General features: G+C 39.2%; 5 protein-coding genes across 9 annotated transcripts; 1 reads left to right on the top strand and 4 right to left on the bottom strand.

The window, feature by feature from the left end:
• Positions 1 to 351: 351 nt before the first annotated feature.
• Positions 352 to 1896, top strand: LOC307143628 (pyruvate dehydrogenase [acetyl-transferring]-phosphatase 1, mitochondrial; the record flags this gene model as incomplete). The annotated part of the gene is made up of 1 exon (XM_079845355.1): positions 352 to 1896. The coding sequence occupies one exon, from the start codon at positions 352 to 354 to the stop codon at positions 1894 to 1896; it is 1545 nt and encodes a 514-aa protein (XP_079701481.1).
• Positions 1897 to 2163: 267 nt separating this feature from the next.
• On the bottom strand, positions 2164 to 8038 carry rbm39a (RNA binding motif protein 39a). 4 transcript variants are annotated; one of them, XM_079844932.1, is made up of 17 exons: positions 7765 to 8038; positions 7147 to 7212; positions 6918 to 6978; positions 5722 to 5771; positions 5447 to 5629; positions 5011 to 5076; positions 4847 to 4900; positions 4633 to 4750; positions 4359 to 4511; positions 4138 to 4275; positions 3991 to 4056; positions 3670 to 3874; positions 3499 to 3579; positions 3288 to 3408; positions 3098 to 3203; positions 2919 to 2997; positions 2164 to 2828 (listed from the first exon to the last, which is right to left on the bottom strand). In XM_079844932.1, the coding sequence occupies exons 3-17, from the start codon at positions 6921 to 6923 to the stop codon at positions 2728 to 2730; spliced, it is 1527 nt and encodes a 508-aa protein (XP_079701058.1). In that variant the 5' UTR covers positions 6924 to 6978; positions 7147 to 7212; positions 7765 to 8038; the 3' UTR covers positions 2164 to 2727. The 4 variants fall into 4 exon arrangements, with proteins under 4 accessions (XP_079701058.1, XP_079701056.1, XP_079701057.1 ...); XM_079844930.1 differs by lacking the exon at positions 6918 to 6978; XM_079844931.1 differs by lacking the exons at positions 6918 to 6978; positions 7147 to 7212; positions 7765 to 8038 and adding an exon at positions 5947 to 6261.
• Positions 8039 to 12047: 4009 nt separating this feature from the next.
• Positions 12048 to 25727, bottom strand: rem1 (RAS (RAD and GEM)-like GTP-binding 1). Of its 2 annotated transcripts, none has more exons than XM_079844934.1 (5): positions 25253 to 25727; positions 24029 to 24381; positions 20064 to 20146; positions 17526 to 17733; positions 12048 to 13287 (listed from the first exon to the last, which is right to left on the bottom strand). In XM_079844934.1, the coding sequence occupies exons 2-5, from the start codon at positions 24354 to 24356 to the stop codon at positions 13010 to 13012; spliced, it is 897 nt and encodes a 298-aa protein (XP_079701060.1). In that variant the 5' UTR covers positions 24357 to 24381; positions 25253 to 25727; the 3' UTR covers positions 12048 to 13009. The 2 variants fall into 2 exon arrangements, with proteins under 2 accessions (XP_079701060.1, XP_079701061.1); XM_079844935.1 differs by having other exon boundaries at positions 24029 to 24375; positions 25253 to 25622.
• A 3459-nt stretch (positions 25728 to 29186) lies between these two features.
• Positions 29187 to 34790, bottom strand: LOC307143007 (uncharacterized protein C20orf96-like). The gene is made up of 10 exons (XM_079844250.1): positions 34676 to 34790; positions 34398 to 34500; positions 34173 to 34300; positions 33929 to 34087; positions 33710 to 33809; positions 33078 to 33235; positions 32657 to 32758; positions 32485 to 32571; positions 31027 to 31145; positions 29187 to 29348 (listed from the first exon to the last, which is right to left on the bottom strand). The coding sequence occupies exons 1-10, from the start codon at positions 34715 to 34717 to the stop codon at positions 29288 to 29290; spliced, it is 1059 nt and encodes a 352-aa protein (XP_079700376.1). The 5' UTR covers positions 34718 to 34790; the 3' UTR covers positions 29187 to 29287.
• A 144-nt stretch (positions 34791 to 34934) lies between these two features.
• pnp4a (purine nucleoside phosphorylase 4a) lies at positions 34935 to 39351 on the bottom strand. Its single transcript, XM_079844929.1, has 6 exons — positions 39190 to 39351; positions 38645 to 38808; positions 38269 to 38372; positions 37276 to 37451; positions 36988 to 37178; positions 34935 to 35855 (listed from the first exon to the last, which is right to left on the bottom strand). Exons 1-6 carry the CDS (start codon positions 39303 to 39305, stop codon positions 35638 to 35640), a joined length of 969 nt encoding a protein of 322 aa, XP_079701055.1. The 5' UTR covers positions 39306 to 39351; the 3' UTR covers positions 34935 to 35637.
• Between the last annotated feature and the right edge of the window lie 21597 nt (positions 39352 to 60948).

The following is a 60948-nucleotide window of genomic DNA, read 5'->3' as shown; positions in this document are numbered from 1 at the left end:
AAGACGAGGAAGCAGATCTGTGAAATATAACGTCTGGAAAACGCGAGTTTAATATTCAGATCGGTTCTGAGAGAAAGGTATTTCCATCAATCTATATCTCTATATTTGTATTTACTGAAAATGAATCATTTTGGTGTTATCAGAGCTTTTAGCAAAAGTTGCTCTTGCATGCATTTTGTTGCCGTCATTGAGCAGTACTAATTCCGTCATGTAGGCCTATAAGTCTATACTTCCTTAGCACAGTAAATCTTGATTGCTTACATTGGTTTGATTAGTTTTCACTCATTAAATACACTATTAATATAAACCATTTACAGGTGCGGAACCCATTCATAACATCTCTTGGTATAAATGTCTCCGACTTCAGTGCACCACTTCAGACATCAGTGGTCATTACACAGATGGACAGCAGCAATGCAGGGATATGTGACTCTGAATAGAACCATTTTATTGCACACAAGGCATTTCCATTCCTCAAAATTTACAGTCTGCACACCAGCCTGCAAAAATCCACCAATGATTCTAAACCCCAGAAGACAATACAATGGCAAGGCAAAACAGATGTCACTTCCACAAATAAACCATGCTTTAAAGGCTAATGAGTATAGTTTAAAGGCAAATGGTTATGATGGACGGTATAATGGGTCGATAAAAGGGTTTGACAGTAATATTTTACCATCAAACTCCCCAAGCGAAGACAGACGGAGTGCTGCAACATGTCTACAGAGCCGTGGCATGCTGTTTGGAGTGTTTGATGGTCATGCAGGGTCTGCTTGCGCACAAGCAGTTAGTGAACGTCTCTTCTACTACATAGCCGTGTCTCTACTTCCACTGAAGACCTTAATTGATATAGAGGAGGCTGTGGAGAGTGACCGGCCTGTGCTTCCGGTGCTACAATGGCATAAGCATCCCAACGACTATGTTAGCACAGATGCTGGCAAACTATACTTCAATAGTCTGAGGACATATTGGCAGGAGAGGATAGACCTTCACGAGGATGATGACAATGATATACAAACAGCTTTAAGAAGCGCTTTCAAGAGATTGGACAACGATATATCCTTGGAGGCCCAGGTGGACTTTGGGGTTCCCTTTGCTCATTTCACACCTCTCAGAGTGGCTCTGTCTGGATGCACGGCTTGTGTGGCTCACGTGGACCGAGAAGATCTTCATGTAGCCAATCTGGGTGACAGCAGAGCAGTTCTTGGGGTCCAAAGGGATGATGGGAGGTGGTCAGCTCTCACCATTACCAATGACCATAATGCCCACAACTCAGACGAGATGCAACGAGTTCTCTCGGAGCATCCTGCTTCAGAGCACAAGACAGTGGTGAAACATGACAGGCTATTGGGCTTGTTAATACCTTTCAGGGCTTTTGGAGACATGAAGTTCAAGTGGAGCAGCGAGCTTTTGAATCGCATCTACGAGGCACGTCCAGAGCTGCTGGTTGGGAACGAAAATGCCAAAATGCCGTCTCCGAACTACCACACACCACCTTACCTCATAGCAGAGCCAGAAATCACATATCATAAATTGCGACCACAGGACAAATTCTTGATTCTAGCTAGTGATGGTCTCTGGGAACTGATGCACAGGCAGAATGTTGTGCAAATCTTAGGGGAACATCTGTCTGACATCCAGTGGAAGAAGCCAGTTTCTGGACTAAGTTTTACCGTGGGACAGATGCATAGACTGCTGCAGGAGAGGAAGAGTAGAGCCCTCTCTGCTCTGGAGGACGAGAACAGTGCAACTCATCTGATACGTCACGCTCTGGGTGGCGATGGCTGCGGCTCCATTGAACCCAAACATTTATCCAAAATGCTCAGTCTACCCCAGGATTTGGCAAGAATGTACAGAGATGATATAACAATTATAGTCATCCGCTTTAATGGTTAATCTACTTGAAGCTTGAATGAAATCTTGTGCATTTTGAAATTACATTTTTGTACATATTACCAAGCTTGAATGATACTTTTGCAGTTTAATATAATTTCTACTCAAGCAAATGGTCCATATGGTAGCTTTCCTCATCTATTGTAAAGTTAATTTAAGCGGTCTAATTAAACCTTCAGGTTTGCATTTCAAAAAAACAGACATTGTGGCACTTTTTCAACCAACAATCACACAATTAACTGTTCGAATGAAGCGAGAACCAAACATTTTCAGTTATCTTGGCTTTATTTGAAATGAACTTTCATCAAGGACTTTACAAAAATCAAATCTTGATTAGAAAAAACAAGATGTTTCTAAACCGTATGGTCTCTAAATGAACACAAAAGATATTTGTCAGCCATTTAGTTCCCACAGCTCATAGAGCCAAAAAGCTGAATATGTTGATGTTTGATCAAAATTGCAGTTTAAATCGAGACTTATTTTATATTGTGTATCTGGCAATATTGTACACTTCCTCACGTGAGAAACAAGCCAATCAGATCCATCACAAATACAATATATGTGGAAGGAGGAAATTATGTACGAACAATAAAAGATCAAGAAGCAAAATTCAATAAGTAGGCTGTACATAGGAAACTTTTTTTTAAACCACAGAACGTCTCAAATGTCCAAGACCTGTAAGGACACTATACAAGTGAAATTTTAACATCGCTGGTTTTGTAACCAACTTAAAAGGAAACAAAACAACTGTGACACAGCTTGCAGAACTGTTATTGTCCTCCAAAAGTTAAAAAGAGAAAGGCCGAAAAATTGGAATCTTCCAGGGATGATTGATCACCGGCGACTGGGCATAAGAAGCTGTGTAGCCTGCACTGACTCTGGGAAAAGGTTGTGGTATGTAGGAAGAGGGACATATGCTGCTGTGATCATTTTACCTAAAACATAAAAATTCAAATGTGAGATGACAATTCAGACCATAACACATTGTTACTGTTGACTGATGTGAATTAACAATTTAGAATTACCTCCAAACCAGCGTCCATGTAACGCACTGACTGCAGCCATGGCAGCAGGAATGGTGGGACACTTCACATAGACATTACCCTGACAAAAACAACAATGAAGTATAGAATTACAAATCAAGATACATAACCTCCACATTTAGTACAGTAATTAATAACAATGTTTAAGGGAAGACACGTACTTCAGCGGATTTCTTGTCCACGTATATATGTATGACTCCACCGTGTTTGTTGCACTCTTCAATGACATCATCCTGAATTTCGATTTCCCAACCATGATCATTTTCTCTGCAAGGAAGCATTGCAGTTAAAATCCAGGCCTTTAACATTACTCTCTCTACACAGTACCGGTCATTTTCTCTTGCTACTTACGAGTTTGGATTGAACATGTTAGACAGCTGGAAACAGTGTGTTGCAATTGGTTGCGATGGTAGATTCAAAGCTTGGTTTGCGGGCACATTGATGTTAAAACTCAATCCAGGGTTCATAGCCGCTGAAAGAAAAGATGGACGTTAACTACAAACCCCCCCAAAAAATGAATGGATAAATATCATGCATTTAACCCAAAAGACAAGGAACTGACCAGTAGCCGCAGCCATGGCTACCATGGAGCCACTCATCTGAAGAGCCTGTTGTGCGGCAGGTGGGATCTGCAGACCAGTACCTAACAGATAAAAGTTTAAATAATTTAATCATTTCATAAAAGTAGAAAACCGTACATGTTAATACGGCAGATCAGAGAGTACATCCTTACCTTCGGCCAGTCTGGCCATGAGTTGAAGTCTTCCAGTAGTTCCCAGATCAATACCGGTCCTTTCCAGCTCGTCATTATCCAGGAAGGAGCTGGCGGTGGAGGCATCAGTGCGCTCCGTCACATGTCCCACTTTCATCGGTCTGCCAGCCAACTCAAAGCCATTAAGCTGTTCCAGAGCCTTCTTAGCACATTCGGCATCAGAAAACTGAAGAAAGAGGAACGCTAATAAGCTCTTCTGGAACTTGGCACCAACTACTTGTCTTGTAATAATACAAGACAATATTTGTGACACTTCAAAAGCAGTTTGACCATACAACTTACTGTGATAAAGCCATATCCTTTAGATCGTCCCGTTTCACTGTCCATCATCAGTTGAATACTATCAATCTGCATGAACAAAGAAAGATCAATATAAATAATAGTACAAATATAATATAAAGAAATCAAATAACAGATGGCAACATTTACCCTTCCAAATGGTTCAAAGATGCCTCGGAGCATGTCTTCTGTGATGTTGAAGTGTAATGAGCCAACATACAGTCTCATAGGTCCAGAACTGCCCTTCTGTAAGTTGTTGGCCAATGCAGCTGCTCTGTTCTTCTCAGCCTGGAGATCAAACGCACAATTTGCAATTAGAAGAGGATCTCGTCCACAACCAAACGTCTTCACATTCGGAGTGACCATGTTACCTGTGAAGCCTGGACAATAATTGGTACTCCAAGAAGTCTTTGACCAGAGAGACCGATTGCCAAAGGTACAGAGGTGGCATCTACAAACTCAATGTAAGCAATTCCTTTGGACCTTCTGGAGTTTCTGTCAGAGATGATTCGCACATCTCGCACCTTTTAAGAAGAACAAAGGGAATTAGAGGCGTCTATCCAAATCCAAAGTAGAACAGGCAACAGAGGTAGAAACGAACCAAAGTTCAACTATAAGTAAAATAAAATAAAAAAAAAAACAGACTTTTCCCACTGCAGAAAAGAATTCCTCCAGGTCTCGTGGTCGGATTCTAGCTGCCAGCTGCATGCAGAACACTGTGCGAGCATCTCTTTCCTCAGGGGTGAGATTATCAATAGGCTGTCTGTGAGCAAAAGAAAACAAACAAGCAATGGATGACTATAATCAGCAAAGAATTTAGTTGGGGGAATGTCATTTTTCAAGGGTGAAATAAACATACCTTATAGGGCTTTTGTCTTTCTTGAAAGGACTGCGGCTCCTAGACCTTCTACGACTGAGAGAGAATATCACAGTGAGTACTTTTGGAAAGACATTCCACGTCTGACTCATACACAGAACAACCAACTACCCACACACACACAACAAAAATAGTATCATAGAAACCTTAGTTTGATGGCAGGTGGTGGGCCAGTCTTCCCCCTGGGACCACCGTTAAATTTCAGGCCAGAACTGTGATTTAAAAACAAGGTTTTCAAGGTTTTTAATCTCAGTAGCTCCAACTAATCGCTCAATTGCTAGTTCTAAATATATACGGCAAGCACAAGGGTAAATGTTGTACACATTACAACAAATGCCTTGTTTTGGGGGGGCGCTACTCATCTCTGCCGATTCACAACAGACATAAATCAGGATGGCAGCTAAACACCTCTGCATATTAGTAAATGTTCTCTGGAAGACATTTTCACATTCATCAGGAGCACTGTGGGATCCCTTTACTTCAGGTTAACATGCTCGCTATGGTAAAAAGACATTTACAGAGCACTATATCGGAGCTGTGTGGCCTCTTGACATGAAGATAAAAAGATGTACAACTACGTACAACGGAGCTCTGTAGCGACCGCCACGCTCCCTGCTCCTGGAACGGCTGCGGCGTCTCTCCTTGCTGCGGCTGCGCTTCCGCTCTCTGCTGCGGCTCCTCCTGTGGTCGTGACTCTTCTTGCGATCACGACTCTTGCTTCGCTTCCTCTCCCGGCTCCTGCTGCGACTCTTGCTCTTCTTTTTCCTATCAATTTCAAAAATACGGTTAGTTAGTCAAATATTGAGAAAGCATTTTGGAAGACAAACTAGAAACGTTGGAAAAATTGAAAAACGTACTTCTTGCTCCGCTCCTCATGGCCATTGGTACTTATGGACTTGTTGTCATCCTAAGCAGGGTCGATAGAAGACAGCATGAGGAGGACGGCGAAACATTTCAAGTCGTAAGGATAAAGAAGGGATGGGAACAAAAGAGAATATGATATGATCATTAAATAGGAGTTCATTACAGGGTTTGTGTGGGAGGACGACAAATACAAGAGGGACCTTTAGAAAGAAACCAACCACATGGCTGCCAATGTCGTTCTTCCTTACTAGTGCTTGCATTACTTGTGTAAGACGGCCAAAAAAAATACATTTAGAAAAAAAAATCAAGTGCTATGCTGGGTATGTAAAAAAAGCATTTTTCAGACACTTCATTCAAGCATCCCATCCCAGCAGGTTCAGTACCAAGGCTATCTGAGCCTAAGACCCAAAGTGGCAACGCAAGCAGCCAGCCACTAAACGAGCTCCAGTGGTGGATGCCATTCCAGTGATCTTCACCCCATTAGCCTTCGTGGATTGAAAGAGCTCGATGCCACCTCAGTCACACATCTCGCCCTGAAGCAAACAGGGATTCACACGGCTTAGTAATAGCGACTCCCACAGACCATCTAAAGTTGAGTTGATCTTTTGTTGTTGTTAAGAGGCTACATAGTTTACAAGAAAAATGTATTTTACGGTGAACGTTATGACATTATAAGCTGAGCCCCATCAATTCCTGTTTGTAAAACCGCAGAATAACTATTTATAAATAAGTTCTTAAATGTCAGCAGCATGCATAAACATTTCTTTTCTAATTTTTTTTTTTTCACCAAAACAGATGACATTTACATTATATTAATCTCAGTTCATTTTCAAAGCGATGAATAGAGAATAAGAAGACTGTGGATTTGCTTGGGTATGTCAACTCCAGGATTTCTGCACTGAGGATTATGACATTTAAGGCCAATATGTTTTCAGTGGTTACCTGCCAAATATTTATATATTGTAAAACATGCATCTAGTTCTAGCCATTTTGGAAGTAAACTTCCTTATGACAAAAATATGGAGCTAAGAATACCATGCATACAATAACATGAATAAAGTCTCCACAGAGTTCATACCAGCTCTTAAGTGCATCCACTGCATTTATTCTGGCGGTACCTATGTATCATTTTGCCTATGTATTTCAACCAAGGGTACCACAGTACATCAATATATTGGGCAATTACTACCTTCATTTTTTTGACAGTTCACACTGGAATTCATGGGAGTAGAGGTGAGATATAGGCAAGTCTACAAAAAGAGATAGATGGGCAATTTATTCATTGAAACCACTATGACAGAAACATTAAAGTTATTGATCTGACAATAAAGACTTAAAGAAAACACGACTGGTTAGCAGTTTCAAATGAAAGTTAAACTGATTCCTGAGCGAGTTTATTTACGTGCATTAACACCCACCTTCTTGTATGGAGCCTCGAGCATTGCTTCGATGTCCAAATCATCGGCCATGTTGTTGTTGTTGTTCTGCGGGCGAGGAAAACAGTATTTTAAGTGGCATTTAAATGTTAAACTTGAGCATAAAAATCACAATTCTAAATTACAACACATATGTATCTGAACTATATGTTAAAATACCATTTTAAACTCGTACTGTACATTTCTGAATGCCGACGTGCGTGACTGGACGTGGACAGGTTCCTGAAACGTTTCTATCACACGCAATCGCTAACGGTCTTGTTTTTGTTGTTGTTGTTTTTTGTCATATTTTGGACACATTTAGACAACATAAGCACACATAACGGTCTTATATACACTTTTGGATGTTATTTGTCCACATATTTCGTATCATCGGCAGAGCATTTTAAAGCTTGCTTTGTTAACTTGTTAGCTACCTGGCTAAAGACGTTTGTTTTTGAAACTATGCGGAAACTAACCACCCTTACATGTCGTAAATACACGAATTAAATACATTTAATAGCAACGAGATCATCATATGACGCATACCAAGTTGATTTTGGGCAGATTTTTCTCATAAATAGATCCAAACAGTTAGTAGACATTAGCCGTTCGTCTTACCTTAGACACTGCGGCCTACAGAGCTTTGCAATCCTTACTCCACAAACGAGCGCTAAACCCCGGATCTACCGTCTGCTCCAGCTACAGTTGAAACCCCCGGCGTTTAAGACGAATCCACACAAACCTAAAAAACACAACTGTATTAATCCAGAACGTGATCGTTTCAACTATACTAATCACAAGGTGCGTGCTGCGTATAAACGACAAGATGACTGGCGGCAAACAGTCACTGCGCGTGCACGTCTCGTTCTTGTTGCATAAGAGGAGATGCGCCAAACTGCCCACCAGAGGGAACTCGTGTTATACACACCAACAACGGAAGTGGAGATAGAGCAAAGTGACAATACATTACACACACACACACGCACACGCACACTCATTAACAAACCCTGAAACTTTCGTTTTAGTTTTAATTACTACAGCCTGGCATTATTAATAAAATAAATCTATATGTCTGTCTGTCTCTGAGATAGATAGATAGATAGATAGATAGATAGATAGATAGATAGATAGATAGATAGATAGATAGATAGATAGATAGATAGATAGATAGATAGATAGATAGATAGATAGATAGATAGATAGATAGATAGATAGATAGATAGATAGATAGATAGATAGATAGATAGATAGATAGATAGATAGATAGATAGATAGATAGATAGATAGATAGATAGATAGATAGATAGATAGATACTGAATAATGTGATCTTCAAGGCACCAAACCACAAAGGAAGTGTGGGGGTACAAAGAAGAAAAACAAACAATGACTTAGTCTTATCTTTAAAAAAATGTGGGTTTGGAGTGTGGACTCTCAGGCCTTAAAGTTAGTGTCACCGTACCTCTGAGACTGCAGTCAGACAGTGAACCAGAACAGTAAACAACCATGAGAAGTAGGCCTAAACAATGAAAAATATAAAGTAACAAATTCATTACTCATCTTTTTGATGAGTAAAAAAAATGAGTACAAAATATGGCCCCACATTTTTCTTGGTTTAATCTCATTCTTTCCATTGACTCTCACCACAGCTTGCTTGATGTTCTGCTGGCTGCCAACTTTCCGTAATTAGCTCTCTCTCTCTCTCTCTGCTCACAGTAAGGCAGAGTGCAGCCAAATGTAAATCTCTCCAGAGGCTTTCCACAGTATGAACATGACACACATCTGGAGGACGCCAGATTCTTGACACGTTACAAGAACCAGTCAGTGCGACCGGTGCAGGACCATCCGTCTTCCTATGCACTGCCACCTTCTTGGCCTTATTCACTTTTTCCATTCTGCTCTCCCTCTCTCTTTCCCTGTTTTGTTGTTCGTTTTTTTACTGCATGGCTCTGGTGAATGAGCCCCCTTTAATCTCATGTCAGATGCTTAATGCACAGTTATTTTTGGTATTTGGAGAAAACTTCCACTTGTTATGAAAGGAAGAAACAGCCTTTCATGTGTTTCAGCCACAAACATACCTGCTGGGTATGTGCAGAAGTTAATTATTACTTTGGGAGATGAATCATAGTTCAAAGCAGCTTAGAGAATGGCACGTCTGAACTGAAGACGGCACCAAATGCTGGTTAGTTTCAACATTTTTCAAATGTTAACTAAGCTCATGACTATACGAGCAAAAAATCCTATTACATTCACAGAAAGACAACAAAAGTTGTTTATTTGCGTGTGATCTGCATGTGTAGGCTGTATTAGCTGGGGGAAAGGTTGAGTGTGGAGTGGAGCATTCTTTCCATTACCCAGACCAAATCAATGCACTGAGCTCCCAGCCAGAACGCCACGTCCCCTCCCCCACTCCAGTGGTGACAAGGGGGCCAGTGGAAAGAGCTGACCCAGGCGCAGCACACTGGCCTAATTGCAGTTCTGGCCTCCTGCTTCTTTTCCTGGTGCTGAACAGTGGCTGCCCCAACGCATGTCCTCCCCACAACACAAGTCTATTAGATTGAAAATCCTGTTACTCACCTTTATGTAGTTCCAAACCTAACTTTTTTTTTAAAGTACATGAGACACAGGTTTTGGGCAACAGGAGTAAATGACAGAATTTTAATTTGTGGGTTAACTGCTCAACCCCATTAGTGTCAAAGATCGCAGACGGCCCCAGATTACTGTTGTTCTACAAACTCAGTATCATTAGACAGATTAAAGACTCCAGCTTCGATATTTGAACACTGTTTATGATAAAAACTGGGTTGCAGTGACATTAATTTCTTAATTTACGTCAGGAGTGCATAACCTATCTATAATGAACGATATTGAATGGAATATCACACGCAAAATAATTCTCTCTCGTCTGCTGCGGTTCAGTTGTGTCCACACAGCTCGCAAAGAACAGCTTTTAGCACAGCTCTTAGTTCAGTGCACATATTTGGAGAAATTATGATTTTTAGCTGTCAATCATCTTACGTGACTCAACTCTGCATGACGCTCTGTGTGTGTTTACTTTCTCATTCAGTCTCTGTGAAGACGAACGAACAAATTTTCTAGGCGTAAACGCTAACACGATAACTATGGCATAAGGTTTTGGTGTGATTTTTCATGTGATTTCGGCTATTTTACATAAAAAATGGATGTTTACATAATAACTGCTAACAGGTGTAGCGATTAGCTCCATATAACTTTTTTTTAAGTACAGGAAAGACATAGGCCTACAGGTTTTGTACAACATGAGAATGAGTAAATGGCAGAATTTTAATTTGTGGGTTAACTGCTCTTTAAAAGGACAGTCTACCCAAAAATGAAAATTCTGTCTTCATTTACTCAATGTCATTCCAAACCTGTATGAATACATTTCTTCTGCTGAACACAAAAGCATATATTATTTTGAAGAATGTTGACAACCAAACAGTTTCAGTTCCCATTGACTTCCATTGTATTTTTTGTTTGTTTGTCCAAAGTTAATATTTTTCAAAATATATTTTTTTGTTTTCCACAAAAGAAAGGCATTAATGCCAGTTTGGAATGACATGAGGGTGAGTAATTGGTGATAGAATTTTTATTCTAGGGTGAACTAGCTTTTTAAGTATGTGTTAAATTATAAAACAACAGTAACTGTTTTACACAACAGTTGGAGACATATGGGAAGATGGACACAAATCAAATCTAGTCCAAGAGTAAACTTTTTTCTTTTTTTTTGCATTGGCGACCCTCAATTGACAGTGTAACTTTATCCATGAGGCTTAATGGGGCATCTGGGAAAGCCACCATCCACTTGACCTTGATCTTTGTGTAAAATGGCTTTCTTGGTCATTTTGGGGGCTATATATATATATATGAGAAAAAATATATATTAAAATATATATATATATATATATTAAAATATATATATATATATATATATTAAAATATATATATATATATAAATATATTAAAATATATATATTAAAATATATATATATATATATTAAAATATATATATATATATATATATATTAAAATATATATATATATATATATATATATTAAAATATATATATATATATATATATATATATATATATATTAAAATATATATATATATATATATATATATTAAAATATATATATATATATATATATATATATTAAAATATATATATATATATATATATATATATATATTAAAATATATATATATATATATATATTAAAATATATATATATATATATATATATATATATAAATACCATGCATGCAGAATCCCTCATGAAAACTTTATCAACTTACATGGATTCCACTCCACAATGGAAATAAGCCTTATTTTGGAGATCAGATTCATATTTCTTAAAAGTTGCATTGCTCTTCACATGCATTAAGTAGGGATAATCAAAGAGGCATGATGCTTTTCGGTTGCATTGCTTTTTTTTTGTGTGGAATATATTTGACCTCATATATGACCCATCCACCAAACATACTCTAAAAATTAGCATTTGAGAGAAGTAATCTGTTTAAGAGCTTTAAGTGGAGCACTGAACTGTCATCATACAAAGAGGGCCTGACCGTGGCATTTCATTGTGGTCCTTTCTGAACATTGTTCCAGTGATTGGATTTCACTGATTGTTTCCATATTGTTGTAGAAAAGCCCTCTGAGCCCCTCGACTGTATCTGAGAACAATGATAATACGGGGGTGTTCAGGATAACATCCACTTAAATCTGGATATCTGAACCAAGCAGTGCACCTTATGGATGAAACAATGTACAAAAACATCTTTTTAGCCAAATGTAAAACTTTGAAGAGGATCAAGAACAAAATATGAGAACTCGTGTTATTCTATACAGACTGGGTGGTATTTGAAAAAAAAGCAGAAACTCAAAACAGAGATTGAGATTTAATAAAAAAAACATTGAAAGTTATTATGTCTGCATTCATGCAAAGAAATCGTATTTACATTCATAGCCATTTATTATTATACAAATTCTGGAAAATAAATATTTACAAACCAACAACATCAAGTTGTACAAAAACATTGTTCCGCTCTATGTCCAGTGCAAAAAAAAAACAAAAAAAAAAAAACATTTAGATAGAAATAGCCTGTAAACCATTATTTTTGTTGTATAAATTCCCACTAAATATCTGACACCTTCATAATGTTTACTGACCAACTGAGTTTACTGTTCAACTACCATTCAAATAAACTGCAAAAGGCTTATGGAGGATATTCACATGCCCTTTTTAAATGATGATTGACATGTCCCAAATATTTTTTGCTTTATTAGAATAAAAGGGAAAATAAGCATTGGTCTCCGCTGTCTCTCCTTTAACTTATCTCATAGCAAATGACTTTCAGTGTATACAAAATACGTCCTTTGTTAGAAAAAACATGGTGAATTATCAATTTTATAAGAAAACATTAACATCAATGAATAATAAATATTGCTTGTTAATTATTTCTAACTATTGTCAATTCAGTCTGATAAGGCAAACATTGAAAAAAAATGTTCATCGAAAACTCTTTTTTTTTCTCATTAAAAAAACAAAGTCCACTTAATTTGTGATATACAGTAATAAACCTTTGGTTTAATTCAAACAACTATAAAATATTTGATCTATAGGACAGAACAATGAGCAGAACCTCAAGGTCTTCAGGGGAATCAGTAAAAAGGGTTTTAATACAATAATTCAACTTGAATTCATGAATAATCAAACAAAACAAAAACAAAAAATGTGAATTAATGTTCAGCTTCAAAAGTGGACTTGTCAGAAAGTCAAATCCTCTCTTTGAACAGAAAACAAAGAAACCCAAAGTTCAAGGAATGAGAGTGATCTGTGGGTTCACAGCACTGCGAGGTCATGGCAGGACTTGGAGCGCACTTTCAGGGCCATCTTCTTGTTGTTCTTGGCCACCAGTCGATCCAGGAAGCGTCTGGCCTTCTTGGTGATGCTCTCTTTTCGCTTGTAGACAGACCGTCGGCGCTCATTGATCTCTTTGCTGTCTTGCCGCAGTCGGATCTGCCTCACAATGCCCTCAAAGAGCTCATGAACATTGTGGTGGAGAGAGGCGGAGGTTTCAATGAACTTGCAGTCGAACACCACGGCGCAAGCTCGACCCTCTGCCACAGAACACCAGGGTTGTGTGAAACCATTGGCTTTACACCATAATACTTATTACATTACATCACATCATGGCAGCCCTTAAAGGAATAGTTCACCCAAAAAGGAAAATGATCCTATAATTTACTCACCCTCAAGCCGTTCTAGGTGAATATGACTTTCTTCTTTCAGCCGAACGCAATCAGAGTTATATTAAATAAGATCCTGGCTCTTCCCAGTTTTGTAATGGCATTGATTAGTGCCCGAGTTTTTGAAGCTCCAAAAAGCGCATTCATCCATCATAAAAGTTATCCATACACCCACACTCCAGTGGGTTTATAAGTGCCTGCTTAAGCGAAGCGATGGGTCTTTTAAAGAGCACCTATCATGGAATTTTGAAATTTACCTTTCATGTAGTGTGTAACATTGATCTAAGTGAACAAAAACATCCTGTGATAGCTTGAAATATGACAGTGCACCGTATATATAGTTATTTTCTTTCAAAAGTAAGAGTCGCCTCGGAGTCATTTTTAAGAATCGTTAGAAGACCGAAGCTTTTTCTCTGACTAGATGACGTCAACTTGTCAAGTTATTTGAATACGATACGCCCACTTATTGCGCTCCAAGACGCCAGTGAAAACTAGAAAACATCATGGCCACGAGACGCCAGTGAAAACTAGAAAACATCATGGCGACGAGACGCTGTGTTCTGAAGTGCCACTCAAAAGCAAACTTCTTTCATCTGCCCAAGGATGAGCATTTGAAGACTAAGTGGCTTGAAGACAAACCATACATCGTCGCGATTGTGTGTTTATTAGTCGTCAAATGTATGTTTCGCGAGCTCAGGAAGCTTTTATTATGGACTTCTATTATGGCACTTGGTTCTTCTTCGTCTGTCTGTACCATATATGGACTACATGTGCACAGAGCGCCCTCCGGCTGCCAGGATGAATTGAAAACAACACATAAGAGACTCAATCGCTCATGATTAGGCTATAACTGCCCATTTTGAGGAAGTATTGAATAAAAAATACTCCTCTGTTTAGAAATTTGACACAGACATATGAGAATCTATCAATATGTCTCCTCATCTGCACACTTTTGAACTAAAAGCCCTGAGGGATGTTGATTTGTCGCGAGTCTTCATGAGGAGAATAGAGGAGTTTTTTTATGAATGAGATCAGCTGAGGCTCATATTACAATCAAACGGTACCGACGCAGTTTTCATATTCATAACTCCTGACACATATTAACAAATTACTGTCACTAAAAGACTTTGATGGGCGTTCCGTTTCCGAAAATATCTGCACAGACTATACCAATCACAACTGACTGGGTCATCGGACCAATCAGCGCAGATTAGCGTCACGTAAAGGCGGGGTTTTGAAAAGTGAATCACTAAAGGAATCATTTGAGAATCGCTGTCAAAACAGGTAAAAATAAATGCATATTATAAGAAAACTAAAGTCTTTTTTGTCATTGCATGCATGCAAAACTGTTGTTGGGGACTTCTAAAACAATATTTGGAACATTTTAAATGCCATGATAGGTGCTCTTTAAAGAAAAATAATAATTACAAACTATAATCACTGGGTTCCGGCAATGGCCGTATCACACTCGTTCACTAGAGAGTCAAGTTACGGCAGAAGGGTGACCTTTAACCCGATGTATGACATAGGCATAGCGTAAGATTAGGTGAGAACTGACAAATGCGGAAGCACAGAGGATAGAGCATAACCAAACGTCAGTCAAGAATTATACGTCTAAAATGTAAGGCTGCCCTCAACTATAGTAGTCGTTCATTTAAAGGCCCACTGAAGTGCCTTGAAACGCGCAGCATTTCCCATGAAACAGGAAGACAGGGCGGGCCATTTCAAGCAGCTCCCATTTTTTAAAACATCCAATAGCATTTTGTTTATAACACAGTTTGACTAGAGCCTTTCAGTTCGGAAAAGCCGCAGTTTCCGCCTAATCTCGAACCGTTTCTCATCATAATCTCCTCCACATCGCTTTGAAATACAGCATTCTGTGCAGAATTCAAATGGGACTGATATGTATTCTGGTCCGCGCTGACTCGTGCATGTGATCCGCTCGGAGCTCTCGTGTCTCTGGACGTAATGATTATGAGTCGTGAAAAAACAGAAGGAGACTCTCTGAACATTTTTAATAATTTATTGATCATGTTTTCTGTGTTTTCTGCTGCAAAGGTTAAATCGACCATGCTGACTCGTCATCTCCGCAGTGGACGCGCCTATGTACTTTTTGTACAGATTACATAATCTGAGAATATTGTTTTCCATTTGAATTGGTTAACCATCGCTTGACATTTCAAGATTTATATAGATATATTTTTCATGTCTGTGAGGCAAGTATACGCTGAGTTTCGGTTCATTTTTATAACGTTCTCAAGTTCACTGAGGCCGAGACAGCAGAAAGCGCATCCTGTTTGTTTTCTTTATTTTATTGCGACTAACAGACGAGTACAATTTTGGTCGACCAAGCCTCTTGTAGTCGACTAACGGTTAGCCGACTAATAGGGGGCAGCCCTACTAAAATGAGAAGTTCTTCAGTCCCGACGTATGACGTACCCCCTATATCAGCATTTATTAACCCACTGCAGTCGATATAAGAGAAGAGGAGCTACATCATGCGTCGGGTCAAAGGTCACCCTTCTGCCGGAACTCAAATCTCTGTTGCCGGAAGCCAGTAATTATAGTTTATAAAGTTAAAAAATTGACATTTTTTCTTACAAATACCCATCACTTCGCTTCAGAAGGCATTTATTAACCCACTGAAGTCATATAGATTACGTTTATGATGGATGAATGCGCTGAATGGAGCTTCAAAAACTCTGGCACTATTCAATACCATTACAAAGCTGGGAAGAGCCAGGATATTATTTAATATAACTTTGGTTGTGTCTGGCTAAAAGAAGAACGTCATATACAGATAGGATGGCTTGAGAGTAAGTCAATTATGAGATAATTTTCATTTTTGGATGAACTATTCCTTTAAGGCTTATGCATCTGCAGCGTCAAACAATTGTGCTTCAGGGGTTACACTATAGCTGCATTTACATGGATCCTAATAATCCGTTGTGTAATTGGACTAGTTGCACAGTCGGAATAGAAAAGTTACATGGAGCCACGTCAATTGGAATGAATTGGCCAAATCCGATTGAAATTTAATTTGGATTGTAAGGGGTGGTTTAAACCATTGTTAATCTGTTCGATTGGATATGTAAACACTTGATCGGATTGAAAACCAAAACTGGAAAGTTCTGCGCATGTGCAATGCCGTAGAAATGGCTTAATGAGGTATGATGTCACGTCATTCTAAAATTCACATTCTACTTATCGTCTGTGAAGTTCTGCAGGAAAATGTTGTACCAGCAGTCCTTGCTTCGGACTCTCATCCACACACGCTTTTGTTTTGGCCTTGGCAAGTGGCGTTTTTACTGCTTAATAAATATAAGCAGCACGGCACAAAGCTTCATGTGCTCGTCGTCTCCTAATCAGGACCCGAAATAGATAAATATTAAGTCTGCATTTTAAAACAAAGAAAAGAAGCGATAGCAGGATAATGGTTAGTATGCGCCAACAGCGGGAAACTCTGTATATTTGTGCAATGTGCGCATGTCAAAAAATCAAATCCAATTTGAAGCTTGTGACATATAAACGCACACCCAATCACTTTGTTTAGTGTTCATGTAAACACTATGATTTCATTCCGATTGAAACAAAAAGTGTCCATGTAAACGTAGCTACTGTGACAAACACTACCATTCAAAAGTTTGGGGTTGGTAAGACTTTTGATGTTTTTGAAGAACAAAAAAATCTTATGATCACCAAGGCTACATACATCAAAATACATTAAAACAGTATTATTGTGAAATATTGCAAATGTAAAATAACTGATTTCTGTTTTTATATATTTTATAATGTAATTTATTCCTGTAATAGCAAAGATGATCCTTCAGAAATCATTCTAATATTCTGATTTGGTGCATATTAGATGTATTTTATTTCAAAATTCTTTGATGAATAGAAAGTTCAAATGAACTTATTTTAAATAGAATGGTAGAAATATTTTGTTACATTATAAATGTCACTTTTGATGGATTTAATGCATCCTTGCTGAATAGTAGCATTCATTTACCCAACAACAACAACAAAAAACCCAGAACCCAAACTTTGGTAGTGCATAACATCCCACTATGATGTGTCTGTGTAATGCTACAAATCCAAACAGTTCTCACCTTCCACTGCCACCTCTCGAGAGCGCACTAAGTCACTTTTGTTGCCCACAAGGATGATGGGAATGTTTTCAGCCTGCCGGATGCGCCGCAGCTGGATTCGTAACTCCGATGCGCTCTCGAAGCTGTTGCGGTCGGTGATGGAGTAAACAATGATGTAAGCATTGCCCACCTGCATGCAGTAATCCTGCACCCACTTCTCATCTTCCTCCTAAGGGATCAAAAAAGTTGAACACTTTAAAAGGATAGTAGAATAAAACTGTCATTATTTTCTCACCCTCATGTGGTTCCAAACCTGTAACTTTTTATAAATGTTTTTTTTTACTGGTAATTTTTTCAATACAATGACAATGAATGGAGGCTTTCAATCTTATAATAGCGTATAGTAAAAGTGGTCCATACAACAATATATGCCATATTATTTCAAGTCTTCTGAAGCTGCATTACCATTCAAAACTTTGGTTAGATTTTTTTAAAATTAATATCAAGGACACATTAAACTGATCAAACAGTTATAATGTTACAAAAGTGTCATATTTTAAATAAATGCAGTTCATTTTAACTTTCTATGAATCAAATCAAAATGTAACGGAGTCTCCACAAAAAAATATAAAGCAGCACAACTGATTTCTGAAGGATCATGTCAGGGGCGCCGCTAGCAATTTTGGGCCCTATGAAAGAATATGCTGTTGGGCCCCCTACTGCACCAATCTAGCTATCCAAAATCTCTGTCTGCAATTTGATAATACTGACCAATTAAGCACTGCTCACTCAACCCAAAATGCCCCAATTGGCTGATGAAACATTGATTAAAATTAAGATACAATTTATAAAAAAACTAAACTTAATGAAGTGGTCACAGTCATCTCTGACCCACTCCATGTCTCCTGGCATTGCGCATCTTATGATGTGTCCTTTCTCACTCATGCTGTTCACTTTTCTTAATCAACATAGATCGGCATACAAATAACATTATAATATTTAAACATAAATATAAAACTAAATACCTTTTCTTAATGGCTACAACAATTATAGTAGCCTACAGTACAGAGAAATGTCATGTCGGAGTGGGATTTGAGCAAATGTCATTTTACCCGTGAGCATGAGCGTATAATGCATAAATAAGCCATAATTTTGTTATATTTGTAACTCTTTGGTAGGTTATACATTTATAATTTCTATTACATTACTACTAGTACTGTTACTACTAATAAAACCAATCTTTGGGGGCCCAAAAAGTGTGTGGGCCCTTAGAATCATCCTAACTTTCCCCCCCTAGCGGCGCCCCTGGATCATGTGACACTGAAGACTGGAGTAATGATGCTGAAAATTCAGCTTTGCCATCTCAGGAATAAATTACATTTTAAAATAAATTCAAATAGAAAACTTATTTCAAATTGTAGTAATATTTTGAATTAATATTATGGTTTTAACTGATATTATCAATCCAATAATTTCAGCCTTAGTCAGCATAAAATTGTTTAAAAAACAAACCAAAAAATGGTAGTGTTAACACAATCAACTTTAATGGACTTAAAATTATAGCTGGAGCACTATAATGTTTTAAAGGGGTCTTCGGATGCCCATTTTGTCCATCAAGTTGGTATGATTATTTAGGGTCTTCATGTAAAGTCTGTAACATACTTTGGTTAAAATTCCTCAATGTTTGCTCTGTTCACAGAGACCTGTTTTGGGGCATGTCTCATTAAATGATAATCCCTCTCTTCCGTGGGGCATGTAGACACGTGAAGTGCTGCCTTAGCTTAATTATTGAGAGTGTTTAGGCTTTTTAAGGATTAAAAAAAAAGGAGCAAATGGATTTTTATCATTGTAGGGTGGTTGTGTCCACACACTGCAAAGACACATTTATATGCAAACACCATATAAAAGTGAATTTTGCATCCGATGACCCCTTTAATGTTGCTTTTTGTTGTCATTTCGGATCTCCACAATCCCAGTCCTCATTCATCTTCATTCTATTGAAAGAAAGTCATAGAGGTTTGGAATGACATGAGGGTGATAAACAATGTCAGTTTTCATTTTAGGATGAACTATCCCTTCAAACACTTGTGCATGATGTACTGAGGGATAAACAACAAACAATTCAAAGCTTTGTGTCGAGAAAATGCTGTGGATTGTAACATTTACAGAATTATTATCTCTGTAAACAATTCTTGAGTCCAGCAAAGCCGAGTTGCCAGACAGAGCTCACAGAGGAGAGTCATCGATAGCGGTGTAATTAGGCCCTAGAGCGATCAGTGTACTTGGCTGTGTGGTCAGCAGCAGGGGCCGGCTGTATGATGCTTGCTCACTTCAGGCCATCGCTCAATGGAGTTTAGCCACTGGCAGTGAGAGGCCATGTTTTTTCCGCAGCATTGCACAATGGGCATTGTAGCCCTGTATGTGAGACTTGTGTCTACAAAGCAAAGACTCAAAGCTGACACATGCAACCCCCTGAAGATGAAATGCCTTCAGATTTTCCTTATTTTAAATCTGATAAGTCATCGAGTATGTGGTCTATTATGTATGAAGTTTGCGTACCTGTTTTTCGGTTTCCCACGTGTCCATCACGACTAGGGTTGTCTCCTCCCCATCCACCGTAAGGCTTCTCTCATATGTATCCTCTATAGAAACATGCAAAACTGTATTTTCAGTCTGTTTAGCACATAAACTAACTTCCAAAATATCATTGACATTAATTTGACATCCAAAACGGCATTGGCAACTAGGGATAGACGCTAACAACAACTAGGTCAAGGTCTCAATTGTTAACATTATTCAATGCATTAGCTAACATGAACTAACAATGAGCAATATATATATATTTTTTAAAGCACTTATTAATCTTTGTTAATGTGAGTTATTAATAAGACCTTATTGTAAAGTGTTACAAAAATATAATTGTTCATTGTTCATGTTAGTTCAAAGCCCATTAACTAATGTTAACAAATACAACTTCTGATTTTAATAATGTATTAGTAAATGTTAACTAAGGTTAAGGTTAATAAATGCTGCAGATGTATTTTTAATTCTTAGTTCACATTAACTAATGCGGTTAACAAATCAGAAATTAAACAAATTAATTAGGGCTGCGCAATATATCGAAATGATTGAAATATCGCAAATGTTCATATCGCGATATGCATATCGCAATGGCACGCATTATCTGAATGATTTTAATATGCTACTTCAACATTGTGAAAAGTGTACGTTTTAGGGCGACGCATATAGCAGAGACTAGACTGGGCACACGACTGTTACTTATGTGATGACTTGCTTGACATTAAAAAGAGTTATTAAATTCAATAACTTGTGAAAAACAACTCCTTGCAGTCTCGCGCTGTCTGACACACACACCGAAACATGCGCACAAGCCGACTCTCTGAAAGCGTGTGATCCCTTCAGTTCTGTTTCGTGTCTTGTTACACACTCAAACTGTCAATTACGCACACAGTTATGTCAAAATGGCTGTCTTGATGAGTATTCATGTAAACACAGTCGGTTATGCTTTAAGTGAACAATATCAGTTGGGTAAATAAACCGAATGCGTGTCAATAGGTCTTAAAGTGACAGCCTGCTAATACAGTAAACCTGCTGCTGTCTGTCAAGCAATGACTGCTGTTTTTAGTTCTTATTTTTAATAACAAAGATAAATTAAAATAACAAAAATAATCGTCCACCCCTAGTTCAGGTGTCTTTGTTTACTTAGATGTTCTTGATGTTAAGTTTTAGGTTGAGCAAAGAGTTTTTGGTATTTAAATATTGGCATTACATTTTTGTTTACATTGATGTTAAAATTATATTGTCAGATTTGTGACATTAATTCTGTATTCTGTCATTCTGTAATAAAAACACTACTGGTCACTTTCAGAAGTTGTAGCGATGCTTTCTTTTCCCAGAAAGAATGTGAAACACATAAACGGTATCATTCTCATTTCTTAAACAATTTTTTAAATATCATTTAAATAGATTTCACACACTTAAAGCAATATCGTATCGCATATTGAATATCGCATTATTTAACAAGGTATTGCACATCGCATTTTTCTTCAATTACGCACAGCCCTAAAATGTATCACGTAACCATGATTTTTTTTTTTTTTTTTACTAAAAACTACTTTAAAACTCACACATACAACTAATTGAATACATATCTTTTCTATGACAGGCATGTTTTTTTTATTTTATTTCTACATAAAAAAAAATGTCTGGACATTAAGTCAAAAATGGGTGATACAACAATCCTGATTTAATAATAATGAACAGGCTTATTAAAAGGGTTCAAATGCATATTAATATTTGAAAAAATTCTGGCCACAAATCAAAGATGTGATCCAACCAACATACAGAAAAAAATATAACAAGAAATATCATAGAGAGCTTTCCTGAAGACACTTATGACTGCATGTCAATGTCAATAAGCCTCATATCAGACAGTATTTACTTTTTATGACAAGATATGATTAGTTCAGGTTGTAAAAATGCCATGTGGTGCGACTTCCCAAAAACTTTAATATTTCATTTTGTACACAAGGTAAAAGGAAAATTTTATTTATTTAAAAATAGTATCATGGACACTTAAAAAAAAAAAAAAAAAAAAAAAACAATTTGCTGGCATTAATGTAATTGAATGGTGCTTTGTTATAATCACAAGCGTGAAAAATGCATGCAAAGTGGAATGGTGGAAAAATCACCGAGCCGTGTCTGATAAACTGATCGCATAGCTAGTTTGACAAGAAGATAAAACACACTTTGCTCCAGTCTAGGTTGATAAAGACCTTGTCTCATTTTTCCACTTTAAATCTACTGTCACTTTCGAGACCTCTACAAGATGTATAGCACTTAGCCATGGCTTGGAACATTTGAATTCACGGTAAAGAATAACAGTGTCCTTACTCAACTTCAAGGTCTCAAAACTTCATGTCAGTTAACATCTAAATGTTAAGGCCAAATCTAAAATGTAATCCAGACATGCCCTACAGAAAAAGATGTCCTCAACCGCCAAAGGCCAATGCACATTTCATCCTTATATATGATAACACTGTGCTAACAAAGGTGTATGCTAGTGCAATGCAATTACAAAGCATTAAAACAACATCAACGAAAGCCAGTTAAGATAGAACCAAAGAGATTATATAGAAGCTTTTATACAAGCCAGTGGGATAGAAATCTGACAGTAACATCTTACTTTGTAATGCCTTCTTATAAACAATAATAGATTAACAGAGCATAATATATTCAAAGGTGTTTGGTCAGTAATGTAAAAAAAAAAAGAGAAATGAATACTATTGAGGACACATTCAATTGATCAAAAGTGACAGTAAAGATTTATAATGTCACAAAGGATCTCTGTTTCATATAAATGCTGTTCTTTTAAACTTTCTGTTCATTAATGAATCCTGTAAATTATTCCATTTTTTTAAAAATAATAATATAATAATAGCAAATCATCATGTTTTCTGAAGGATTGTGTGACACTGAAGACTGGAGTAATGATGCTGAAAATTCAGCATTACCATCACAGAAATAAATAGCATTTTAAGAAGTACTAAAACAGAAACAAGCTCTTTTGAATTGTAATAATATTTCACTGCACCCTTGGTGAGCATAAGAGATCATTGATTTTCATGTATTAATAACATGCAAAAACTTTTCTTTAGGGTCATGCAGAAGAGTATCTCCAGTGATACAAGAACCGATATATACACATCTGCCTGTCAATGAGATGATTATTTACAGGATGATGTTCTGCTCAGGTCAAAACAACCACGACACAAAGGGTCATAGACAAAAAAACAACATGTAGGTCAACAGATCACCACGCACAGACACACATCTAATGCATTTTGCATTGCTCAATGAATTAGGGAGACATAAATGTGTGTGCTGAATATCAAAGTCGTAACTGTTAGTTTTTTTACAAAGGTCTCTGATGGACCAGTTTTGTGTCAGTCAAATTGGATTGTCCCACACCCTTGGGACACCAAGAGATGGACAGGACTGAAAAAGTGGGACAGACAACACAGCGGCGCTGACTTTAAATCAGTCGTGTGTTGTACCGTTATAAGCAATGCACATATTCCAGCAAATTAAAGTGAACTTATTCTATATTTATAGTTAAAAGTGTAACATTCACACCACGTTTGCGCTTAGAGGCATAAAACATGCAGCAATGCTCTAGACAACAGCGGCTAAACAAATCAATGTACTGTATGTACTGTTTGCCCTGACTGATGTATTAATCAATATCGTCATACAATTAATGTTTCAGGATCAATCGTGACGCGTGACAATTTGAGAGTGCAATCAATAAGGCAGACCTGACAGTTTAGTCAAGGTTATTTTAGGTGCTGAAATGCCATTTACAGTAGTGTGTCAATGCTATATTTATGGTTAAACAATAACAATTGATGAATCGAAGGAATTGAACTGTACCTAATTAATCAACTATACTGATTTCATATGTAGACATGAACAAAAACCATAATATATTTTGTATTTTATACCTTCAATGTGTTTGTGGGCATCCTTCTCTTGTATTCCAGCAAAAATGTTGGCAAGGCTTGATTTCCCCACGCCGTGATCCCCCAACAAAACCACGCGATAAAGACACTCGGCTCCAGAGCTGTCCGACTCCGAGTCCGAAGACCAGTTGGCCCGTGAGTGGATGCTCTTGTCTCCTGGGTGGTAAGAGGCTGACTGGGCGAGTGGAGGATGATACGGGTCAGCCAAGGGGTCTCTATCTCCCCGGCTCGCTTGACGAGAGGAGGGGATGGGAGTGCTTGCTCTTCTCCTCAGTGGTTCCTTTCCCTCTTTCTGTGTGTTGAGTGTCATCTTATAAACATAGGTAGGCCTATGCCTGAACAACAAAAAGTGACATTATGATGGGAAAATAAACAGTCTGAGCATAGTTTGTTAGAGTTACCCTGTAGTAATACTAGAATAATCTTGATTCACTGCATATGCATTATAGACCACCATACTGAGAGGTAACTCATTAATAACTTTTAACTAGTAGTGTTGAAGATACCCAGGCTAGTTGTCACACTTTTTACTTACTGGTTTTATTTTTTTAAAGTCATAGAATTTCAGTCTTCCTATAAACTGACTTCATAAAATTAAATAGCAGATATATCATCCTGAGGACATTTATTTCCTCACTAGGAACAATTTTAGTTTAAGTTTAGTTTAATTATCATAATTAAGTAAACTAAGTGTTTTAAACCAACATGCCAAACCACTGACAGCAAAAACAAGCAATTGGACTTTTGACTCTAAACATTATAGTTACTGAAATCCTTGTGACAACTAGCCCCGCGGTGTCCTCTGTATCATGCAGTTTACTATATGCATTAATAAACACAACAACTCAACAAATCAGACATATTCCAACAAAAACATCGTAAAGTGTACTCACAACCATGTCAGTAAAAGAATGTTTTAAAGCATATAGGTTCACATCAATCCACAGAATGAAGTTCAAAGTGAATCAATCAGTTTGCGCGCAGTGGAGTTTGAGGCACCGGTTGCAGAGAAACGCTACACCGCTGCAGTCATGGCAACAGCCCGCCGAGTTCCACAACGGTTTTAAAAATTTAAGAGCGGAATGAAGCAATTCTCTCATTCTCTCGCGCTGTCTGTCACAGCCTCATCACCCGCGGCGCGCGGAATGGAACGCTCGTGCGCTCGGAAAAACATCTGCGAGTTCACATCTATGACCTTTCACTCACCTTTCTCTCACCACACGCAAGTTTTAGGAGTCCTAAGCGCGACTTCTCAGTTCATCCTTCCACTTGGAGACTTGGAGCGTCAGCCCTCAGCGCCGGATCGGTGTGAAGTTGCATGTATCGTGTCTTTGTGATTAAACACAGGTGGACTCCTGTTGCCAACTCAACTCGAGCTCAGAGCGCGCGGAGCGGAGAAACGTGCTTTCTGTTTATATTACTCACATGATCCATAAACATAGCTCAACAAATGGGCCCTCGACTGTAAGTCTCGTGGGTCCTCGCTGAGCGTCTTTCAACATCATCCAGGGCCACGAAATGTTATAATGTGCCTTTTTAGCACCGTCCCACTCCATCTCCATGACGTCGATGTTCTGTCATTTCCTGCTTAAAGCCGAGCTGAGATATCATAAGTTATCAGAAGGTTCTCATTAGTTCAATTGCTTTGATGTAAAAAGCATCTTGATTTAATGTCATCACTGGGAAGTCATGCAACGTGAAACCACACACATTGCATTTATTTTTCTTAGGAGACAAACATCCACAGCTGTTTCTTTTCTTGGTGCTTATGCAATTGGATAATGAATGTTGTAATTTTATTGCATCTATTTTGTATTTTTGTTTTTGTTCCTAAAACAAGTTGTATTTATTAGAAAAAGCATTCCAGCACTGGATACACAAGTCCTGAATCCTCGCAACAGTGAAATAGAAGGTTTATCCCCTGCTTAGATCACACTGTTGTTGTTTTTTACCAGGAATTTTTAATTCTCTGTGGCTTAGCTGAATCTTTTCCAACTGAAACAACAAAAGTAATCAAACCAGTCGCCCGTACACTGGGGTGCTGAAATCCACAACTGTTTACAGAGCAAGCCTTGTTCCCACACTTTGGTCAATTACATCAATGTCACAAAACTACTGTTTAAAGGTTTGCAAAATGGCTTTGAAATGCTCCATTTGCAAGATACATAGTCCTATATAGTGCTCCTAAATGAAGCACTCACATACTTTGAGGATTGACACTTTAAAGTGTCATTAACTGCAATAACATTTGCTTGCTGACTGGTACTTAACTCCAACATCATGTTCCCAGACATGGGAAGCAACAGGGACGAATACAATGAGCATCTTCTGCAGAAATTCAGGCTGCAATTGCTGATTTATGCGCTTGGCAAACAATACAAAATAATTTGACTTTATTTCGATTGTCCACTTTAGACATTCTCAATTTGCAACTACATGTCAACTAACTCTCATTAGAGTATCGGACTGTCATTTTTTTTGTAAATGTAAGACTTTGCCATAAACCGTTCAAAAGTTTGGTTTCAGTAAGATATATAAAAAATAAATGTATACTTTTATCCAGCAAGCATGCATTCAATTGATCAATAGTGATAGTAAAGAAATGCATAATGTTAAAAAGATTTCTATTGCAAATAAATGCACAACAGTTTTCAACTTTGATAATAATAAGAAATATTTCTTTAGTTCTAAATCGGAATATTAGAATGATTTCTGAAGGATCATGTGACACTGAAGACTGGAGTAATGATGCAAAAAATTCAGCTTTGCATCACCGGAATACAGTAAGTTACATTTTAAAATTAAATTAGAAAACTTATTAGAAAATGATTGTTTTCACTGTATTTATTATCAAATAATTGGCTGAGCATAAGACAATTTTTTAAAAATGTTTTGAATATTAAGGCCTGTTCACACCCAGAACGAGAACTAAAAAGATAACTATAACAATAACTATATCAGCGTCCACACAAACTCACAATATCGTTCTGTTTATTTTAAGTGTACGCTGTGCGCAGCTTTGCTTTCTGCCGCTGAAAATCTCGAGCTCTTTAAAGCAGGAAGGATTCTGATTGGCGGTCAATGTTTTTATTGTTTATCAGCAGGAAAAAATCGGCCTGAAAGTGATTCCAACAATATAATTTCTATGTGCCGTTATCGCTATAGTTGTGGTGTGGACTCTGCTATTCTTTTATATTTAGAAAGATTTTTAGAACTACAGTGGGGCAAAAAAGTATTTAGTCAGCCACCAATTGTGCAAGTTCTCCCACTTAAATAGATGAGAGAGGCCTGTAATTTTCATCATAGGTACACTTTAACTATGAGAGACAGAATGAGAAAAATCCAGAAAATCACATTGTCTGATTTTTAAAGAATTTATTTGCAAATTATGGTGGAAAATAAGTATTTGGTCACCTACAAAAAAAGCAAGATTTCTGGCTCTCACAGACCTGTAACTTCTTCTTTAAGAGGCTCCTCTGTCATCCACTCGTTACCTGTATTAATGGCACCTGTTTGAACTCATTATCAGTATAAAAGACACCTGTCCACAACCTCAAACACTCAGACTCCAAACTCCACTATGGCCAAGACCAAAGAGCTGTCAAAGGACACCAGAAACAAAATTGTAGACCTGCACCAGGCTGGGAAGACTGAATCTGCAATAGGTAAGCAGCTTGGTGTGAAGAAATCAACTGTGGGAGCCATTATTAGAAAATGGAAGACATACAAGACCACTGATAATCTCCCTCAATCTGGGGCTCCACGCAAGATCTCACCCCGTGGGGTCAAAACGATCACAAGAACGGTGAGCAAAAATCCCAGAACCACACGGGGGGACCTAGTGAATGACCTGCAGAGAGCTGGGACCAAAGTAACAAAGGCTACCATCAGTAACACACTACGCCGCCAGGGACTCAAATCCTGCAGTGCCAGACGTGTTCCCCTGCCTAAGCCAGTACATATCCGGGCCCGTCTGAAGTTTGCTAGAGAGCATTTGGATGATCCAGAAGAGGATTGGGAGAATGTCATATGGACAGATGAAACCAAAATAGAACTTTTTGGTAAAAACTCAACTTGTCGTGTTTGGAGGAGAAAGAATGCTGAGTTGCATCCAAAGAACACCATACCTACTGTGAAGCATGGAGGTGGAAACATCATGCTTTGGGGATGTTTTTCAGCAAAGGGACCAGGACGACCGATCTGTGTAAAGGAAAGAATGAATGGGGCCATGTATCGTGAGATTTTGAGTAAAAACCTCCTTCCATCAGCAAGGGCATTGAAGATGAAACGTGGCTGGGTCTTTCAGCATGACAATGATCCCAAACACACCGCCCGGGCAACGAAGGAGTGGCTTCGTAAGAAGCATTTCAAGGTCCTGGAGTGGCCTAGCCAGTCTCCAGTACTCAACCCCATAGAAAATCTTTGGAGTGAGTTGAAAATCTGTGTTGCCCAGCGACAGCCCCAAAATATCACTGCTCTAGAGGAGATCTGCATGGAGGAATGGGCCAAACTACCAGCAACAGTGTGTAAAAACCTTGTGGAGACTTACAGAAAACGTTTGACCTCTGTCATTGCCAACAAAGGGTTTATAACATAAATTGAGATGAACTTTTGTCATTGACCAAATACTTATTTTCCACCATAATTTGCAAATAAATTCTTTAAAAATCAGACAATGTGCTTTTCTGGATTTTTTTTTCTCATTCTGTCTCTCATAGTTAAAGTGTACCTATGATGAAAATCCCTCATCTTTTTAAGTGGGAGAACTTGCACAATTGGTGGCTGACTAAATACTTTTTTGCCCCACTGTATATATTAATCATTATCTTTATAGTCATCGTTTTTGATGTGAACAGGCCTTTAGTGTATCTACAATAAGACTATGCATGCTAATATAAAAAGTCAGATTTTTAAAGAGGTATTATGTTACTACTTACCAAATGAAAGTGGTCACTTAACATCTGCAGCTTAGTTTGTGACACTAAAACACGTAGTATGCAGTTGCATGTCTAAACGCACATCAATAAATGATGGTACTTGCACTAGAGTGCAATATATATATATATATAAACAGGGTCAAGCCAATAAAACAAAATGAAAGCAAAGACAAACAAAGTAAAGAAGATCTGTAAAATTGTTTGACTGAGAAAAATGATTTAATGAAGTGGCTCCATTGATTTTTTTCTGCAATATATAGAAGCTCAAGGGAAGACTCAAAAAGTTAATGCATTCATCACAGGGCTACACGGGAAGCAAATCCTCTTGGGGTATATTGAGATGGACGTCCATATCTGGAGTACACCTAAAATATAGACAAAACAGTGACAGTAACTGTATACCATCATTATACAACCCAAGGGTTAGTTCACCTAAGAAATGAAACTTCTGTCATCATGTACTCACCCTCATGTCATTGCAAACCCACATAATGAAAGTCAATGGGGTCCAAAACTACATCAGACCACAATGAGTTTCATTCTATGGTAAAAAAAAAAAAAACACCGATATATTTTTCAAAATATCTTTTGTGATTCACAGAAGAAAGCCATATATGTTTGCATCAACAAATGATGACAATTTTCATTTTTGGGTGCAAAGATATCTGTAAACCAGGAAGACTCCTTATGAAACATCTGCCTTTAAACATGGTCACCACAGCCTGAGACGGTTTGTTTAAGACCGGAAACATGAGAACTTTCTCTGCTGGGGCTCAGAACATCTGCAGATACTAAAGCCATGTCACGATCGGAGAAGGAAATCCCAGATCTGTTTATCATTATCTCCATTTAATGGAAACCTTTATAATTTGATGCTCTGTGTGACATGAAATCTGAACACACTAAATGTTTTTTGTTTGTTTTCCACGTTCTTTGTCCCCTAGGCCAAAACACTTAAGGACCAAAGGAATATATCTTTACTGTGATATAACTGCTCCCAAGGGTGGCAAGAGATTGCGCATGCACTCACAAGACCTTGGAATAAAGTGTCCAATTGTTTTGGAGAGGAAAATGACATGCTGTTTTGGAACAGACTGTTGGGAAATGTGAAACCTTCATTAACCTTTAATGGGCGCCGGGGATTCCATGAATGCACAGCATTCTCTTGTTCTTCATTTATCTTTAAGATGGCCTTTGGAGTCTTTTCCAAAACTGTGTAATATTACACCATCTCCAACAGCCCAATACTTTTTCCAAAGCAAGCCTTTGTTTGAAAGTAGATCGGGCACGTTTTCTTCAAGTTTATCAGATTTACAATGCTTGATCTCCAATACAGCTCCTTGGGTTAGGGAAAGTGTTACTCATCATACATATCTGTACAATCATTCACCCATCATCTTTTACTCACCTTCATGTCATTCCAAATCTGTATAAGTTTCTTCATCAGAACCCAAAAGAAGATATTTTGACAAATATCTAACGGTTTTTGTTCATTCAATGAAAGTCAAGGGGGGCTCATTTGGTTTTGGACCCCATTGTCTTTCATTGTATAGACAAAAACAGTTGAAACATCCGTGAGAATTTCTTCTTTCACATTCTGCATAAAAAAAGTCATACAGGTTTGGAACGCTATGAGTAAATGATGACAGAATCTTAATTTTTGAGTGAACTCTTTCTTTAAATTGTTTCTCAATGCATGAAATGAGCTTCTTAAATAACCCATATTAGATGTTAAACTATCATAGGCTGTGTGCTGTCAGTATGTTTGAGAAGGCTCTTGAAAATCAAGTGTTGCTGTTTTATATCTGTTTATGGGAGGGGTCGGGTCATACTAACACTGTTAGACATTTCGAGGGGTTTGTTGAACTTCCTTTCAAGTGGCCAATTTTGTGAGAACTTTTCTCTGCAACCGCAATTACTGTATAACTTGGGAATTCTTCAACTGAAGAGCTTGCCAATGTTCTTGTGTTAATTGAGGACATAAGAACTGTTTGTGATAAAGAAGCTGTTTGCCTCAATAACTCAATGTCCTCATCCACTTACTTATCTGATTTCAGGAAAACATCTGGAAAGATCTCTGTCCTGATGTTTGGTCTTGATAGTTGCAGTTCCTGAATACTCTTCATGAGCTCTTTGTTCTTCTGCTCTAGCTCCATTATCACCTTAAAAATATATACAGTAAATATACAATGTAAATAAACCATTTATTTTACAAATGAACATACTTTCTTTATTAAAATATTTTAAGTCTACCTTAAAGGAACACGCCTACTTTTTGGGACTTTAGCTTATTCATCGTATCCCCCAAAATTAGATAAGTCCATACATATCATTCTCATCTCCGTGTGTGCCATAACTCTGTCTGACACACCCACTGCTAGCCTAGCTTAGCACAAAGACTGAAGGTGAATGGCTCCAGCTAGCCTACGGCTCAATAAGTGACAAAATAACGCCAACATTTTGCTATTTACATGTTATGATGTGTATAGTTACATCGTGTACTAAGACCGACGGAAAATGAAAAGTTGCGATTTTGTAGACTGATATGGGTAGGAACTATTCTCTCGTTTCTGCGGAATAATCAAGGAACTTTGTGCCGTACCATGGGTGCAGCGGTACAATGATATTACGCAGCGCCTGAAAATAGTCCCTAGCACGCTCTCTGTGCAAGCAGGTTGTCACGTTGGTAGTGTTGACGGAAGTTGGCCTATTTTCAGGCGCTGAGTAATATCATTGTGCCACTGCACCCATGGTACGGCGGCAAAGTTCCTTGATTATTACGCAGGAATGAGAGAAAAGTTCCTAGCCATATCGGTCTAGAAAATCGCCACTTTCCATTTTTCGTCGGTCTTAGTACACGATGTAACTATACACATCACAACATGTAAATAGGAAAATGTTGGCGTTATTTTGTCACTTATTGAGCAGTAGGCTAGCTGGAGCAGTTTACCTCCAGTCTTTGTGCTAAGCTAGGCTAGCGGTGGGTGCGTCAGACAGAGTTATGGCACGCACGGAGATGAGAATGGTATGTATGGACTTATCGAACTCTGGGGGATACGGTGAATAAGCTAAAGTCCCAAAAAGTCGGTGTGTTCCTTTAGTAATCAAAAATGAACTTTGGTCACACTTTATATTAGGTGTCTTTAACTACCATGTACTTGCATCAAAAAATAATGTACTTATTGTGTTCATATTGTATTGCAACACACTTTTGCTGCTATTGAGTTGGGATACGGGTACGGTTAGGAACAGGTTTGGTGGTATGGATAAGTTTAAGGTTGGGTTAAGGTGTAAGAAAAGGCTCAACAGTGTAATTATATATGTAATTACAGAAATGTATTACAGCTTAATTATGCTTTTTTATATAAGTACAATGTAAAAACGTATGTACACAATAAGTGCATTGTATCAAATTATTATTTTAATACATAGTTAAGGATACCTAATATAAAGTGGGACCTTAGCTTTAATAATATATTTAAAAAAAATAATAATATTCACTTTTCTGTACATATTAATCTCTTCCCTCATTGTGTAATTCTGTGAGGCCATGAGTTTGGCAATGGGAGGGACATGGGATTTATGTTTCTGAAAATAAAAAGATATGAACAAAGATATGTTTAATAACACACCTAAAGTCAAGAACTAAATTGACATAAAAGAGCTTCTTTACCTCAACAACAGCAGACAGCACTTCCTGTTCTCTTTGGCGTTGGCATCTCTCCAATCTGACCATTTCTTTCTCAAACATCAGTTTCACATCCTCTTGCTCTTCCTGACAATTATAGAGGAGAAACATATTAAAGCGTTATTGAGGATTGAAGAGTTCTTATGGGGGCTGGAACCACATGTGTATTTTAATAAATAAAGCATTTTCATGTCAGCTTTTATTCATCCAGGCAGTAAGTCCTGCTCATTTTTGATTGCACTTTACAGTATGTGCACTTACCTAAGAAAGTACTGGGTATTATAAGATAACAGCATGGGTTAAGGTAAGGTTCAGGGATAGTACATAGTTATTACCCAGTTATTGCAATTACTATAATAAGTATATAGTATGTACATGGGGAACAGAAAGTGCTACCCATTTTTACCTGCTGCATCTCTTTCAGTCTTTCCAGCTTTCTTTTCATGTCTGCAATCTGCAAGGCCTTGACTGGGAACTTCATATCTTTGTATGTCTTCAGGAAGCGGAGCTCTTTCTGAGCCTGTACCACCTCTGCTTTTACCATGTCCAACTGCTTCTGCAGCCCTGCACTTATAAGATAGGGCTGTTTGGGGCTGTTTTTTTTTTTTTTTTTGCTTTACCTTTGACAGCTATGGCAGCAACAAACACTATATGGCCAAAAGTACCTGGATAACCAAACATGTAGACTTCTCTGTGTGCACAGCGGCATTATCATACTGGAACAGAAGAGGGCCTCATTCTACATGAAATGTTTATGAGATGAGTGCTTGGTTTTATGCGCCTGCTTCTAATGCACTTGTAATATACTTTTTTTTTCCCACTGTATTTTGGATCAAATAAACCCATCTTTGGTCCGCATAAGAGACTCCTTTCAAAACATAAACTTTTGAATGGTTGTGTAGCTGAAATAGCAAAACCAATTAATTAGAAAAGGGTTTCCACATACTTTTTGCCATACAGCATTTAAATGGCATTTTAAAGTAATAATGAAAATAGCTAAAACATAATTGATTGTAAAGTGTAGACGTTTAAACTAACCGTTGATATGAGTCTGTGACATTTCCTCTGTATCAGTCAGCTCTGCTTTGGCACAATTAATACATCTGCCATTCAATTTTTTCAAAGCTACCACTGATCTCTAGAAAGAACATAAGAGATCAAATTTCACTGGTTAAGGGTACTCAATACTAAATACTCAACGTTGAAAAAGTTTGAGTTCAGTGCTCTTTGTGTACTGTGGGATCTAAAAACGCTCACCCTCATTTGATCATTCTTTATGAGCAGTTCTTTGGCTGCGGAGTATGAGTGTCTGTCTGTATCCTTAATGCTCCTGGCCATCTGCAGGTTCCTCTCTTGAAGCAGTTCACAGCGCTCCTCCAGTTGATTTATTTCTTCTTTTCGGGATTTGATGAGTAACTACAACAGATTGCAGTTGTCGGCACAGCTTAAACTAAACACAAGTGAACTATTAAAGTCGGCTTTCCTGGTTTACAGTACACACCATCAGTACTTTGATGTTGTCTTTCCTCTCTGAGGTGATCTGGTCCTGCTCCACTTTTTCAGATGCCCTTCTTGTAGAGAGTTTGGGGAGTGTTGTGAAACCATTTTGGACAGCTTTTTGAGATTTTCCTGTTTATAAAGCAGCAGACATTACAAAACAATGCATAAAGACAGACATATCTCACTACAGTTGAAGCATAACATTCATCCTTAGCCATGTTTATACCTGCTTTTCCAGTTGGAGATGGTCTGATTCTGACTGTTTTATGATGAGGTGTTGCCCAGAGCACAGGCTTAGGTCTTGTACTTCGCTCCCATTCGCTGTATTTCTTGAAAAAATATTTTAATAAAAAAAAGTCTGCAGCTGTTTTACATACAGAAAGCAATAAGTTACATGGAAGAATAAATGGAGTGTAACGTTTTCATTATGTCACAAAATTCCCGAACATTATATTAGCAATAACGTAACAATCATAAACACAGCAGTGAGTCAGTCAGTCATACCACCGGATGAAAGTTCAACTTCTCTTGAACTTTGTGTGTCATGATGTTGTTTTCTTCACCGAAAAAAATCGAGAGTCGATATCATAAATTCATTTTTTTAACCATTCCGTCATTCCAGAAGTTTGCCATAGCAACTTAAGATACACGAGACACGCGTGTGTACAACGTACTTCTGCTGCCATCTAGTGGACATACTGAGCATGCGTGAAAATGGGAAATTCTCGTTTCCTGTAATTCTAGTATTTTTCGAATCCTTTTTATGAACTTCTATACATTCTATGTGATTGTAGAAAAGTGAATGAATAAAGAATTAAATGATAAAATATACTTATTCTTGTCAAACACACGTGTTATTGTTGCACTGCAGAACAGTTACATACACGATTAAAGAATTATTTTCAAAATACACTTTTATTGCTGACATTCTTGCATTATAGATAAGATTATGTATTTGTTTTATAGAAGAGCATGTTATACAAAACATGTCTATTCAATGGCAAATTTACAACACATATAATATAAAATGTATTATAAATAGCATAGGAATGATTTAAATATCCAACTTTACCATCAAAATATTAACATAAGGAATTATATTAATTTGTATAATGAATAGCAGTGCATCATTTCCCACATAAAATGTCCTAATGTTATTTAATCGTGAATATACAGATGCATACATAACTTTTACTGCACAAAAAGATAAACATTTAATGAATAACATATTAATTAACCCAGTGTTTTAAGTTTGAAATGGCACCATTGAACTAGATCATTTTTATGATCACAGCAAATGATAAAACCTTAACATTTAAATATAAAAAAATGTTATTGAAACAGATGTGTAGTTCCTACATTCAAAAAAGAAATTAAGTAAAAAAAAAAAAAAAAAAAAGTGGTCACGCCATAGCTGCAGAATGTTCTGGATGAGATTTTGATGGGCAATTACAGTGTTGATGACATCATGCCGTGTTGTTGTTGATGTCCATGCGGCTGATGAGCTCTGTGACCAGTGCCTGCAGCGTCTCTGAACGCATTTTGCTCACTTCCAGCACGGCTTCATGATTGACAGTCTCATTGTCCTCATAGCTTTTCACCACTTTGTTAGTGATGAGGGAGAGACCAAATACTCTCATGTCACAATGACTGGCGACCAACACTTCTGGTGCAGTACTCATTCCTTTAAAGATGAATTATGTATAAGTTAATAAAATGCATAATTAAGACAATGTAACTATCACTTACTATTACTATACAATAAAATGTTAATATACATGATGTGTGTTATACCTGTGCCACTATTGTCACAAATGGAAAAAAAATTCCAACTTTCCAAAATCCTGCCTAATTTAAAGGGATAGTTCACCCAAAATTGAAAATGACCCCATGATTTACTCACCCTCAAGCCATCCTAGGTGTATATGACTTTCTTCTTTCAGACGAACACAATCGGAGTTGTATTAAAAAATGTCCTGGCTCTTCCAAACTTTATAATGGCAGTGAATGGGTGTTGAGATTATGAAGCCCAAAAAAGAGCATCCATACATAATAAAATATATGCACATGACTTCGGGGCTTAATAAAGCTAGTTATTTTAGTTTATAAAGTTTTAAATATGGACATTATTTTTCTTACACAAGCACTTATCACTTCGCTTCAAAAGGATTTTATTAACCCCTAGAGCCGTGTGGAGTACTTTTATGATGGATGGATGCACTTTTTTGGGCTTCAAAATCTTGACACCCATTGACTGCCATTATGAAGCTTGGAAGAGCCAGGACATTTTTTTTTTTAAATAAAATTGTATTTGTCTGAAAGAAGAAAGTCATATACACCTGGAATGGCTTGAGGGAAAGTAAATTATGAGGTAATTTTCATTTTTGGGTGAGCTATACCTTTAGGCAATTTAAAGTACCCCTATTATGCTATTTCAAAGGTTCTCCTAATTTTCTCATAATATATATCGCAGTAGGCCTATCACCGCTTTTCTCACAGAGTCTGAAATGGTTCTCAGCTACAACTACAGTGTTTGAGGGTCAGAGTAGACATTGTTTGCAGGCAGTCAATGAAGACCATAGTTTGCGCAGGAAGTAAGACTGGAATTACTGGCAGCTCAGAATCGATTCTTCCTTTTGGGAGACAATAACTCCATTTATTGTGCACTTTGATCTTTGAAACTTTGCAGAGCTTTTACATTCACAAAAAGCTTTATAACACACTACATAAAAGGTAATACCTGAAAAAGCATAATAAGGGGTCTTTAAAGATTCTGATTATATATGAATTGTATTGATTTTACAAAACCATCTTACCAACTGCATCAACTCCCAGTCTGTGCAGAAGTCGAGCTTCAGCTATGCTTTCAAAGTTGGGTCCTCCCACCATGCAATACACGCCCTCTTGGACATACTGCGAGACGCCCATGCTCTTGCAGATGTCGAATGCCATCTTCCGTAGGCTTTTGTCATATACCCCAGACATGGGCGGAAACCGAGGGCCAAACCTTGATGGCGACCGATAAATGATTACATTGCCTTTACTGGTGATTATAATGAATGAATGCTTTCTTAACTCACTTCAACATGTACGCTGATACTCACTTATCATCATTAGGGCCATTGAGAGGGTTCAGTCCAGCAAGTCCAGGGAAGTTAATATGGTCACGTATGATCATAATATCACCACAGCTATAGCTGTCCGCTATCGACCCAGCAGCATTAGTGACAATCAAGGTGTCGACACCCAGAAGCTTGAAAACTCTTACTGGAAAAGTGACCTGAGGAACACACAGACACAAATACTGGTAATCCATTTTCAACATCCACCACTTTTGTAATAAATCTTCATAAGCTTGCTGCTGTACTGTACAAAGCATATTACCAATAAGCCATTTTAATCTAACCTGGTGTTATGTAAACCACACAAAAGTTTCATTGAATTGTAAATTGTGCTCTGGCATAAAGCATGTGACTCAAATCAGCGTGACCAGGATGGAGTGAATATACTGTGCGGGCATCCAAAAATCATCATTTTTGACTGCAGCATGACAAAGCATGAATAGAACAGTGTTTTTCGGAGTTACTGTTGGAATCCAATATAATTTTGTTATGTGATATAATTCCTTTTTTGACACGTGATGATGAAACTATGAAGACAGACAGATTTTGTATTAAAATGAAGCAAATAAAGCCTGAACGTTTAAGAATATGAAAAATGTTAAAAATGTACACTAACATTGGGGTCAGGAAGATTTTTTTGTTTTTGTTGTAAGAAATTAATACAGTACTTTTATTCAGCAAGGACGCATAATAAAAGTGCCAGTAAAGACATCTATAATTTCTATTTCCAATAAATGCTGTTTCATCCTATTAGAATGATTTCTGAAAGATCATGTGACACACTAAAGAGTGGAGTAATGGATGCTGAAAATTCAGTTTTTCCATCACAGGAATAAATGAATCAAATAAATGCAACCTAGGTAAGCATAAGAGACTTGTTTCAAAAACATAATAAAATCTTACCGACCACAAGTGTTTTACAATTTGTGGCAAAGAAGTCATGCATGTAGTGTCTTTGGTTAAAAAATGACAAACCTTGCTTAGTGAGTGTCCCTCATACATGTGGAATCGACCCTGCATGCACACACAGGTCTTCCCTTTAAGCTCCCCAAAAACCAGCCTTCCAGCATGACCCTTCACTGTTTGAATATAGTCGGGACACATAGAAGCATTATTACTTATAACATAATACACACACATCCATTTAAAGGGGACAATTAAACTGCAGTTCAACATTTTTGCAGGTTAAAAGTTTAACATTGTAACGTGCTAGCATAATATTTACACTTGGCAGATGCTTTTAACCCAAAGTGACTTAGTGCCATGCTCTACTTTGTTTTTTTTTAAGCAAATTGAGAAAAAAACACTAAAGCAAATTCCTTGTTACATGACAAACTGACCTGTGTCTTACCTGTGCTCTGAGGAAAGCCAGGGATGTCAGAGTATTTGAAAGAGTCTTGGCACTTGAGCGCATCCGCAAGCATGCCCAGTCCAGAGCCACAGATGATGGCTACTTTAGGTCTGTGTTGTGTCTGGGACAGCAGCCAATCTGCCGTTCTCTGGTAGTCCTCATGGCTGATGATGAGAAAAAAAACCCCTCTTTATTAACTTAAAGTCTGACAATATGCATTAGAAGCAACTGGAATTTAAAGCATCAGTTACTGACTCTATATTGTCCCATTAGATATGACTGTCATTCATTTTCTGCACATTATGGACTGTGTCCTTAGCAGTTTTTGAAATATCAGGACTACTGTGAACTAATACAAAATATTATATTGGCATTATTGACTTTAAAAAGACAAATTACCATTTGCTTGACCTGAATCATGTTTAAACAGTATTAAATAGAGCTAAAGTTTTAGATTTTCAAGAAAAAAGTAGTATACTTACACTTCTTATAATTTAAGATATACTTTATCTTAACCTTACGATGGAAAGAAAATGTAAACTTACCAGATTTGATCTTTACTATGCATGCTGGTGTCGTGTGTTCGTCTTGAAGAACGTTTTAAACTGTAGAGTGTTCCTGGATTTGAGCAGAGTGTGAATGAGAGAACAGCTCTCTCCATTTAAGTAAACCTAATGTCTGACCTCACTAACACACACAAACACTCTGATTGGTTACAACTTGGTGTTATAGTTAGTCATGCCAAATGAATTGTCTTGTAATTTGTAGGTGTGTCTAAGTATAAAATCAGAGGCAAACTAAACTTTCAATCAGATTTGGGGGAAGTAAACTTTTAAAACCAACCACAAAAGAATATCTGGTGCTTTTATGTGTAAAAATAAAAATCAGTGCACTTGTTATTTCCATGTGAATGCATTGTGAATTCAAAGTTTAATTGCATCAACAGGGGACTTTTTCCCAACAGAGCTAATCATCAGAAGTCATCAACTGGTAAAAAAAGCATAAATTAATAATAATTTTGAAACAACATGTCACTAGGCTATAGAAAACAAAGGCAACTTTTTACATTTGTTTTAATGTGTGCTGAAATAGTTCTTATTTTTTTTTCAGTAAACATTTTTTTTTAGGTTCGATGCCATATTTACATGTTCAATCGGGCCCATTTCATAATGCAGGTCTCAAAGTGTGTAGTAGGTCTGGTTTGCACAATGCGATTTATCAATGGGTCGAGATTGAGTACTTCCACAGGATCGCTAAACATGTGAGGCCCATTACCAGGGGTACAGACTCCTTCCCAAATCCAAAGCATGAGACTAGAAAAATTTAATTTGGGGACCTCACAAGATTTGTCACAATTTTCCACTTTTAGATGGAGATCCAAAGTTTTGTAAAACATTTCAATGGTATAAATTAACTTCTTTTCTCTTGCCATCACTTTTTTTAAGAGTAATGCATTTCACAGTGGTTGACCCAGCTTCTCATTGGCTTGTGTATGAATTGTTCTTGACCGAAATCAAAGACTGATACACTGCTGTTTCCTCACACTTTCTCCACTTTTAGTAACAGGATTTGTAAGTTAAATTACTTAAAAAACATATAAAGTACAAATATGGTACATGCCAAATTACTAAATATATATATATATGGCTCTTTTTAAGGACATTTAAATGTGAAAAAAACTGGGGATGCATGATATATATAATGCATCATATTGGTTATAAGTCAATGTTAGATCATTTTTAAATTTATTCGATTTTTAATTGCGCAAGCTATTTTTCTCTATTCTTACATTTAGTAAAACACAATTAGCTTAATAATGCTGTTAAATGTAAACTTTAGCAAATCTAAAAAAATCTCAATATCCATTGTGTACATTGTAATATTGTGATATACACTTATAGCATTTAAAAGGATTGATTTGAGTTTTTAGTGTCTTATTTGTCATATATTTAGACAAAATAGTATAGAGTATTAATATCCTCCAGTTGTAGACAAAATAATAATCATCTATATTGTATCGACCAGAATATTAAGTTGCATCTCCAAACAAAGCTGATCGCTCAAGACAAACAGAATTCAAGAACAGATTAGATCCTGTAAATGTGGTCGTTCCTATGAGGAACATTCAGCTCTTGACAATAATATTTACATTTTCAGCATTGCTCTCTTACATACCATCAGTCTGACAATGTGCACCAGAGTCAAGATAGCTTTCAGGCACATGAAAACCTTTTGTCCTGATTCCCAAGAGGACGTGGTAAAACTTGCATAACGGGTCACATCTAACTAGGCTCATGTGAGTGATACAATGTAATCAGACAGATATAGAGAAAGACAGAGAACGATAGACAGAGAGAGAGAGAGAGAGCGAGAGAGAGAGAGAAAGAAAGCGAGTGAATCCCTTTCTCTGTAATTACATTAACAATGTTGAGTGCCAAGCATACCCTATGCATCTCGCTCACTCTCCATCTGCTCAGACGTAATCTGTGGCATATGAGGCACATGTGATTTCACCCACTGGAATCTTATTGCCCAATTTGCTCATTATTAATGCATTCTAAATAAAAACAGAAATGAAAAAATCTAAATATATAATGGAAAATTTGATTTATTTTTTACATTTGATGTAAATAGTGAAATACGAATGTAAACTTATTGTTTGGTCTAAAATTTAGCTTTGCAAAAAAGTGTTAAAAATAATACAATATTAAGTTAACTTTAACCGAAGCTTTAACTCAAGTTAAATGTATTTTTTTTGTCCTTCCCACATTAAAATTAATTAATTAAAGGTACACTATTTGTAACTTTTTTTTGTTCAAAATTAACAAAATTTAAATAAGGAATCACCATCAATCCTTCTTCCAAAATGTGTTTTTGTCTTAACCTGATTCATAATCTAATATGAATCGATCATCCGATCTAATATGACCCCTGTCCTGTAAAGTTGCCAGAATAATAATAATACGCTGTTTGTTAATTGGCCAGAGGAGAACTGGCACCCCGACTGAGCCTGGTTTCTCCCAAGGTTTATTTTTCTCCATTAGGTCATCTGATGGGGTTTTGGTTTCCTTGCCACTGTCGCCTTTGGCTTGGCGTGTTCAGTTGGGGACACTACATTTTTCAACTAAATATCCAAATAAAACTAATTAGTAAACTAAATTAACCATATAAACTAAATTACTGATCTAATTACTAATCTAATGCCCACATTGTTACTGTACTATAATTGAAATGAGCTAGATGACATTACCGTTTTCTCCGGAGCGGCTGTACGGCCGAATAAAATTCTGTTGCATTATTTTCCTTTTTAACACTGTGAAGCTGCTTTGAAACAATCTGCATTGTAAAAAGCGCTATATAAATAAAGTTGACTTGACTATGTGTTCATATCTTAGACCTGCCAAGATTTTCAGGGGAATTGCGTACATGCGTCACTGGCCTGTGCGTGTCTTGTTATATCTGTGAATAGAGAAAAGTTGGTCCAGCTACTGACACGTGTATGGTCTTAAATCTCAATCTAAAAAAGGTAAAAAAAAACTAAATCAATCAAAACCGCTGAACTGGGGAGTGTCTGCTGGCAAATAGAGAACACAAACTTCTCCACGTGAGAAAGAGAGCCCGTAATAAAACAAGAATCAACATTGGCTTGACTTATCGGAGATGGCAAGAACGGAGGGATTTGAAATGTTGTAAAAGTGACACGGAGATGGCGTTTTTATCACTCAACAGGTGAGAACAGTATTTTATTGAACAGACAAATTGCCATATGTTGCTCTCTAACAGAGTTCATTGTAAAGCAATATCTATTGAAAATCGTTATATTCATTCGCACAATCACACAGAGCCAAAGCACAACCAAAACCATGTTCTTTGTTTTTTTATCTGCTAAAGGGCCAAAAGTTAGTGTACCTTTAAAATAATAATGTTTAAAAATATTGTTGTGGATTTGTGATGCAATAAATATCAAGCATGTGTAACTACATTCATATGGTACTATGGTCATATTTTTATGAGCCCAGCAAAAAATTTAACACTCAAATACTTTTATACAGTATCTCTCTATATATATCAAGGTATCCTTGGCTGAGCATAAAAAATGAGCACCGTAGCCTGTGTAATTTCTTAAATAAAAGCAAAGTGCTTGGAACGTGCCAGGCATTTCTCATGCGCGAGCCATTTCACGTGCTCCACAATACTCACTCTATGCTCTGACGTTGGGCCAGTCATGTGGAGGTGTGCAGTAATTCATTTTTAGTGAATCTGCTGGGAAACTTGTGACTTGTAGAAGGGTCATGTATATGTCTGAGTCCTCATCTCAACCCTGACCTCACTACTATTCTTTCAATTTGTTGTTTCTTGATTGTTTTTATGAACAAACAAGCTCAATATAATGGTCTGTAACAGAGTCCATTGTAGACAAGTTGAAGAACCCAAGTGCAGTTTATTCCAAAATCAAAATTCAAAACATAAAACAAAGGCTTTGCAAATGAGACTGACTTGACTTGACTTGACTTGACTTGACACGACACGACACGACACGACACGACACGACACGACACGACACGACACCATCAATATCAGACAAAGACACACGGCAAACATGAGGGTTTAAATACACATGGACTAATGACAAACATGAGGGTTTAAATACACATGGACTAATGACAAGACAAGTGACACCTGTGAACAGTGATCAAACAATGAACCAATGACAGAACAAGGCACAAGATCACATGAGGGCATGGGAGTCACATGACAAGACCAGGAAACAAGACAGTGAACATGACACTCGGGCCCTGTCCCAAACGGCACCCTAAACCCTCAGGGTCTTCCTCTGAGTCCGCACTTTCACGACGTAATGCCGCTTTGACTGCCGGGAAGAAGTCCGCTGCGTAGCTCGCACCAGTGCGGGCTCGGCAGAAGTGCGCATCGAGGGCGCATATCGACCTCAAAGGGGGCGCTCGCGAGACCTAAAATGACAAATAGGACACCCTGCGGACTTAACGGACACGCGCACGCAGCGGCTTCTGTAAGTCCACAAGACCGAAAGTGCACATGAAGTGTGCCATTTGGGACAGGGCCTCAGAAACATAACAGTGAACATGATAAACTAAAAACATGAAACATGAACATGAACCAACACCCAAACACTCTGTGACATGGTCAATATATTTATTTATAATAAATATGAATTAAAACTACAACTTCCATTGGTACTTATTTTTTTAAAGTTTAACTTTAAATCAATATTTGTAAAAAGATTATTTGGATACAATATTATATTACAATACAATATTATTCACTGTACATATTCACCTGTAAATTCAGTTCTGTTTATAGTAATAACGTCTCTCTATTTATACATATTTATACATATTCAGTACATATCCATGTCCTGCACTTACGCATCCATTGTATATCCTGCACTTGCTGCTATTGCACTTCTGGTTAGACCTAAACTGCATTTCGTTGCCTTGTACTTGTGTAATGACAATAAAGTTGAATCTAATCTAATCTAATCTAATCTAATATATATATATATATCCTATATAGTGCAATATAAAAATTCTGTATATATAGTGCACTAAAAAGAAATGGTCAGAAAAATTTACACATTTACACTAAGAAATACATCCTATAAAATTTAATCCTATTTTGACCCAAATCAAAAAGGGGGCCCTTCGCCCTTTTTGCCCTTTCTTAGGCCGTATGAAGGTGAGTGTGGGAGCCAGTGTGGGTCTGAATCTTAAGCAGTTGACCCTAATCCTCTGAACACATATGGAGCAGGGTCATCCATGTACATCTGGCTCCACTGCCGGGTGCCAAGAGCCAAGGACAGCCAGAAAACATGTAGGGCGACAATCAAGGGCGCGCTCTTGGAAACGACGGCCCACCCAATGCCACCCGGGATACGAAGAGCTCTGACGGCCTCTATTACCGTCTTAAAAGATGACTCTGAACTACAGTCACACATCCTTCTGCTTGATTAATGTGTTGTTAGTGCCTGATGCTACAGAGCATGCTATATTATGCAAATCTGATTTTAATGGACCTGCATTGATAATCGACCATGTGAAAAGAAAGGACATAATTGCATTTCAGAGTGGGCGGAGAGTGAAAGGGAAGTTAAGAGCCGCTTAATTGACCAATTGCAGAGAAATATAGTACACAAGAGGAGACTCTCCTCTCCTGAGTACGGTTGCAGATGTCCATGAAGGATAGGTCACACTTCAGCTCTCATAGCTACAGTAAATCTACTCCATGCCATGAAAAAGCTCCAATCAAACTCTCCTGGCTGTAATTGCCGCTAATTGTGGTGGAAATCAGTCCCTCTTTTGGGGGTCTCAAAAATGAGGCAAAATGATGGCAAATATTTACTGTTGTAAGCGTGACTGCACAATGCACACAAACAATCAGAGCCACACATCTGTGATACATGCACACACACACAGTTCAGTGATTGTGGTCCCTAACCATATGTGACCCCCTTTATTTGGGAGGGTTTCAAGGTTGACCGTCTGTCCTCGCTGGGCCCACAAATACAACAAGCACTCGCATTGAGAAAAAGTGTTCGTTAACCAGGTTGCCAGAAAATGATTACCTTCGTTATTATTCTACCCAACGGGGGATTTGCATTGGCGTTTGACTCAATGGGACTTAATGATGCTCTGTTTTGGTATCACACTCTCATTGCCAGAATACTCCCCTGCGCTGTGGATTATTCTAGATTAGCCACACTGGGCATAATCTCTAGAGCAGTCTGTATGTCAGAGTGGAGGTGGCAGACAGAAGGGCAGGGCTAAAAAGGACATAGCTCTATCTCGGCTAGCACACACATAAACACAAACAGGCATGTCAGGCCAGTCTTGCTCCTGTGGGAACCTGCTGTTGCAAACAGCTCTAAAAACGGACTCATAAAAAAGTACCCTTCCCTAGATTTCCATATTTCATCCACAATGTACAAATTATGTCATTTATAAAATGACATAATCATTTATAAAATGGTTCAATAAAGAAGTTAATATTGTATACAATTATTTGCACAAGTATGTGCAGTTTATTTTTATTCCACCAACTAAAATAGTTTTCAATGGATTTAAAAGCAGAATCAGCCATAGTGCATCTCCCAGGGATTTGAGTGAATTGGTTCAATGACTCAGTCATAAAAGACATGCTTGTTGCATTCCTGAATGAAACAGTGTTTTTAACAAATGGGTTGGGTGAATGATTTAATGACATATATGACAATATATTTTGAAGAATGTTGGAAACCAAACAGTTGCTGGCCCCCATTGTAGGAAATAATATGGAAGTCAATGGCTACCATCAACTGTCTGTGTTCAACAGAAGAAATTAATACAGGTTTGGAACAACATTAGAGTGAGTAAATAATGACATAATTTTAGAGGTGAACTGTCCCTTTAAGGACTGTATTAAAGTTTTTTTTTAGTCAAGAGCAGTGGGATGATTTTCTTTTTGTCTTTTGTTGTTTTATTAACATTAAAGGGATAGTTCTCTCAAAAATTAAAATTCTGTCATTGATTACTCACGCTCAAGTTGTTCTAAACCTGAATAAAATTCTTTCTTCTGTTGGACATAAAATATATTTTGAAGAATGTTGGAAACCAAACAGTTGCTGGTCCCCATTGTAGGAAATAATAATATGGATGTCAATGGCTTCCATCAACTGTCTGGTATTAAATTTTCTGTGTTCAACAGAAGAAATGAATACAGGTTTGGAACAACATTAGAGTGAGTAAATAATGACAATTTTAGAGGTGAACTGTCCCTTTAAGGACAAGCGGCAGCGTATTCACTAGGCTGCACTGCTGTCAATTTAAGATCTGCACGCATCTAATATACAGATTATTATGATTGTGAATAACTATAGTGTTCCATGAGTATAACTCTCTATAAGGCTCCTGATCGATTGCTCCTGATCGATTGCTCCTGTCTCATGTTTGCCTTCTGCCGGTCTGTAGCTCTGTACAGCCTTGCTTGCGTTTGAATCTCTATTTTGATATCTTCTTTGTTCTACTGCTAAATATAACTTACTCATCACCTTACATTGTTTAAATATTGCCTATCACGTTAAATTTGACATCGCTAGCTTTTAATCTAAATCACCATCACACGTTAGCATTTCGCTAGCCTGTTAGCTTGTCATCTCTGCACACGGGTCTCCTGTTTTCTGAGTTCATTAGTTGGATTAGTAAATAGTGTCCAGCAAACAATTGTGGTAAGTTGGATTAATCAACAAACACGGTAAGTCATGTCATCTCCTGTCATTGTCACTTGCATGGCATGCTGCATGTTCAGTATAGGCTTCTCCGCTGGCGAACAGGGCTTCACATGTGATAAATGTAAGGAGATAGTTAGGCTGACGGAGAAGATTTCAGAATTAGAAACACGCATCCATACTTTATCTGAGAGTAGTGAGGATGTAACAGCTTTAGATACTGATTTGGATGCGAATAGCTTAGTGAACTCTGTACATTCTTCGGTTCCGGCTGCAGGGCCCCCGCAACAGGGAAACTGGGTAACGGTGAGACGGCATAGTCGTAGATCAAAAAATCACTTTTCCGTTCCGGTTAGAACATCAAACAGGTTCTCCCCTCTCAGTGAAGCACCCACTGAGTATCCTGTTGAAAGTGCCCTTGTCATTGGTGATTCTATTACACGGAACGTGAAAATAGAGACACCAGTCACCATAGTCACATGTTTACCGGGAGCCAGAGCGCCTGACATCAAAGCAAATTTAAAAGTGCTGGCTAAAGCTAATCGTAAATTCTCTAAGATTATTATTCACGTCGGCACTAATGATGTTCGACTTCGCCAGTCGGAGATCACCAAAATTAACATTAAAGAGGTGTGTGAACTCGCTAGAACGATGTCAGAGGCTGTTTATTGTTCTGGACCGCTCCCTGTAAAAAGGAGTGATGAGATAGTTAGCAGACTATCATCACTCAATGGCTGGTTGTCTAAGTGGTGTCCGCAAAATAACATGGGGTTCATAGACAATTGGAAAAGTTTTTGGGGCAGACCTGACCTGTTGAAGAAGGATGGCATCCATCCCTCCTGGGGTGGTTCCGCTCTTCTCTCTAGTAATTTGGCACATAGTCTTAGAGCTAAACCTTGACTCATTAGGGCCCAGGTCAGGAAGCAGACAAACTGGCTAAACCGACCGTCTGCTAGCTGTCTCACATCACCGGAGTCAGATAAATCCCAACACATAGAGACTCTTTTAACTAGATATTATCATATAGAGACTGTCTGTTCCCCGAATTAGTAAATACAAAAAAACATCAAAATCATTCAACAGTAAAAATTTAATTGAGGTCCAACAAATAAACAACAGATATAATACAGATGAACAATTGATAAGGCTTGGGTTGCTGAATATTCGATCCCTTTCCTCAAAAGCGCTTATTGTTAATGATATCATTACAGATAATAATTTAGATGTGCTGTGTTTGACAGAAACCTGGCTAACACCTGACGACTACATTACTTTAAATGAGTCCACCCCCCAAGATTATTGTTATAAACATGAGCCGCGTCTGAAAGGAAAAGGGGGAGGGGTTGCTGTAATTTATAATAATATCTTCAGTATTACTCAGAAGTCTAGTTTCAAATATAATTCCTTCGAAGTTTTGGTGCTTTATGTAACGTTATATAGTGTACATGATAAACCCCGTTTAACATTTGTGTTAGCTACTGTATACAGGCCACCAGGGCATAATACAGACTTTATCAAAGAATTTGCTGATTTTCTATCAGAGTTAGTACTGGCCGTAGATAAAGTATTAATTGTTGGTGATTTTAATATCCATGTAGACAACGAAAAAGATGCATTGGGATTAGCATTTAAAGACATTCTAAACTCTATTGGAGTTAGGCAACACGTTTCAGGACCCACTCATCGCCATAATCATACTTTAGACCTAATATTGTCACATGGAATAAAAGTTGATACCGTTAAAATTCTGCAGCAGAGCAATGACATCTCAGATCAATACCTAGTATCATATAATTTGTGGAAAGAGCACATGATCACATACAGAAAGGCCGTAAAAACTGCTAGATCTGCTTATTTCTCGACTCTCTTGGAAGAAAACAAACACAACCCAAGGTATTTATTCGATACAGTGGCTAAATTAACCAAAAATAAAGCTTCAACTTCTGATGTTTGTAAACAGCACAGCAGTAATGACTTTATGAACTTCTTTACATGTAAGATTGATAATATTAGGAATAAAATGTTAACCATGCAGCCATCTACTACAGTATCCCATCAGACAGAGCATTGTAGTGTCACTGAGGAAAAATTACACTCATTCACTGCTATAGGAGAAGAAGAATTGGCTAAACTCGTTAAGTCATCAAAATCAACAACATGTATGCTCGACTCTATACCGACTAGGCTATTAAAAGAGATGCTACCAGAGGTCATAGATCCACTTCTTAATATCATTAATTCATCTTTGTCATTAGGATATGTACCGAAAACTTTTAAGTTGGCTATTATTAAACCACTTATTAAAAAAACGCAACTTGATCCTACAGATTTAGTCAATTATAGACCAATCTCAAATCTACCCTTTCTGTCAAAAATACTTGAAAAGGCAGTGTCTTCACATTTATGTTCCTTTTTAGAAAGAAATGGTATTCTGTGAGGATTTCCAGTCAGGATTTAGACCGTATCATAGTACTGAGACTGCTCTCATCAGAGTTACAAATGATTTACTCTTATCATCCGATCGTGGCTGTATCTCTCTATTAGTGTTACTCGATCTTAGCGCTGCATTTGATACTATCGACCACAACATTCTTTTGAATAGACTCGAAAATTATGTAGGTATTAGTGGAACTGCTTTGTCATGGTTTAAATCATGCCTATGTGACCGTTATCAGTTTGTAGCAGTAAATGAAGAGATGTCACACCGATCACAAGTTCAGTATGGAGTACCGCAGGGCTCAGTGCTAGGACCGCTGCTCTTCACCCTGTACATGCTACCACTGGGAGATATCATTAGGAAGCATGGCGGTAGTTTTCATTGTTATGCTGACGATACTCGGCTCTATATTTCTTCACGCCCTGAAGAAACTTACCAATTCACAAGATTAACGGAATGCATAGCTGATATAAAACATTGGATTACCAGTAATTTCCTGCAACTCAATTCAGAAAAAACTGAATAACACTTGATGGCTGCTCTGTCAAGTCCTCGTCGTCAGTGAGGAACCTGGGTGTGCTCTTTGATACCAATCTTTCGTTTGAAAGCCACGTTTCTAGCATCTGTAAAACTGCATTCTACCATCTTAAAAATATATCTAAATTACGGCACATGCTCTCAAAGAAAAATGCTGAACAGTTAGTTCATGCGTTCATGACCTCAAGGCTAAATTATTGTAATGCTCTACTGGGTGGTTGCCCTGCTCGCTTAATAAATAATCTCCAGCTGGTCCAAAACGCAGCAGCTCGAGTTCTTACTAGAACCAGGAAGTATGACCATATTAGCCCAGTTCTGTCAACACTGCACTGGCTGCCTATTAAACATCGCATACATTTTAAAATCTTGCTAATTACTTACAAAGCACTAAATGGTTTAGCTCCCCAATACTTGAGCGAGCTCTTAACATATTATACTTCATCACGTCTACTGCGGTCTCAAAATTCTGGCCAGTTGATAATACAGAGAATATCCAAATTAACTGCAGGTGGTCGATCCTTTTCCTATTTAGCACCTAAACTCTGGAACAGTCTTCCTTACATTGTACGGGAAGCAGACACACTCTGTCAGTTTAAATCTAGACTAAAACACATCTCTTTACTATGGCATACACATAAAACACTTTTTCAATTAAATGATTGTTAGGCTGCATTAACTAGGTCAGCCGGAACCGGGAACACTTCCCATAACACCTGATGTACTCGTTACATCATCAGAAGAATGGCATCTACGCTAATGATAGTCTCTCTGTTTTATCCCGAGGTTTACTGCAGTCAGCCGGATCCGGGCCATATCCAGATCAGATGGTGGACCTGCGCCCAGACATGACCAACGCAGGACCCTGAAGTGTCTGCAGAGACCGTGTCAATTAGACTCCCCCTGAAATTGCATCGTCGACACGGCATCCTCAATAAACCCGTCTCCGGTGTGATGACTCCGATTGTTCGAATATTACAATTTAATAATACTTAAATCGATATGTCATTCTCAATAAATCCGTCTCCGGCGTGTTGCCTCCGATCCTTCGAATATTCCGATCTATTATGACCTCTAACCTGTAAAGTTTCCAGAATAATAATCATGCGCTGTTTGTTAATTGGCCAGAGGAGAACTGGCACCCCGACTGAGCCTGGTTTCTCCCAAGGTTTCACCTGATGGGGTTTTGGTTTCCTTGCCACTGTTGCCTCTGGCTTGGCGTGCTCAGTTGGGGACACTAAATTTTTCAACTAAATATCTAAATAAATCTAATTATTAAACTAAATTAACCATATAAACTAAATTACTGATCTAATTACTGATCTTAAGCCCACACTGTCACTGTATGATAATTGAAATTAACTGATGACATCACCGTTTTCTCCAGAATGGCTAGACGGCTGAATAAAATTATGCTGCATTATTTTCTTGTTTAACACTGTAAAGCTGCTTTGAAACAATCTGCATTGTTAAGAGCGCTATATAAATAAAGTTGACTTGACTTGACACCAGCATTGCAAGCGTGGCTAAACACCCTTAACTTTAGTGCATAGTGATTTGATATTTGCTCATATCAGCCCGTAGACTCACAGGCACACTCAAACAGAGCCGAAATAATCAGATACATTTTTCAAACGGAGTGAAAAAAGAATGAATTAAATGCAAAACCTCACAAGCGCGTTCACAACCTCACAAGCAATTCACAAGCGCATATTGAACCGTGAATGCCGTACCGATAGTATAGTATTTCCGTACACCCAACAGAACCAACACAAAAACATCCAAACATCCAGGAGGGTGGTCTTGGGGGAGGGATGGCAGGCCAGGCCCGTGCAGAGAGACAGTACATGGACCCAGGCATGGCAGAGATGGGCCTGGGAGCGTGGGCAGATCTGGGCCGTGGAGCGTGGGTGGACCTGGGACGTGGAGCGTGGGCGGACCTGGATCATGAAGCGCAGGAAGCCATGGCAGTGCAGCAGGTTCAGGGGGCCATGGCGGTACAGGCGGTTCAGGGGACAATGGCGGTACAGGCAGTTCAGGGGGCCACAGCGGCGCAGCCCACTGCCCCCCCCAAAACATTTTTTTCTTGGGCGGAGCTATTGGGTCATGGCCTGGAGCTGTCTCTGGACGCTGGTCAGGGGCTGGAGCCGTCTCTGGACGCTGGTCAGTGGCTGGAGCCCTCTCTGGTTGCTGATCAGTGGCTGGAGCCCTTTCAGGACGCTGGTCGCGGGCTGGAGACATCGCTTGGCTCTGGACGTGGACAGGAGACGTCGCTTGGCTCTGGACATGGACGGGCTGTGGCAGGGCAGGCGTGACGTGAACGAAATCAGGAGTGGCAGGCATGACATGAATGAAATCAGGCGTGGCAGGCATGACGTGAACAGACTTAGACAAATAATAGTCCTCTGCCTCTCCCACCGTGAAACTTGAACCACTTAAAAACTAAATAAAATCAATATATTTGCCAAAAGGTGCAAGGGTGAAATAATGAAAAAATATCATTAAAATAATGCCCTGAGTGTTTTTGAACAAATCAGAAGAATAATTCAAAGACTTGCTTACTCACTTGTCGCCACCTACTGGCCATGTAACCTGCAGAAAGAGTCAAATTCCCCACCACTAACCATATTGGGAGGGCACAATCCCCGATGGTGGTCCCCAAAGTCGAATGTCCTGATACTTTGTGTCTGAAGTGGGAAGATGTGTTTTCTTTGGTTTTGGTGAGTACAGTAGTAACCTTCTGAAATGAAATCATAAGAGAAAAGAAACTCAAATCTTATTTATGTTGTCTGATTCTGCTGAGTATTATATGTCATTATGTTATACATGATCCACTTCAGTCATGTATACATGTTTGCAGACATCCTTATCTCCTAAACATTTACACACGCAAAGTATGCATACAGTAAGTTCATATTAGAGTTTCACTCCACATTGCACATATCTGCAGATTTGTTTGATTGTTTTGGTCTCTGCGGCCCCACCTCAGCTGGATCTGTGTATTCATGTGATGCGAAAGTGAATGCACCGTCGGTGTGAATTAAGAGGGGAGTGCTGACACTCGACTGGCTGAGTCCAATAATGGGACCCCTGCTGTGGGGAAGGCCAACACAGGCAGAGGGGGGCCCTGGATGGATGTCACGCTCGGCTACACTCAGAGTAAGGGGATGTGGCACTGTCACTCAGAGATATGGAGATATTTCTCCAGACCTCTGTGACGTCTGTAAGGGTTGCTTGCAGTGTTATGACAGGTCAGGTTTTGAGATGGGTAATTTTTAGTAAGTGCGCATACAGCAGCTGAGTACACCAGGAGCATGCCAGTCCCATAACTCACATTACATATTTTAAAAGGTTTTTAAAGTTACCCTCAAGCATAATTGTATATATAAAGAAAATGCTTTATGTAAATTTTTCAGGGCTTAGGATTCACTGTAGCATAAAAAAAAAAATGCAAAAAGTTGTATTTCATATAGTCTGTCACAACTACTCATATGTACATTTTCAGTTTAAGGCAAAGGTCTGCAGTATTTGTATTATAGTTTGCATAATTTATAAGGGAATTATTAATTATTAAGGGCAAATCTATCAATCCATCCATCCATTTAGTCATCAAAGAATCCTGAACAAATATCACAGGTTCCACAAAAATATTAAGCAGCACAACAGTTTTCAACAAATAATAATAAGAAATGTTTCAACAAATCAGCATATTACACAGTAAAAAAAATCCCCGTAAAATTTACGGTAAAAAAACGGCAGCTGTGGTTGCCAGAACTTTACCGTAAAAAATACGGCAGTAAGGTTTATAATGTAATAATTACGGGTTTTCACTGTAAATTACACAATGACTTGTTCTTTTTCACTTCCAAAAACTGTAAATTTAATGTTTTTTTTACTGTAAAATTAAACGAAATGTAAGGTTAGATCTATTACAGTTATTCACCGTATATAGTATGGAAACTTTCTGTTAACCAATTAACTGTTTTTCACCGTCACATTTTTACAGTAAAATACCGTTAAAATCAAAAAATTTTTTTACAGTGTAGCATGATTTCTGAAGGATCATGTGTCACTTAAAATTGGAGAAATGGATGCAAAAAATTCAGTTCCCTTTCGAAAGGGAACTCGCGCTGCGTCAGCTTGACGCTACGGGGAACGCCTCCAGCGTGACAGCTGTCTGAACTACTATCGAATCACGGCAATCCTATTGACCGGCGACAGCCTATGATGTCATCAAGGTGCGACCAGGAAGTATAAAAGGGCGCCTTGCCAACATGACACCGCTTCTTCGTCTTCAGGGACTGTTTTGTCTGAATTGCTTCGAGTAAGGTAATCCAAATTCATTATTGTATACACACAAGCTGTGTGTTTCTGCCTGGGATCAAGAGCATGCACAGTCAGCTCTTATCGAGTCTGTTTGTTTGTTTAATGTGAGCGTTTGTCAATCTGAGATCGCTCTGCTCTCGTCTGATTCTCTTCCTGAGGGAAGAGGGTTTGGCATCCGAGACTGATGATGCGGTCCCCGTTCATGCCGAGGCTGAGCGCGGACTCACGTCATGGTTTCCTGGATAGAGCTCGCTGAATCGTCACGGGAAGGCATTCTTCCCTTTGACGATCTGGCGGCTGACGAGACTTGTTTCCAAGTGCTCTAGGGATGGCTGTGAGAAGGAGGATTAATCTTCTCAGCCATCCCGACTGTGTATGATGAGCCGTTGAATGTTATGAAACGCGCTGCAGGCGGGCTGCGGCCGCTGTGTTGTTGCGTTAGAGGAGAGATCGCTCATGTTGGAATAAACGATCGATCTCTCCCCAGCCATAATCATTGGCTCAGTTGGGCTTTCATTCCTTCCTGATCTTCCTAATTAGATCGAGAGGGCATGGAATAACCTATGTTCGGTTCATGTTCACTGATATCAGCGGTATGACATCAGCAGTATGCCGCTGATGTCGGGAGGATGGTAGAATATGAGTATGTGTCGTTGCCTCCGATTAATGGGATGTTTATCTCTGGGAAGCTGAGCGCTCCAACCCTGCCACTTAAACGATGTGTCTTTTTAATGGCAGGGCATACACAGCAGCGGGTCAGCCCGGTGCTACTTCTTACACCATGGCGGTGTTTCATGTGCACCAGGCCGGTTTGCTGAGGGATCTCGATCAGGGAAGGTTTTTTCCTGATGCGGTGGTTGCGCAACAGGCGGAGTCTGGGCCTGAGGGCCAGCATCGCCGAGGAATAGCGAACATTTGGCAGCGTCTGAGGACCTGCATGCCACTGAGATCCGGGTCCCAGGCAGGCGGGAGGCGTCACGGTCCGAGGACCGGAGACAGGGCCCAATGGCCAGCATTGCCTCTCGTGCGCCCCCACAGTCGGCACAGAGAGGCGAACTCCCGGGAGAAGTAGGAGCTGTGTATCACAAAACGCAGTCAGCGTTCATGATGGATCTCCTCCCTGAGGGTGAGATGAGAAATTACATTGACCCTCACTTCTCTTCTTCATCATCTCCCCAGGCGCTTCTTACATCCGGCCTAGGTGGGTCCACGATGATGTACTAGGGCCCGCCTGGCTGGTTTGTGAGTGCGCCCCCTCAGGCCCGTGGTAGTGGTACACCTAAGCGTACATGTGAATTAAGCTTGTGGGTGGATATCATGGCGCGCCGCAGGCGAGCGGGTAAGTCCCCTATATGAGGGAAAAATATTATATATTTTCTGACTTATGCTCCCTGTAGAGGGCTTCGGGGGTCGCTGTGGATCGTTGGATATTTCCTAGGGCCTGTAGTTCCCCTGTTAGGTTGGCTAGAACGATAAAATATTATTTACCAGTTGCTTAAGCTTGGTATAAGTGAGCTAGTATTGCTAGTGGAAGCCAGCAAACACTATATATGGTACACGCTGTGAGAGCTGTACAGACCTTTTTTATTCCCAGACCTAAAAAGCTAAAATGCGCTAGAATTAGCGCTGGGAATGCCACTCATTTCCTGCGGGTGTGTAGCGGTTATATATATATAAAAAATAAAAAAAAGGGGTTTTTTGTGTTAAGGGAAGGCTAGACATTTTTTCCTCCTAGTATTAAGCTGCTAACTGGTAGCCGCCTCAGGGTAAGGCGGTCTGTATCTTCTCTCAGTGTAAATTTCTGGAGAATACAGGATCAGACCATGCTAGAACTACAGTTAGATCTAGAGCCAGATCTATTTAACGACTGGCACTTCTACCCGAGTGCCCCTTTTGCATGGTGCAATAGTAGCGGCCCTTTCTTGGACCTCGGGAATAGATCTAGATTGGCCTAGGCTTTCTGGGGATTACGGAGTCGCACGCCAAGAAGCGGTCGCGCTCCGGGTAGCTGTTCCATTTTTTTAACTTAGCTTTATTATTTGTCCCTAATGTAGCCTCCTCTTATGCAGAGTAGTCCGGCCAAGGCCCGCCCCCTTACCTGCGTTCTGGGGCCTTTGCTAGTAATGCAGGTTGGTGCTGCGCAGAATTGATAGCGACTTAGCCAGTAGTCGTGGGGCAGGGTTAAGGCGTTTTTCATGCAAGTACGAAAATTCCGTATGCATAGCTCAACCCGGCCCTCCAGAGCTAGTTCTAGAGGCCGCCAGTTTTTTGGCAGGCGCTGGCCTTTCTTGTATATGCCCTGGCCAGTTGGTCGTACTCCCCTGACAAGGCAGGGTAGATTTGAGTACCTCCACATCCAGCTCTGTATCATTCTGCCTCACCCATGGCTGGGGTTGAGCAGCACTTCACAACCTTTTGGTTTATGTAGGTTTGGTCGTGAGCTCCCTTGTAGCCAGAGCATTGCCATGGCTGACGCCCTCACACGGTATGATAGGCGCTATTAAAGCTAGGACCTTCATGAGGTGGGTGGCGTATGTGGTACTCCCCCCGCTAAGGGGGTACAAGGCATTTGGTTTGCCGAGTACCCTGCTATGGACAATGTGATTAGGTTCCAGTGTTTGTAGGCGCTGCCGATAAGACTGCACCATTGTACAGTTGGCTCCAGAAGGAATTGGAGGCCTCCGGGATGGGTCACCCAGCTAGGCTGGGATGATTTTTTAGGCCAGCTGGCTGTGGGTAGCCAACTGGGGCAGTCTTGGCAGTAGACTCCAGGTCAGGTGGTAGGACTCAGATTTAGGCCTCCTTGCGAGTGAGTCCCGACGTTTGGGGAGGTTGGCAAATTACTAGCTGCAACCTTGAACATAGGTAGTCAGCCTTGGTAGGCCTCTGCAAAGTTCGGCCCCTTGTGTATTGCGGTATATATTACTCCCCAACGATGTCGGCTTTCAAGTAGCAGTTTTTCCCAACTATAACCCTTGTCAGCAGTTGGATGTTAATTTTTGTCAGCCAGCAGAGAGCTACTGTCAGCCCAAGGTTATAACATCACAGTTTTTCACTCCTGTCACCAGGAAGCCGTCCCTGCAGGCCTGCTGTGAGATGGTAGGCCCCATTAGGCCTCCCTGAAAGCAGGCTCTCATTCGCCAGTCGCTGTGTCAGCTAGCATGGGCTGCTAAGCTGTTGACGGGTGGTAGGCCGCACCAGGCCTCCCTGAAGACTCGGCATGAGGTAGCAGGCCTCACCAGGCCTCCCTTGAGGACGCATTCTTGGGTTCAGTCACTTGGCAGGTTGTGATGAACTGCTGGCAGGTAGTAGGCCTCACCAGGCCTCCCTGAAGGAGGGCTCCTGTTTGCCAGTCGCCGTGTCAGCTAGCACAGGAGTTGCTAGGCTGTTGCTGGGTAGTAGGCCGCACTAGGCCTCCCTGAAGACTGGTCGTAAGGTAGTAGGCCTCACCGGGCCTCCCTAAGGGCATGTTCCTGGGCTCCAGTCACCTGAGAAACAGCTAGCACGAGTCGCTAGCAGGTAGCAGGCCGCACTGGGCCTCCCTGCAGGCCCACTATCAGGTAGTAGGCCTCACTAGGCCTCCCTTGAGGGCGAGTTCCTGAGTTAGGATGCTCGGGTAGCTAGCATAGCTTGCTATCAGGTAGTAGGCCCCTCCAGGCCTCCCTAAGGCTTGCTATCAGGTAGTAGGCCTCACTAGGCCTCCCTGAGGGCGAGTTCCCGAGTCAGGATACTCGGCTAGCTGGTGTAGCTTGACCTTCAGGTAGTAGGCCTTCACTAGGCCTCCCTGAGAAAACGAGTTTCCGTTTTCCAGCTACTTTGACAGTCGGCTTCAACTGCTATCAGGTAGTAGGCCTCACCAGGCCTCCCTCTAAGCGAGTTCCTGAGCATGACCTCTCAGGCTTCTCTGGCATACACTGGGCCTCACTAGGCCTCCCTAATGGGTCTTTGGTTCTCAGTACAAAGACTATTAACTGGCATGATGCTGACAGCTAGTGGTCACCCTAGCGCGACTGGTGTCGCTTCTGCTACTTGGTCCCCAAGGAGGGGATTTCAGCCTGCAACCTGGTTTACCTACCGGGCAGCCCCCTTTAAGCTCCCCTCCTTTCGGAAGGGTCATATGTGAGCCAAGGCTGCCTGGGCCTGATCGGGTGGTCGTAGGCCCCTAGGGTGGCCTCCCAATTAGATCAGTTTTTAGGCCAGTCTGGCCTCCTGAGTGTTTCTATCTGATAATAGCTCAGTAGATCCTAGGATTGAGCAGATTACTCCCCTCGCTGACAAGGGTAGAAAGCGCTATGCTGAGTGCTGCTCTCCGGGATTCCCGTCTCTGAGATCCGGTCCGAGGAGGCCACTGCCATTCTGCAGTCCCTGGGACTGGATGCCTCTTCAGGAGGCGAGTGTCCAGAGGCTCTGTTATCGAACAGACAGGGATGGCCCGGCTGAAGTGCCCGTTAAAAAAGGCACCAAGCTAGGCCTCCTTGGTGGCGGTAGTGGCTGGCTGGGGCGCCCTAGGGCCCCCTAGCCACATTCCCTTAAAGGAGCCCCCTTCTTTCGAATGGGTTGGATCCAGGCCTTTGAGCGGCCTGGGTAGAACTTCTCTAAGTGTTCGAAGCTTCCTACTCAGGCTTATAGCTTGGGCTATGACCGTAGGGAATGCTGTCACTGACAGCCTTATGTGACCAGAGGGGGAGTGGTTCAGGCATTTCAATTGAATTTGCTTGTTCTGACAGTTGTCACTGCCAGTAGGCATGCACTCCCCTCGGCATGGCGGCGTTGGTATTTCGTTCCCCGTAGCGTCAAGCTGACGCAGCGCGAGTTCCCTTTCGAAAGGGAACGTCTCCGGTTACGTATGTAACCTAGGTTCCCTGAGAACAGGGAACGAGACGCTGCGTCGCTTTGCCATGCCTCAGGGTTTGCCTGCCAAACAGTCCCTTCAGACGAAGGGCGGTGTCATGTTGGCAAGGCGCCCTTTTATACTTCCTGGTCGCACCTTGATGACATCATAGGCTGTCGCCGGTCAATAGGATTGCCGTGATTCGATAGTAGTTCAGACACCTGTCACGCTGGAGGCGTTCCCCGTAGCGTCAAGCTGACGCAGCGTCTCGTTCCCTGTTCTCAGGGAACCTAGGTTACATACGTTACCTATTTTAGGAAATAAATGCATTTTAAAATATATGAAAATAGAAACCTGATATTTTAAATTGTAAAAATAGTTCACAATACTGTTTTACAGTATTTTCGCATAAGAGTGTGGTACATTAAACATAATAGTATATTTTTTTGCATGCTTGAACTAATCTCTCTGAAGCTATATTAAAATAACATATGCTTGCCTTTGAAATATTCACAAGGATTCCACTTCTGTAATCTTTTTAGGGTGAACACACCGAGTTCAGCACAGGGTTACTTTAAGCTGGCAGAAATGATACTGTCATTCAGCATATATCAGCAAACAGGAATATAGTATTCAAATAGCATTAGTGTAAACCCATCACAGTCGAGGTCTGTGTTTGTGTGATGTTACTCACATCTGGGATTATAGGAACTTTAAGGTAGGAAGCTCTTGCTTTAATCCTGCTTGAAAGAGAGGGAGAGGAGGAGGAAAGGGAGGAAGAAGAAGAGATAGAGAGAATGAAATACATTTTTGTGCTGCTCAGCACAGTCAAAAAGATTGTTTTGTAATTATATATATATATATATATATATATATATATATATATATATATATATATATATATATATATATATATATATATATATATATATATATATATATATATATATATATATAATTTACAAATGTTTTTTTCCCCCCATAATGCTTCATCCAAAAACGAATAGCTAAATATGCACATTAAGTGGCTGTAATGAAATTTGTTTTGTTGTTTGTCTTTTCCACCCACATCCACATGTTATTATTTCAGCAGATAAATTCCTACTTTACATTTCCTTGCAATACTGTATTTTAGTAGTCATGCCAACAAGAGAGAGATAGATAGGGAGAGAGAGAGACAGAGAAAGAGAGAGGCACACAGAGCACTCTAGGGAGCAGAGCGACTGTGTAGGGACCCTGGATCGCTCATGACTCCAGTTTGATTCCTCTGTGCCAACTGTGCCCATTCATGCATGGCGTAGTTCCTTGTGGCACTCCACAAATCACCAGAACCTTCATATCAGTTAGAGATTGCTTCTTTTCAACCCCCCCTCCGCTCCCCCTCCCTCTCCCTCTCCCTCTCCCTCTCCCTCCTCTCAGCCTACATCAATCTATTACACCAGTTTTTTCTTAGGTTTAGCTTACATTCTGGCTTCACTCTTAAAACTGTCTTAAAAGAACAACCTTTAACATTAATAGCCGCCCAAACTCAGCCCTGACGTCTAGGCTAAAACAAGGCAAAATTTGGGCTGTCAGTGAAAATGTAACAGACGTCTAACCACATGAACATGTCAAAGAAATGAAACCAAACACCTTGTAATCACTGTTGACTTTGCTTACATTATGGAATATCATAAATCTCGCAAGTTATTTTGGCAAAAACGGCATGTAGCCTAACCAAATTCAAGGTTATTTTGGCTAGAAGTGGGTTACTCATAGCTGGACTATCAGGTCTATAAGTTAACCGAGTTGGTGAAATGACGGCTATTGCTTGCCGGGTTTCCATTGCACAAAAGGTTTTTTACAGTGGAAAAAGGTTCTTTAGATTATCAAAATGTTCTTCACACTAAGGAACAATGGTTCACTGAAAGGTTCTTTGAGGAACCAAAAGTTGTTGC

Source organism: Gobio gobio, assembly GCF_949357685.1.
Source record: "Gobio gobio genome assembly, chromosome: 19".
NCBI classification, from domain to species: Eukaryota; Metazoa; Chordata; class Actinopteri; order Cypriniformes; family Gobionidae; genus Gobio; species Gobio gobio.
The sequence above is the reverse complement of the archived record's forward strand: the minus strand, read 5'-3'. Positions and strand labels throughout refer to the sequence as shown.

Excerpts from the sequence above, each read along its gene's own strand:
- LOC307143007 (XM_079844250.1), bottom strand. The coding sequence starts at position 34,717 with ATGACACACAAAGTTCAAGAGAAGTTGAACTTTCATCCGGTG. Across the intron at positions 33,236-33,709 it reads GTCACAGACTCATATCAACG|GGCTGCAGAAGCAGTTGGAC; the intron begins GTTAGTTTAAAC and ends TTATAAGTGCAG. Across the intron at positions 29,349-31,026 it reads GTTTTCCTGAAATCAGATAA|GTGTACTCCAGATATGGACG; the intron begins GTAAGTGGATGA and ends TCTATATTTTAG.
- pnp4a (XM_079844929.1), bottom strand. The coding sequence starts at position 39,305 with ATGGAGAGAGCTGTTCTCTCATTCACACTCTGCTCAAATCCAGGAACA. Across the intron at positions 38,809-39,189 it reads CATAGTAAAGATCAAATCTG|CCATGAGGACTACCAGAGAA; the intron begins GTAAGTTTACAT and ends TCTCATCATCAG. Across the intron at positions 37,452-38,268 it reads AGGGACACTCACTAAGCAAG|GTCACTTTTCCAGTAAGAGT; the intron begins GTTTGTCATTTT and ends TGTGTTCCTCAG.
- rem1 (XM_079844934.1), bottom strand. The coding sequence starts at position 24,356 with ATGACACTCAACACACAGAAAGAGGGAAAGGAACCACTGAGGAGAAGA. Across the intron at positions 17,734-20,063 it reads CGTGGGAAACCGAAAAACAG|GAGGAAGATGAGAAGTGGGT; the intron begins GTACGCAAACTT and ends TTGATCCCTTAG. Across the intron at positions 13,288-17,525 it reads TCGAGAGGTGGCAGTGGAAG|AGGGTCGAGCTTGCGCCGTG; the intron begins GTGAGAACTGTT and ends GTTCTGTGGCAG.
- rbm39a (XM_079844930.1), bottom strand. The coding sequence starts at position 7,197 with ATGGCCGATGATTTGGACATCGAAGCAATGCTCGAGGCTCCATACAAG. Across the intron at positions 4,276-4,358 it reads TTATTGTCCAGGCTTCACAG|GCTGAGAAGAACAGAGCAGC; the intron begins GTAACATGGTCA and ends TTTGATCTCCAG. Across the intron at positions 3,580-3,669 it reads CATGGCCAGACTGGCCGAAG|GTACTGGTCTGCAGATCCCA; the intron begins GTAAGGATGTAC and ends TTTATCTGTTAG.